Consider the following 57234-nt stretch of genomic DNA (forward strand, 5'->3'; position numbering starts at 1 on the left):
GGCTGACGTCAGGACGTCGGCTGACGTCGATGACGTCACTCCGCTCGTCGCTATGGCGACGATATAAGCAAAACAAGGAAGGCCGCTCATTGCGGCCTTCCTTGTTTATTCTGGGCGCCGGAGGCGATCGGAAGATCGCCTCCGGAGCGCCCTCTAGTGGGCTTTCATGCAGCCAACTTTCAGTTGGCTGCATGAAATAGTTTTTTTTTTATTTAAAAAAAACCCTCCCGCAGCCACCCTGGCGATTTAATCAGAACGCCAGGGTGGTTAAAGACACAGGATCAGCAGGAGAGTCAGGCAACTGTTATTATGTTAAAAGGAAAAATCCAAATCCTTCTCAGTTTAGGTTCCCTTTAAACGTTGCAATAACCGGGGGGCAATTGGGCAAAAAAGATATGTGGGTTTTAATTATGGTAGCATGTATTATTTAAAAACTATAATGGCCGAAAACTGTGAGAGATAATTATTTTTTTCCTATTATTTTCTTATTCCCATTAAAAACGCATTTATAATAAAATAATTCTTAGCAAAAAGTACCACCAAAAGAAAGCCTAATTGGTGGCAAACATTTTTTTTTTTTAAAAATGTAGAGATCATTTCAGTGTGATAAATACTGATAAAATTATTGGCATATGAATGAACGCAGCGCTGAAAAGTGAAAATTGCTCTGGTTTTTAAGGGGAAAAACCCTTGGAGGTAAAGTGGTAAAATATGTTTATAACTATATAGAACAGTTTGTACAATACTGCAACATGGCACAACAAAAATAAGTAATCAAAACAGTGCAGTATACTTTTGTAAATAAAGACATCTTTGTAAGTATGAAACGTAAATCGAGTCATTTCTAAGTAGGGCACTGCCTGCACTTCCTTCAGTGCGGATGAAGCTGTGTGTACAATACATCCTAACATTTTCCTCTGCGCTATTTTTTTTTTTTAGGTCACTGATTACTGTTTATATTATAGCTAAAATGTAATCACAGAAATTACTCACAGCGTTTGTTGTAATAGCTGGATTACTCAACTTCATAACGATAAGAAGTCTGACTTGTCCAGCAAGTATAATAGGGTAGGCTAGCTGTAAAACATGTCAGTGCATGTCCAAATCTGAAACATGAATAGAAAATGTTTTCTTATTATTATCATTGATAAGTACAAAATACAAGTAACTGGCAACAGTAGTGGTTAGTGGCTTTAGATTATCTGTCATTTAAATAGCACCTGATTGGCTGTGAGGAGGGCCATGGAAATATGTGGGTGTGGCCACAGGGCTCTGGATCTGTTCAGAAAGGTTTTGGGCAAAAACCACCACGGCAATTTTGCTGACGGGGCAAGGTGTAACAATGTGTGGTGTTTGGTGCACACTCAGAGTATTCAGATTATTGGTGATCCGCAGTATCACCAACAATGCTGATATATCCGATTATGTGGCGATCTGCGGAATCACCAATAATGCGGGTGAAAGACAGTGGAAAACCCACCACACTGATATCTTTAAGAGGGCTGGCTACCTCTAAAAGAGAAACGTAGTGTGTGCGATTCTGCGACTAGATGAGGTAACGCTAGAGTTGCGTTCCCCAGCAGCAACGGTATACTGGGGAACCACTGAGACTTCCGCAAGGAGGGATTCAGCAGAATTAACCCTTTAGTGGGAGAACCACCTAAGAGGGCAAAGTCAAACGGAAACGGTTCGGTAACAACTGGCTGCGAGGTACCGAATCGTGAAACAAAGAGCAGAGTCAGAAATCTAGCCAAGGTCAGTAACGGAAATCAGATAGGTGGAGGTACAAGTCAGAAAGCCGAACTCGTGGTGAAATAGACAAGCAGAGGTTCGGCAGCGGGAGATCAGAAAATGGCACAGATAACAATAGTGCTTGCGAATATATTGGCACAAACCAATATATGTCGCAGATCAGAAAAATAACAAATCTGACTGTTGTGGGCTAGTTACGGCAAGCCGCACTTGGCCCACGATGGTACTGACTGTCAGATCGCTATCTGGCTGACTATTCGATCAACTGACTGGCTGACTATAACAGAGATCAGGTCACATACAGATATACAATAATCAGGAAAACAACAAAGACTGACTGATGAGAGACAGGAGCCTTGCTCCAGCTAGGACTGTCTCTCTCGGATCTAACTAAGGTCTGAGGGCTATCACAAAGTAACGCTTACTGCAGACAACTTGCAACTGACCGAATGCCTGCTTTATACTGTGCTGGGTTCCAACAGCCCGCCCAGCCAATCAGCCAATCACAGCACAGCTCAAGGGCCTTGCAGCACAGCTCAAGGACCTTGCTGAGGTCAGCTGACCAGCCGGTCAGCTGACTCTCCTTCTAAGAGTATAAAAGGCTCTATTGCACACGCGCGCAGCCCCTACGGGGTCCAGACTGGATTGAGGATAGCTTTGGTGTGTGACAGGCCCTGAGGCCTGTGAGGGAAGAACCGGACCACAGCCTTGACGTAAAGTACGCCGAGAGGCCTGTGACCGAACGGTGAATCGCACCGCTGATGCGGACGTTTCTCCGCGTTCTGCATGCGACCCTGCGGTGGATGGTGCCACTGATGCGGACGTGGACAAACTTCAGCGTTCTGCTTGCTGAATGCGGTCAGGCTGTCGTCTTATGACACAAGGTTTACAAATGTTGTACAAGAGAAAGAGCTCTGTGCTCTGACCAGTCATCACCTGACATAAATACTGGCTGCCTCAAGTCTATCGACTATGGCTCGGTCCACATACAGATCGGATCCGTTTCAAACGGATCAGTTTCTCTAAAACTGCCTCCACTCCACCTCCACTGCACATTGGGGGGATGTTGGTGGAAAAAGTGCCCTGTGTCCGCCTCCTGGGCACCACCATCTCCAACATCCTGAAGTGGAAGGCAAACACTGTCTCCACCCAGAGGAAAGCCCCGCAGAGGCTTTACTTCCTCCGCCAACTAAAGAAGTTCGGCATGTCCCAAAAACTCCTGACAAGCTTCTATACCGCAACCATCGAATCCGTCCTCTGTTCTTCCATCCTTGTCTGGTATGCTGGCTCCACCGAAAGCGACAGACGCAAACTACAGAGGGTCATCAAGTCAGCGGAAAGGATCATCGGGAACTCACTCCCTGCCCTAGACTTTCTTTACAATGCCAGACTACGCTCCAGAGCATTGAAGATTGCCAAGGATCCATCTCACCCTGGCCACCAGTTTTTCAATCAGCTCCCCTTGGGGCGGGGGTATCTGAGGTACCGGTCCATCTCTACAAAGACCACCAGACACAAAAACAGCTTCTTCCCCTCAGCGGTAAAGTCACTGAACTCCATAAACTCTGGTCATGCTCTCCCCCCTTAGACTTTCTGCCTGTATCCCACTTAGTTATGGAAAATTGTGGTTTATGTATATGTTTATGTGTTGAAGAGATGTCTATGTCTCTATGTATATGCCCTGTATTCATGTGCCAATCCCATTGATGTACAGACTCTTATCCCGGAAAAGCCGAGAACCGCCTGCTTTTACATGCTTCCCAAAGTCCACAAAGAGGGGAACCCAGGCAGGCCCATAATCTCAGGGAATGGAACTCTCACAGAGAATATCTCAGGGTGGTTGGAAAACATTTTGAAGCCTCTAGTCTGTAAAAGACCCAGCAACATTCAGGATACTACACACCTCCTGAACCAACTGGCAGCCATTGGCCCAGTGCCTGGAGGCACCATTCTTGCCACTATGGATGTAGAGTCTCTGTACACCAACATTCCCCACAATGATGGTATTGTGGCCTGTCGCAAATATCTTCAAGGTTTGGGCACACCTATAAACTCAATTGCTGGACTAATGAGATTCGTTCTCACCCACAATTATTTCACTTTTGGGGAAGACCTCTATTTACAGCAAATGGGAGTGGCAATGGTCTCACGGTTTGCACCGCAGTACGCAAATCTCTTCATGGCAAAGAATGAAGAAGAATACCTGAATACTTGTCATATAAAACCCATGGCCTACTTCAGTTTTATCGACGACATCTTGATCATCTGGTCTGCAAGTGAGGAGGATCTTATCCAATTTCACAGGAACTTCAATGCCTTCCATCCCACAATCAAACTGAAATTGAGCTACTCTCACAGGGAGATTAACTTTCTTGACACCACCATATACATCAGAGAGAACAGCTTACAAACGTCCATGTACCGCAAACCGACGGATCGTCCCACATACCTCAGGTATGACAGTTTCCACCCCAAACATATAAAGAATTCCATAATTTACAGCCAGGCAATAAGATGCAATCGGATCTGTTCTGACAAGGATGACAAAGACAAACACCTGGATTACCTGAAGAAGAATTTCATAAAACAGGGATACAATCCTCTAATGGCTGAGACCCAAATCAAGAAAGTTAACAACATCCCTAGGACTCAGTTCCTGGAGTACAAGCAGAGCCAGGAAGAGAGCCGTGTCCCACTGGTAGTAACCTACAACCCACGCCTGGAAATCTTAAGAAAGATTGCAAAAGAACTTCATCCTGTTCTACACAAGGATCAGAGACTGAAAAAGATATTCCCTGAACCTCCCCTCCTAGTGTTCCGACAGCCACCCAATCTTAAGCAGATGACAGTGAGGAGTGCCTTAAATAGGCAAGAACAGAATGGAACATTCCCCTGCCGAGGGAAAACGTGTGGGACCTGTAAACACATCCATTCCACTGACAGGATACTAATACCAGGTACACAACAGGAATACAAAGTACAAGGGACCTTTTCCTGCAACTCATCTAATGTGGTATACGTGATCATGTGTGCAAAATGCCCCAAAGGAATTTATGTGGGAGAAACAAGTCAACCACTGCATGATCCCATGACACACCACAGATCCACTATTAACAGCTTGAAAAAGGATATTACAAAATATACTGATCTCCCAATACCAACACACTTTTGTTTACCTGGACACAGTTTAAGCTATTTTCGTGTCACTGTATTAATGGGTGGCTTCAAATCGGGAAACATGAGACTAACACAAGAAACTAAGTTTATACATTGGTTCAAAACTGTAGAAGATGGTTTAAACAAGGACTCTAACTTCTTGTGCTGGTACGATGGGTTTTAAATGCCACAATTCTTTTAATTTTAATTTTTCTATCTTTTCATTCATTTTTGTGCCATATGCTGTGTAAGATGGAATTCACTGTCACTATTCATTTTATTTGCTTTCAGGTGCTGGCTTTAAATGCCACAATTCTCTTATGGCCCATACTCACGGGCAACTTTTTGGGCCTGTCGCCAGCACACGTGAGCGTGTGGGTGACAGGCCGGCGACAGCTCCTCGCCAGGTCCCTCCGCGTACACACGCGGAAGAGGGACCAGCGGCGCGACGGAAGCTGTCGCCGACGTTTCTCCTCCCCCCCGCCGGAAGCTCCGTATTCCTCAATGGAGGTTGCTGTCGCTAGTCCGCGTGATACTCACGCGGACTAGCGACAGTTGCGGCGGAGTTGCGGCGGCAACTGTCGCTAGGCGATTGAGCAGTTTAATCGCCTGGCGACATCAGCGACGAGCGACAGTTCGGGGTGCACGCCCGTGCAACGGCACATACTCACGGGCGACCTCTCGCCGCAACACGCGCGCGCCGCGTGTTGCGGCGACAATTGTAGCCCGTGAGTATGGGCCATAAAGCTTAGAATTAATGGTGCATGTAACCAGGCCAGTCACCATTTGAATCCGGAATTTACGATGTCTCCCCATCACCAGAGTCTGCTTTATGTCATGTTGAGGATTCTATTGATCTTATCAGTTTAGATAGGATGCCTGGGAAAGCCTCCTCAGTAACAGTTAAGGCATCTAATTACATTTATGTTTGCTAAAGAATGTTTCTCCTCTGTATGTCAGTGTATATAAGCTGTGTTTTTCAGTTTTGGTCAGGAACCAGTCCAACGAAGGCTTTTTATAAGTCGAAAGCTCACTGTTTATCCATCTCTAAGTTAGCCAATAAATGGTATCATCCTGATTCAAAACTTCTTGCTTTTACTAATGGCTAACACGGTACAACACTTTACTGCTTCTACAGAGGTGAATGAGGGAGGGCTGGTGCACACCAAGAGTGCTTCTGAGCGTTTTTCAAATCTACAGTGCTTGGTTCTCACAGCAGCGTTGTGATTTTTTAAAAATCGCAAACACACTGTATGTAGCATTTTTTGGAGCGAATCATTCAAAAATCGCTCTGAAAATCGCTTCATAAAATCGCACTCACAAATTGCTAGCGATTGCCATTGCAATTTTGGTGTGCACTAGCCCAGAGAGAGGAGGAGTGGAGAGAGACTGAGAATAGCCTGAGATGCAGTCTCACATCACACAGAGGCTACTTGCCTATAATATGACTCCTGTCCCTGCTGGTCTCTCACACAAGTCAGAAAGCAGTCCTCCTGGAGTCTAGGGACTGTCAAAAACTTTTCAACTTGTATAACACCTTACCCACACATGCAGTCATTATAACAATGGGGAGAGAGACCAGACAGATGTTTGCCCACGGACCCTCCAGGCAAGCTCTGCATCATGCTGTGTATATTTACCAGCTTGCCTGCCCTCTAATTGCACTTTTATCAGCTAGTCTAATGTTTCACATTGCCTTACAACAACAAACCTAAATACACCAGACTGGCCCTAAATCACTGAATGAAAGGAGGCCTGGAGGGAAATTGCCCCCCTGGGCCCTGGCCAGTCCGCCCCTTGTGGAACACCTCCAAGCTCACTCCAACCAGAATATTCCCAAATTCCTTCTGATTTAAGAAATCACACTTCTGTTTTGCATACTACTTACTGAGATAGACCTGCTGCTGGGACTTATCACTGGATCAATTAGCATTTTTGTGAACCGTTGTCAGGAACTCTCTCTTTATCCTTGTTTGTAATGTACTAATTGGTTAATTTTTTTTTAGTTCTAAATATATGTGGTACAAAGCATTGTAAAAGGTAATTATCTGAAAATCTGATAAACGGTAATATTCCTAAATCCCTTTCTCTTCTCCCGTATCTCTTGTAGATACGTGGCTTATGTTATGCATGTTATCATTATTCTATAAAAAAAAAAATGACAGAGCTGTGCGTGCTTCGCACACACATGCTGGGCCTCTGGCACTCTGCCTTGCACTGTACTTCCTCATGAGACTCCTCCCAGATAGCAAACAGTATAACAGCGGCTTCAGTAGTGCAGAGAGCTAGAAGTGTAAGCATAAGCAGAGAAGAAGGGAAAGACCTGGTATACAGAGGAGAGATCTCATCAGTCACACAAGAAACAAGCATGTATTTCATCCCAGATTTCTCCAAGGAAACGTGGTTTCTGCTCATTGTTTTTCTAGGACTTCTCATTATGTAAGTATGTCTCAAATGAGGATTGGCTATTTACGTCCATGCCCTCTTAATTGTTTCTTGCAGGCATCCCTGTTGTTTTTGCTCTGCCTCTATGTTTTGTTAGATGTGTTTGTATTTTGAGCATTGCCACACTTATGTTGCTTATCACCTGTCAGCACTGTATTAGTTTTCTAACTTTTGCACAGTGCCACAAAAGATTTCAGCACTATAATTAATCATTAATAGACGCTCCATCCATGTAATCTTGTTTTTGTCCTGGTTACTACATATACCTCCTACGGCCCCGTTCACATTACAAAACGCGGATGGCCATGCGTGCGGAACGCAACGCACGCCATCCGCGTTTGTGTGCGTTGCGTGGCTGATCCCATCACTGAGAAGTGAATGGGTCAGCCACGCGTTTTTGCAAAAAATGCGTGCAGCATGCGTTCCTGGACCGCACAGGTCCGGAACGCATGCAGTGTGAACATCAGACAGTGCACTCTATGCATTGTCTGTCGTGCGTGTCGGCCTCCCGCACACGTTTCCAAAACGCGGCTGGAAACGCGTGCAGTGTGAACGGGGCCGTACAAGCAACAAGCGTTTTTGACAAAGTAAATAACTCTGCCAGATGTAAAATGTATCCTTCTCAAATAGGGGATGAAATGCAATTCTAACCATCCTAAGGATTCTTCAATGGCCAATGCTCAACTTAAAAAAAAACAGTGCTCGAGTAGTTCATGCATGATAAATGACCTATGTGTGTAATTCCCCATTCCCCAAATAGCAGTACAGTAGTATCCCTTTATAGTAAACGCCCAGGAGTCTGGCCAAGTATTTTACTATACTGTATCAGAAGCTTACTACAGTATATCAGTATTCACCATACATTATACTGTATATACATTGAGGCACACAGTTGGGACCTGGGGACTGAGTTTACTTTAGCAAGAGGTTTACTTTATCAGACTTTAAGCCTCATCTACACGCGTAGATGAGGCTGCGATCCGGCGGCTCGATTAGTCGCCGGATCGCATGTTCTGCGTGCCCGCCGCGTCCCTGCTCGCCGTGCGTGCGCCGCATTAGATTTCCCGCTCGTCCTCGCCGGCGCCGCTTATCTTCCGCTCGATTCCCTGCCATTGTCCCCTCGCGGGGAGCGAGCAGGGAATCGGTGGAAGCAAGATCCGTCCTGTTGGATCTTATCAATCGAGCCGCATCAGCGGCTCGATTGATAAGGAGCATCGCGGCCGCATCTACGTGTGTAGATGCGGCTTTACTATACTGAGATTCTACTGCATAAGGAGTATTGGACAGCATTGAACAGCAGTAGTAGATGGCCACCTCCCCGATGGCACTGACTTCCCATAAAATGGAAAATCCTCTTCAAGATAGGCTCTATTAACATTCAAATTTTTACTCAGTTTGGGCCATGAATATCTGAAGGATTTGTTGCAACTGTATTACCCCTCCCACAATATTAGACAAAAAAATCAACAAACTAACAACTTGGTCAACCCCAGAGTCCACCTCAAAACCTTTAGAGCCAGAGCCATCTGTCATGCTGCCCCTATACTTTGGAATTACTTGGCACACACAGTCAGGACATCGCCATCCCTGGAAGCACTGAAAGTAACCTTTTTAATCTGGCAATTACTTGACTTGACTATTTCCTATGTAAGACAGTCTACTACAGTACCTCACAAAATTGAATACACCTCTCACATTTTTGTAAATATGTGATTATATGTTTTTATAGGCAAACTGATACAATGGGCTTGATTCATTAGACCTCATTAAATCTACCGCACACATACAGCACAGGTTAATATTCGCTTGTGCACGTTGCGTGCAGTCCTGTCAGTGTACCGTGGGCTCCTAACTTACGCAGTGGGCCTAACTGCCACACAATGTGCTCGTAGCGTGACTGCGGTACTCCACTAGAGTGCTTGTGAAGTACCGCGGTTAATTAAAGAGACTCAGAACTGAGTCTTCCTGCTGTTTTTTTTTTTTACTTACCCGGGTCTTCCTCCAGCCCTATAAGCATGGATGTGTCTGTTGCCATCCTCCTCGGTAAGTGACTCAGAGACATCAGCGGCAGACCTTCTGTCAATGCGCGGACCTTCTGCACAAGCGCAGAAGGCCCAGGCTGATGTCACTCAGTCAGACTGAGCCCGACTGAGCCGCGTACCGGGAGTTGACTGTGGCTGAACGGAGGACGGCGAGGGACACATCCATGCTTATGGGGCTGGAGGAAGCCCCGGGTAAGTAAAAAAACAGCAGGAAGACTCATCTCTGAGCATCTTTAACGATGTAGTGACCACGCTATTGAAAGTACCGGCAGTTAGGAGCATCGCACGTAAATGAAGAGCACATGCTGACAGGACTGCGCGCAGCGTAAGCAAGCTAATATTAACCCACGCTGCGTGTGCATGGTAGATTCAATGAATCAAGACTAATGTAAGGTAGTCAGTGTTCAGCTTGTATAAGGCTAGGTTCACAGTGGTCAGTTGCATAACTCACGAGTTATAATCAGGGCTGTGGAGTTGGTACAAAAATCTTTAGACTCCAACTCCGACTCATCAGTTTATGAAGTCACGACTCTGACTCCAACTCCGACTCCGGGTACCCAAAATGGCTCCGACTCCTCGACTCCAACTCCTTAGTCTAATACTTAACAGGGATGTGGATTTTGTACAAAAATCAGTCGACTCCCGACGCCGACTCCTCAGTTTATGAAATCAACGACTCCGACTCCGGGTGCCAAAAATTGCCCCGACTCCTCGACTCCAACTCCGACTCCACAGCCCTGGTTATAATGACTGTGAACTGCAATGGAGACTGTACATAGACTGTAATAATACAAAGCCTGCAAGCAGCAAGTTAGAGTAACATGACCCCGTGACTGTGAACACATCCATAGAATTGTATAGGCAGCAAGCTGACATGCAGAATTATTCTGCAACGCAACTGAGCACTGTGAACAGGGCCTAACAGTGTAAACTAAGGCTAATTAGTACTTAGGGCAAGGCTGTAATGACACCCAGTAAATAAATCCCTTTTGCCTCAACAGCAAAACTATTTTTTTCCCATTCATTTCAGGCATTTCATTTTGTTCAAAATTATGTTTTTGGTTTTTTTTAACGTTACCTACTAGTTCATGTTAAATGTTATTTTCATTGATACGTCCACTTTAAGGCTCCATTCCTACTTCAGCGGATGCAAAATGGACACGGTAGCGGATGTACTCCGTCCATTTTGCATCAACTCTGCACCATTCTCTTCTCATCCGCCCATCCGAAGTGGTCTCTGCTCAAGTGTCCCACTGCCGCTCTTTCTCTCTGTACTCAGTCCGGAGGCTGGCAGCAGCATGGGGCTCTCCATAGGAAGCAATAGACCAATTCTCCCTAGCAACATGGAGAATTTTCATTGGTCCACCATGTATCAATGAGAATTGTTCTTGTTGCTGAGGATTCCCATTGGTCTTTTGCAGCCCAGTAGAGATTTTCATGTTTCTGCCGGCCACTGGGCTGTATACAGGAAGCGAGTGGCAGCGATCAGGGCCGGGACACACGGGCTGTATGGAAGAACGCATCCGCCTGGCCCGGGATTATCATGGACTGCACAGATGTGAGGCCCGCTTACTGCAACAGATCCCGCAATCCGTTGCAGAGTGACAAGTGTAAACGGCTCCTATTTATAAAATAGGAGTCATTCAGGCCTTGTTCACATTGCGCTCCGTTCGCGTATCCATCCGCGTTTGGCGTTTTTTGAGGCAATTTTTATTTCCAATTCCCGGGGATTACCTGTGCGTTTTTATTTTTTATTTTATTTTTTTGTGAACTGCTTTTCTAAGCGGTTTTGCCAAGCGATTGCATTTTTAGTGAACTCTTTGATCCGGAAAAGAATAAATACAATGTATTTATTCTTAAAAACGCGAACGCAATTGGTGCACAAAGCAATTTTGTGAGCGTTTGCGTTTTTCCTATACCTTTCATTGAGAGAAAATCGCCTCAAAATGGCCCATGCACTGCTTTTCTGAGCGGATCGGAAATGAACCGCTCAGATGTGAACTGTCTCATAGAGAATAATGGTGTAAGCGCTTTTAGGGCGATTTTGAAAAATCGCCAGCGCTTAAAAAAAGCGAAAATCGCCTCTAGTGTGAACGAGCCCTCACTGTCAGTTTTACAATGAGCGGAGTACGGAAAAAGAGGGCTAAGTGGGGTGAATATTCACCATAATCTTTTTGTTATCTTTGTAGCTATGTGATTTGGCCCTACCGAGTTTTCAGAAAGTATGGAATACCTGGCCCTAGGCCCCTCCCATTTTTTGGGACTTTTCTTGGCAACAAAAATGTAAGTATAGAAATGGCATTTGATTGAACAGGTTTTGTTGGACATCTGCATTCATTACAGTCATATGATCTTCAGGTGTCACCAAATCAGATGAGCCCACATTATCTTGTTTACACATAATGCAACAGAAGGCTAGAGGAAACTGAATTGTGTCCCTTAATCCAGAGCACATAAGCCAAGCATTCAATGACAACAAAATACAATGCACACAGTTTAACAGGAAACAAAGTAAAAACAAACAGAATATATCATGCCCCATTCTGACTTTGATACATGAATATTATCTCTTAAAAGAAGCCTATACAGAAAAAATATGGTTGTCAGAAATCTGATCAGCAATGATTAACTAGAGAAATATGACTGCAAACACAGGAGATTAAATACATGCCCTTGTAAATTACTATGTGATTACTCAGGGTTGCTAGAATATGTCAGGTAAAAGGATAAAGAATCCTGTTAAAAACAAAAGGTCAAACTATTTCAGACGAGTCTTGGAGCAAAAATCAAACAACCTGCTGTTACTAGAGTACTCTTGAGCGGATGCAAAACGGGCACAGTAAGTGCATACACTAAGCAGATCCACTTCGTCCATTTTTGCATCCACTTGTAGTTTCTGCGCCGGTGTAATGTCAGAATGGGCAGCCCCAAGCAGATTGGGCAGCTCTGTTGGTTCTGCGCATGCGGATGTAGAACGTGCGTGCTGCGTCATCATTAGGTAAAGAGCATAATTTTAGTGCTGCACTGCTCCGCCCCTCGCCGCCGAATTAAAATAGTTGGTTGAGCGCAGCAACAGCACCCCCCCCCCCCCCCCCCCACCATCCTCTATCAGGCAATACAGGGATAACACACAATCAGCACCTCTCTAATTCAATGCAGAAAATGATGCTGAGGATATCGGGGAGGACAGTAGGAGGCTATTATGCTGATGACAGTGCTGGTGGTGGGCAGAGGCAGCAGCACCAGAAACACGGGCATTCGTACCACATTGTCATGTTCTGATGACGTGTAGCCCAATGCTCTAGTACGTGATGACGTTTCCCTTCAGTGTTCTGGGCTGCTCTCGGTCTGCCCATTCTGACATTACACCGGATGCTCCGCTTCCGCCCATCCTCTTTGCCCTAGATCGCCACTCATGTGTCTCTTTCCGCCAATCACCGCTGCCCGGTCCTACTGTACTCAGCCCAGAGGCCAGCAACAGTATGGGGCTCTCCATAGGATGCAATAGACCAATTCTCCCTAGCAACAGTGAGAATTTTCATTGGTACACCATGAACCAATGCAAATTCTACCTGTTGCTGAGGCTTCCCATTGGTGTTTTGCAACTCAATGGAGATCATTCTGCCGGCCACCAGGCTGTGTACAGGGATCGAGAAGTGGCGTGGGCGGCGATCAGCGGTGGGACACGAGTATTATGTTACAGCAGTGATTGAAGCGGACGAGGCGACTAGGCTAGTGTCGCCTAGTGAGAACAGGTACTGTCTGTTCTCATAGGCTTTCATTGCATACATTTTACCGGCTGGTCTGGTAAAATGTGCAAAGTTAGTATTCTATGCGGCAGTCAGGGCTGGTGCACACCAAAACCCGCTAGCAGATCCGCAAAATGCTAGCAGATTTTTAAACGCTTTTTTTTATTTTTATGAGGCGTTTTGCTAGCGTTTTGCGGATTGCTGCTGCGGTTTTCAGTATAGTAGATTTCATATATTGTTACAGTAAAGCTGTTACTGAACAGCTTCTGTAACAAAAACGCCTGCAAAACCGCTCTGAAGTGCCGTTTTTCAGAGCGGTTTGCGTTTTTCCTATACTTAACATTGAGGCAGAAACGCACCCGCAATCCAAAAAATGCCTCACCCAGGCATTTTTCGTTTCTGCAAAACGCCCCCCGCTCTGGTGTGCACCACCCCATTGAGTTACATTGACCAAGCAGATCCGCAGCCGCAAGCGGATCTGAAAACGCCCAAAAAGCCGCTCGGTGTGCACCAGCCCTCAGTTTGCTTTTTTTTTAACAAGTGGAAGCTATTTATAACATTAGGATCCGCTTCTGCTCTGAGCAAAGGTTAAAAACAGGGGTACATTTTTTTTTTTTTTTTACTAGTGTGAACCTGCTTTTAATAGTAAAAGAAATGTAGATTAGTGTTCTACACATTTAGGGGGTATATAGAGATGTTTGATTTTCCTTTTGATTTATTTCTGAGCAGTCTTTTACAACCTGCAGGCTGATACTCACTAGGGCCTAGTGCACACCAAAAACCACTAGCAGATCCGCAAAATGCTAGCAGATTTTGAAACGCTTTTTCTTATTTTTCTGCAGCGTTTCAGCTAGCGTTTTGTGTAGCGGTTTTGGTATAGTAGATTTCATGTATTGTTACAGTAAAGCTGTTACTGAACAGCTACTGTAACAAAAAACGCCGGCAAACCGCTCTGAAGTGCCGTTTTTCAGAGCGGTTTGCGTTTTTCCTATAATTAACATTGAGGCAGAAACGCATCCGCAATCCAAAATCTGCAGCAGCCCGGGAGTATGCGTTTCTGCAAAACGCCTCCCGCTCTGGTGTGCACCAGCCCATTGAAATACATTACCCTAGCGGATCCGCACCCGCAAGCAGATCGCAAACCGCAGCGGAAACGCTCCGGTGTGCACTAGGCCTAGGTGTGCTTTTGCACTGCTTGCTTATCACCGGCAATCAGCAAAGCTTTATGCCAGTGGACCCCTATGGTGGACCCGCAAGCAGCATTGCAATTGCAAAACACTGCTTGCAGCATTTTGTGAGCAACCCCAGAGCGATCGCTACAGTAGCCAAATTGTGATCGCTGTTGGGATTTCTGTGAAATCGCTGCACTTTCATGATTTAGAAAATTTTAGGTGCTTTGCAATTGCCACAAAGTGCCCGTCCCTTATTTATAAATAGAGGCAGTGATCTTTGTGTTCAGTTGTCATATGTTAATGGTACACAATGAAGAACTGCAGATGTACAGGAAACAGGAGCTTAATGCATCTCTGAGGGCCCTTTTCCACCAGCGCGTTTGCGCTGGCTGAATCGCAAAACCGCAAACCGCTAGCGATTTTACAATCGCTACGGTTTGCTTTTTAACATAGGAATCGCGGTAGGTCATTTCCACTACCGCGATTCGCTTTTGTCGGGAACGCGAACGCGCGGCGGAGCGATAATTGCCGCGATTTTGCTATGCAGTGCATAGCATAGCAAAATCGCGGCCGCAAACGTCGGGGGAATCGCCGGTTTTGCGATTCAGCAATCGCTAGCGATTGCAGGTGGAAAAGGGCCCTGAGTAATTATTTGAGTTTCTATAAAGCATCTTGGCTATCTGAAGATGTGCTCTAGTAAAGGTGTGTTCCTAATACATAATAAAAATCAACCCTGGAAAAAACTCCCAGACCTCTTTACTCCAACAACAATTATACAATAAAAAACTCAGAACTCTCAATAGTGGGAGCAGGAACAGACAGCCATTGCTAAGAAATGGTATCCACTCAATCAGGCTTAAAATGTACCTAAGATGAAAAACATCTCAAGTACCATGCTTACCTGGGGCTTCCTTAAGCCCCCTTGAGGCCGTTCTGTCCCTCGCTGTCTCTCCGGGTGGCTCCTGTTCCCCGGAATATGACCCGAAAGACTTGCCAAGTCGTGCTTTGTCGCGCATGCATGACCCAGCCGCACGTGCTCCCACGTCTGGGAGCATTCTGCGCTTGCGCATTACTACTGCGCAGGCACAAAATGCTCCGGGGTCAGGAGTGTGAAAGGGAAGCGCGCCGGGATGTGCATGAGCAACAAAGCGTGACTCGGCCAAACTGCAGGGGACACCTGGGATGGCAGTGAGGGACTGAGTGACCTCAAGAAGGCTTAAAGGGATACTGTAGGGGGGTCGGGGGAAAATGAGTTGAACTTACCCGGGGCTTCTAATGGTCCCCCGCAGACATCCTGCGCCCGCGCAACCACTCACCGATGCTCCGGCCCCGCCTCCGGTTCACTTCTGGAATTTCAGACTTTAAAGTCTGAAAACCACTACGCCTGCGTTGCCGTGTCCTCGCTTCCCCTGATGTCACTAGGAGCGCACGGGGGAGGCACAGACCATACTGTGCCTGCGCAGTACGCTCCTGGTGCCATCAGCGGGAGTGAGGACATGGCAACGCAGGCGCAGTGGTTTTCAGACTTTAGGGCCCGTTCACACTGCACGCGTTTCCAGCCGCGTTTTGGAAACGCGTGCAGGTGGCCAAAACGCACGACATCAGACATTGCATAGAGTGCAATGTCTGATGTTCACACTGCATGCGTTCCGGACCTGTGCGGTCCGGGAACGCATGCTGCACGCAGATTTTGCAAAAACGCGTGGCTGTCCCATTCACTTTCAGTGATGGGATCAGCCACGCAATGCACACAAACGCGGATGGCCATGCGTTCGTACGCGTTGCGGTCCGCACGCGTTCCGCACGCATGGCCATCCGCATTTCTGATCTGAACGGGCCCGAAAAGTCTGAAATTCCAGAAGTGAACCGGAGGCGGGGCCGGAGAATCAGTGAGTGGCTGCGCAGGCCCAGGATGTCTGCGGGGGACCATTAGAAGCCCCGGGTAACTTCAACTCATTGTCCCCCGACCCCTCCCCCCCCCCCCCCCCCTACAGTATCCCTTTAAGGAAGCCCTAGGTAAGTATAGAACCTAAAATGTCTCATCTCAGGTTCACTTTAAGGCCCGTACACATGTCCAACAAAGTGTACGACCAACTCCACGACATGACAGGCCCCACGATAAACTGTTCACACAACTTGAATTTTCTGCGCACCAACCAACTGAACTACCAACCCTTTTGAATACTGCGTGTGCAAGTGAAGCAGCGTACTGCATGTCATGGCCGCATTCAAAACAAGCACAAGTCGCTCAAACGATTTGTACACACGTGGCCAGTTGCACAATATCAGCCCAACAGTCGTGTGAGTTGATCCGCCGGATGGATTGGTCAAATCGCCTGTTATCATTTGCTCGTCTATTTGTTTGTCGTGCGTACACATACCTGATTGTCATCCTTTAACCTGCTGAGCGGTCTGGACGAGCTCAGCTCGTCCAACACCGCCAGAGGCTGCCGCTCAGGCCCTGCTGGGCCGATTTTCACCAAATAAAGTGCAGCACACGCAGCCGGCACTTTGCCAGCCGCGTGTGCTGCCTGATCGCCGCTGCAGCGCGGCGATCCGCCGCGTGCAGCGGCGAAAGAGGGTCCCCCCAGCCGCCCGAGCCCAGCGTAGCCGGAACAAACAGTTCCGGCCAGCGCTAAGGGCTGGATCGGAGGCGGCAGACGTCAGGACGTCGGCTGACGTCCATGACGTCACTCCGCTCGTCGCCATGGCGACGAGGGAAGTGAAACACGGAGGGCCGCTCATTGCGGCCTTCCGTGTTATTTCTTGCCGCCGGAGGCGATCAGAAGATCGCCTCCGGAGCGCCCTCTAGTGGGCTTTCATGCAGCCAACTTTCAGTTGGCTGCATGAAATAGTTTTTTTTTTAATTAAAAAAAAACCCTCCCGCAGCCACCCTGGCGATTTAATCAGAACGCCAGGGTGGTTAAGGCTCATACACACGTCCAACAATCCTCCTGTTAGTTGTTCAGTTGGTTGATGCCCGGAAAATACAATTCTTGTAAATGGTTTGTCGTGGGGTTGGTCACGTTGACGAGTTGGTTGTGCATTTTGTTGGATGTGTGTACGAGCCTTAACATACAACTAGTTCATGGGGCTGGGCGGAAGCACACAGAGCAAAATGTAAAGTGACCTCAACTCAAAACTTTTCCACAATTAAATACTGATCTAATTAGATATAAAAGCCTGGGAGCAGACTTAAGATGCCCATAAATCTGGCTGCCAATGGACCATCTGATTTGATAAGTATTATTGAATCGGATGAAAATCGGTGCTGCCAAAAGCATGCCTGATTGACAATGTGACCAATTTCAACCTGAAATTGTTCGCATGTATCGATCGAACATGCTGCAGGATGTCAGGCCAAAGCGCTTGTTTAGGTGTGCGGTGGTAACAGCATGTAATAATTGTGAATGATGAACATGACAAAAATCCCCGGCCCCTATCCCCCCAGTGTACATGTACACCCCCCCCCCCCCCCGGGGGGGACCCTGCATTAATACTTTAAAGGAGAACTGAAGTGAGAAGAATATGGAGGCTGCCATATTTATTTCCTTTTAAACAATACACATTGCTTGGCAGCCCTGCTCATCTATTTGGTTGCTGAAGTGTCTGAATCACACCAGAAACAGGCATGCAGCTAATCTTGTCAGATCTGACAAAAATGTCAAACACCTGATCTGCTGCATGCTTGTTCATGGTCTATTGCTAAGGGCTTGTTTCCACTGTAGCGGTGCGGAATCGCCTGGATTCCACCGCTGAAGAAATCGCATGCGGCTGCGTTTCCGCATGCAGATTTACCCGCGATTTCGCATGCGATTTCGCATGGCAAGGAGCCATGCGAATTTAACCATGTCACTGCCTGTGTTAAGTTCCATTGGCTTTCATGCTAAATCGCATGCGAAATCGCGGGGAAATCCGCATGACAAAGCCGCATGCGATTTCCCTATTGAATACATTAGCGGCGATTCGCCCGCATTCCTGCCGCACGCGAATCTGCACGACCCTGTCGTGCAGATTTTCCCCGCACCGAAAAACGCCGCCGCACACGTGGAAACAGCCCCATCCACTAACATTAAGTATGCGAATCCGCATGCAGTGCCCGCATGCGGATTCGCTATAGTGGAAACGAGCCCTGAAAGTATTATAGGCAGAGGCTCAGCAGGGCTGCCAGGTAACTGGTATTGCTTAAAATGAAATAAAGATGGCAGCCTCCTTATACCTCTCACTACGGTTGTCTTTTAAGAGAACCAGAGATGAAGCACCCTCATGTATTTTACCATATATATCAGTGGGAACATGACAGTAAACACCTACTCTGCTCTTTGTTTAATTCTTCTCTGCTAAATCTGCCTGTTATCAGCTGTGATAAGAATCCCCGACTGAGCATTCAGTCTAGCTTTGACACGAATGATTATAGCTGAGTCAGTCTTTTGTGATGTCTTTTCAAGCCTAAGCCTGCCCCCTTGTGGCTCTTATTTCCAGCTATGTATCCTCGTAGCAGGAAAGGCTTGAAAAGACATCAGAAAAGACTGACTCAGCTATAATCATTCGGGCAAAGCTAGACTGAATGCTCAGTCGGGGATTCTTATCACAGCTGATAACAGGCAGATTTAGCAGAGAAGAATTAAACAAAGACCAGAGTAGGTGTTTACTGTCATGTTCCCATTGATATATATGGTAAATACATGAGAGTGTGTCGTCGCTGGTTCTCTTTACCTCTCCGCCACCCGCTGGACTCCTCTTCCAGGTTCTTGCCTCACCATGTGTTTAGAAGAATTTGGTAGAGTCCGGCGAGTGGAGGAGGGGTAAAGTAATAATGCATTGGAGATTGGAAGGACAGTGGGGGGGATGGGGGCGATGAGGCGGTGCCACGAGGCTGATTGCCGAAATATTTCATGCTGAAATCGGTTGGGAATCGGCCTGCGGTTTATGGCAGCCAACAGATCTCTCTCTGATCAGTTCCGATCAGTGAGCGATCTGTCTTGATCGGCAGTCAAAATCGCTAGATGTATGGGCACTTTTACTGAGGTTGGCTGCAGGGCCATGGGCCCATTTACTGGCCAGGCACTTGCTCGACACAAGCGGTGGAGAGGTGGCCACCATACTGAGTCACATCTGAATGCTGCTGAACTCAGATGTGACATGTGGCAGTTTTTTGCAGCAGGGTAATCCCAACGTGTAACAAATGCTGCCATTTGGCTGCATGACATCACTGCCAAAAGTTGTTTGTGGCTGGCAGACAAGCACGCAGTTCAGCAGTCCTTCTGCAAGAGGCCTGAATTAATTCGATATAAACATTAGATCTAACAAAAATAAATAAGGAGGGCCCCTCAATTAGTGTTTAAAAAGCAGTGAGGCAGTGAAAATACAGAATAGCAGTATTCGAATACAGTGTTCTTCCCAGAATTTTTTTCCAGCCGGGTGGCATGAAAAAGTAGCCGAGTGGGACGAGATGAAAGAATGCAGGGCCAGCGCTTTTCTGCACAAGTCTGCTTACAGCAGAGAAGGAGGTGAGCCGATGACAGTCGGGTGCTCACCAAAACTAGCCGTTGGTGCACCCAGCTAAAATAGCCTGGGGAGAACACTGTGTAGTGTATTTTTTTGTGAATTCACACCATTTTCTTCTATACTGTGTGTCCCTTTGCATGCAACAAAATTAGAATAGCGAGGAGAGCGCCAGCGCATACCACTAAGGCTGCATCTGAAATGACCACCAGCTCAGTGTGCAGCACCTAAATAGACTTTCTGCACACTTCGCATTCAACTCAGATGTAAATCATATGCAAATCTGCTACTACTTATCATGCAAACAGGATAGGACAGGACAGTGTTTAGGGATGTGCAGCCTTTCCCCCACTATTTCTTAACAAAATTAGAATATTTATCATATTATTTTTTTTTTTTTTAAATGTATGTGTGTATTTCATGTATGTCGTTCTGTGTTTGTTCTTTTTAGGGTATTGCTGAATTTGATACAGAATGTTTCAAAAAATATGGAAAAATATGGGGGTAAGTTCTATATTTTATGGGTATATGTTTAAATATTATGCTTTCAGAAACATTTAAAGCACACCTGAAGTGAGAGGCATATGGAGGCTGGTACATTTATGTCCTTTTAAATTATACCAGTTGCCTGATATCTTTGGCTGCAGTAGTGGCTGAATCACACACCTGAAACTAATATGCAGCAAATCCAGTCAGACTTCAGTCAGAAACCTCTGCATGCTTGTTCATGGTCTATGGCTAAGGCCACATACACACATCAGACCATAGTCTTTTGAAAATGAAAGATCACAGACCAATTTTACCCCCGTCCATGTAGTATGAGAGCCATACTCTACACAGTCTATTCTATGGAGCTGAACTCCCCATCAGAAAAAAATCTTTGCAAGATGCTGCACACACTCAAAAGATCTGTAGCTGCAAAAGATCTGTTCCTGCCAAAAATCCATTCCTGCAAATTGCAATGATAGTCTATGAGATCTGCAGATCATCATACACACATGATTTAACTGAGATTCATCTGCAGATCAGATCCACCAGGATGGATTTTCAGATCTGCGGATGATTGCTTGATCTGCAGATGAATGTCAGTTAAATCATGTGTGTATGATGATCTGCAGATCTCATAGACTATCATTGCAATTTGCAGGAATGGATTTTTGGCAGGAACAGATCTTTTGCAGATACTAATCTTTTGTGTCTGTACAGCATCTGTGTGTGCAGCATCTTGCAAAGATTTTTTTCTGATGTGGAGTTCAGCTCCATAGAAAAGACTGTGTAGAGTATGGCTCTCATACTACATGAAGGGTGGTAAGAATGGTCTGTGATCTTTCATTTTCCAAAGACTATAGTCTGATGTGTGTATGAGACTTAAGATTATTAGAGGCAGAGGCTCAGCAGGACAGCCAACCAATCTGCATTGTTTAAAAGGAAATAATTATGTCAGCCTCTATCAAATTCCCCATTCGATCAATTTGCGGCCGATTTCGATCGATTCGATCTATCTGACAGGATGGAAGAACTAGGTCGATCTGCTGCTGGCAGCAGGTCGATGGCCTATAGAGTTGCATTGGATCTAATGGTTCAATAATGCATTTAGATAGATTTTCATATAGATTTCATTCTGAAATCTATTGGAAATATGTTCCTAGTGTGTGGCACATATCAGATAGATTCCTGTCAGATGAATGTCAGTTAAACAAGGTGTGTATGATGATCTGCAGATCTCATAGACTATGAATGCAATTTGCAGGAACGGATCTTTGGCAGGAACATAGCTTTTGCAGATACTGATCTTTTGTGTCTGTACAGCATCTGTGTGTGCAGCATCTTGCAAAGATTTTTTTCTGATGGGGAGTTCAGCTCCATAGAATAGACTGTGAAGGTATGGCTCTCATACTACATGGAAGGGGGTAAAATTGGTCTGTGATCTTTCATTTTCAAAAGACTATGGTCTGATGTGTGTATGTGGCCTTAAGGCTCATACACACATCAGGCTATAGTCTTTGGAAAATGAAAGATCACAGACCAATCTTACCACCCTTCATGTACTATGAGAGCCATACCTTCACAGTCTTTTCTATGGAGCTGAACTTCCCATTAGAGATGTAGTGAACGGTTCCCGAACCGTTCGCCGGCGAACATCTCTGGATACATGGGGCTTTTACTACTTCCGGGTCGCTCTGACACGGAGTAGTACGCCTGCGCTGCCCGGCAAAGCGCGTCCTAGATCGCGCTCCTGTTGCCGGGCACTCTATGCGCATGTGCGTGACGTCATGAACGACGTCACGCACATGCGCAGAGAGTGCCCGGCAACAGGAGCGCGATCTAGGACGCGCTTCGCCGGGCAGGGCAGGCGTACTACTCCGTGTCAGAGCGACCCGGAAGTAGTAAAAGCCCCAGAGATGTTCGCCGAGCGAACAGTTCGCAACAGCTCTACTCCCCATCAGAAAAAAAATCTTTGCAAGATGCTGCACACACAGATGCTGTACAGACACAAAAGATCAGTATCTGCAAAAGATATGTTCCTGCCAAAGACCCGTTCCTGCAAATTGCATTCATAGTCTATGAGAGCTGCAGATCATCATACACACCTTGTTTAACTGACATTCATCTGCAGATCAGACAATCATCTGCAGATCAGATCCACCAGAATGGATTTTCAGATCTGCAGATGAATGTCTGTAAAACAAGGTGTGTATGAGGATCTGCAGATATCATAGACTATGAATGCATTTTGCAGGAACAGATCTTTTGCAGATACTGATCTTTTGAATGTCTACAGAATCTTTGTGTAATCCAAGGAGAGTGAAAGGTGTGTGCTTCTGACCAGTTTCACCTGACTTATATACTGGCTGCCTCAAGTCTAATGACTCATTCAAATTTAAACTGACTCTCGTCTAAAGGCTTATACACACATCAGACCATAGTCTTTGGAAAATGAAAGATCACAGACCAATCTTACCACCCTTCATGTAGTATGAGAGCCATACCTACACAGTCTATTCTATGGAGCTGAACTCCCCATCAGACAGAAATCTTTGCAAGATGCTGGACACAAAGATGCTGTATACATTCAAAAGCTCAGTATCTGCAAAAGATCTGTTCCTGCAAAAGATCCGTTCCTGCAAAATGCATTCATAGTCTATGAGATCTGCAGATCATCATACACACCTTGTTTAACTGACATTCAACTGCAAATCAGACTATCATCTGCAGATCTGAAAAGCCATCCTGGTGGATCTGATCTGCAGATGAATGTCTGTTAAACAAGGTGTGTATGATGATCTGCAGATCTCACAGACTCCGAATGCATTTTGCAGGAACAGATCTTTTGCAGGAACAGATCTTTTACAGATACTGATCTTTTGAATGTGTTCAGTATCTTTGTGTGCAGCATCTTGCAAAGATTTCTGTCTGATGGGAAGATCAGCTCCATAGAATAAATTGTGTAGGTATGGCTCTCGTACTACATGGAATGGGGTAAAATTGGTCTGTGATCTTTCATTTTCCAAAGACTATGGTCTGATGTGTGTATGCACCCTTATTAAAATGGCAAAGCGTTGCCCTTCATTTCCTGGGGGTACAAGGAGGCCTACACGCGGCGCCCCTGTTGAGATGCAAGAATTTGCGTGGGCCAACTCCTGCAGGAATGTCAGGAAGGTAGCCTTAGATCCTGCACTATCTGGTAGGCGATTGCAGCTTGCAACGGTTTCTAATTTTAATTAGACGAGAGTCAGTTTAAATTTGAATGAGTCATTAGACTTGAGGCAGCCAGTATATAAGTCAGGCGAAACTGGTCAGAAGCACACACCTTTCACTCTCCTTGGATAGCATCTTTGTGTGCAGCATCTTGCAAAGATCTTTTTCTGATGAGGAGTTCAGCTCCATAGAAAAGACTGTGAAGGTATGGCTCTCATACTACATGGAAGAGCGTAAAATTGGTCTGTGATCTTTCATTTTCAAAAGACTATGGTCTGATGTGTGTATGTGACCAGAGTCTGAGCCTGCCAATAAGCTTAAATAAATAACAGACAAAGAATTAGGGCATACTCAAGACTCCAAAGGGAAATGGGTTAAGGCCTTGTTCCAGTGGCGTAGCTACAAACCTCTGGGCCCCGATGCGGAATCTGGATGTGGGCCCCCCCCCCCCCCCCCCGGCAACAACAGCCCCCCCTCCCCCGACAACACCCGACGGATGCACACACATATCAAAATCCCTATAGCCAGCTATAGGTACCCCCAGTATAGGTAGTCAGGCATAGGTAAGCCAGTATAGTTGCCCCCGGTATAGGTGAGATAGGCAGGCGCCGCCGGTATAAGTTAGATAGATAGGTGCCCCCAGTACAGGTTAGCTAGGTGGGTGCCTCTAATATAGGTAGCCAGAATAGTTGCCTCCAGCGTAGGTTAGATAGGTAGGTGCCCCCAGTATAGGTTAGTTAGGTAGGTGCCTCCAATATAGGTAGCCAGTTTAGTTGCCACCTGTATAGGCTAGCTAGGTGCCCCCAATACAGGTTAGATAAGTAAGTGCCCCCAGTATAGGTTAGATAGGTAGGTGCCCCCAGTATAAATTAGATTAGGTCGGTGCCCCCTAGTATAGGTTAGATTAGGTAGCTGCCCCCCAGTATAGGTTAGATTAGGTAGCTGCCCCCCAGGATAGATTAGGTAGCTGCCCCCAGGATAGATTAGGTAGGTGCCCCCCAGTATAGGTTAGATGAGGTAGCTGCCCCCCAGGATTAGGTTAGATTAGGTAGGTGCCCCCCAGGATAGATTAGGTAGCTGCCCCCAGGATAGATTAGGTAGGTGCCCCCCAGTATAGGTTAGATTAGGTAGCTGCCCCCCAGGATTAGGTTAGATTAGGTAGGTGCCCCCCAGGATAGATTAGGTAGCTGCCCCCAGGATAGATTAGGTAGCTGCCCCCCAGTATAGGTTAGATTAGGTAGGTGCCCCCCAGGATAGATTAGGTAGCTGCCCCCCAGGATAGATTAGGTAGCTGCCCGTCCCCATAATGGAGGGGGGGGCCGCAGCCGCGGGGAGGGCAGCCCGACCTCTCCCTCCCTTCCTCTCCCCGGGGCCCCCCCTCAGATGCAGAGTAAGCGGCTAACGGAAGCGCTATAGGCAGAACTCACCTCCGTCCCTGGTTCCAATCGCCGCTGATCTCCTCTCTGGCTGGCTCTGCATAGATGCTTACACACGCAGCTTCCTGTTTAGCCGGAAGCTGCGTGTGTAACAACATCTATGCAGAGCCAGCCAGAGAGGAGATCAGCGGCGAGTGGAACGCAGGGAGGTGAGTTCTGCCTATAGCGCTTCCGTTAGCCGCTTACTCTGCATCTGAGGGGGGGCCCCGGGGAGAGGAAGGGAGGGAGAGGTCGGGCTGCCCTCCCCGCGGCTGCGGCTCCCTCCTACCAGCGCGAACGGGCGCATGGCCCTCCAAACGGAGATGGGCCCCCCGGGCCCCTCCCCCGCCTCCTCAGGAGCCGGGCCCGGTCGCCAAGGCGACCGCTGCGACCACGGGCCCTACGCCCTTGCCTCGTTCATATTAGAAACGCGGACGGGCACGCGCGTGAAATGAAACGCGTACGAACGCACGCCATCCGCATTTGTATGCGTTGCGTGGCTGATCCCATCACTGAAAAGTGAATGGGACAGCCACGCGTTTTTGCAAAAAATGCGTGCAGCATGCGTTCCCGGACCGCACAGGTCCGGAACGCATGCAGTGTGAACATCAGACAGTGCACTCTATGCATTGTCTGATGTCGTGCGTGTCGGCCTCCCGAACGCGTTTCCAAAACGCGTCTGGAAACGCGTGCAGTGTGAACGGGGCCTAAAGCTGGAGTATCCATTGGTGCAGAAGATTGGGAAGTCTCAATGGAAACAATTAAAAAGATTTTTCAATGTGTATATGAATGTGAATGTGCCATATAACTGTACATAATTCACCAGACAAGGTCTCCTTCCTTTAAATGACAACTGTAACAAGAGGCTGCCATATTTATTTCCTTATAAATAATACCAGTTGCCTGGCAGGGCTGCAGGGCTTTTTGTCGGAATCACACCAGAAACAAGCATGCAGCTAATTTTATCAGATCTGACAATAATGTCAAACATCTGATATGCTGCATTGCTTGTTCAGGGTCTATGGCTGAAAGTATGAGAGGCAGAGAATAGGAAGGACAGCCAGGTATTCTGCAGTGTTTAAAGGAAACCAGAGACCTGAGAAGCGATATTTACCCAGGGCTTCCTCCAGCTCCATAAGCATGTTTAAGTCGCTTGCCCTCCTGCCGCAGTCTGCCGTTCAGCCACAATCAGCCCCGGTAACTGTCTCAGTCATGCCAGGTGTGGTCTTCTGCACATGCACAAAAGGCACCAACTGACACGACTGAGCCAGTTACCGGGGCTGATTGTGGCTGAATGGCAGACTGCGGCAGGACAGCGAGGGACTCAGACGTGCTTATGGAGCTGGAGGATGCCCCGGGTAAGTATCAATTCTTTCTATTCTCAGGTCTCTGATATACTTTTTAAATGTAAATCATTTTAGCAGCCTCCCTATCCCTCTCACTACAGGTGTCCTTTAACCATTTAGTATGGAAATGTCCTCAGGTTGCAACATTTCTGATAACTTGTATCTTGCAAGATGAAGGACTGTGCTCCAACTTCAAGAGGTTAATGATGGAGTCATCATTCACAGTATGCCAAAAATTGCCCTTAAAGTGGAATTGAACTCTTGCACAGGACACAAGGAAAACATAACAGAAATACACCCTGTATGTATTTAAACAGTTTAGCCTGTGTAATTCCCCCTCATTTGTGTCTAATCACTAGTTGTAATTTGATCCTTCCCCTGTGTCACATGACTGCTTATAGCAGATAACCCCATTTGAAAGCACAGGATGTAAACAATATGTCTGCTTCTGTAAATCAGGAAGTAGAAACTGAGCAGATTTATTTTAGGATTTGTATCAGCTGTAACAAAGAAATGTTTTTTGCTTAAAAGTTATTATGCTGTTGTGTATCTTTTAGAACAGAGAGGAGATCTGAGTTCAGGTCCACTTTAAGTGGCTCTCCCCAAGCCTTCCAACTCTATCAAGCTGGATTAAGTGCTTAGATAACAATTTACCACATCAAAAGTGTATCTACACCCGTAGGGTGTAACGTTTTGTTATGTTATGGAATGTTATGTAATGGCCAAGTCAATCACCTGACCTGAATCCGATTGAGCATGTATTTCACTTGCTGAAGGGAAAATGCCTCAAGAACAAGCAGGAACTGAAGACAGTTGCAGTAGAGGCCTGGCAGAGCATCACCAGGGATGAAACCTAGCGATTGGTGATGTCCAGGGGTGTAACAATAGACCCTGCAAGGGATGCAGCCGTAAGGAGGCCCAGAAGCAACAGGGGGCCCCCATCCTGAGAGACTGACAACTAAGGGCAAGGAGAGAAAACACTTTCTGCTCTCTGAACAATTGTTCTAATGACTGCATCTGCTCAGTCACTGATATGGAATCATACAAGGTTTTGCAGACAAAGATTTGTAGACAGTCCCTATTCAGTGTACAGCAGGGTATTGTGTACAGTGCTATTCTACCCCTCCCCAAGTGCTGTGTCCTGTAGTGATGCTTGGGGAGTTTTGGCATGGAGAGAAAAGGCATTCTGCTCTCTGCACAATTGTTCTAATGACTGCATCTGCCACTGATAATGAATCATACAAAGTTTTATAGACAGGGATGGGGGTGTGTGGCCATATTGGGCCCCATCCAAAGTTTTTTGCAGGGGGGGCCAGTCATTTCTAGTTACGCCCCTGCCGATGTCTATGCGTTCCAGACTTCAGGCTGTAATTGACTGCAAAGGATTTGCAACCAAGTATTAAAAAGTGAAAAGTGATTTATAATTATTATTCTATTCCATTACTTTTGCTCCTTAACAAGTAGGAGGCACCAATGGAAACTGTTGTAATTCCTACACCGTTCACCTGATTTGGATGTAAATACCCTCAAATTAAAGCTGACAGTCTGCAGTTAAAGCACATCGTGTTCATTTCATTTCAAATCCATTGTGGTTGTGTATAGAGCCAAAAATGTTAGAATCGTGTTGATGTCCCAATATTTATGGCCCTGACCGTATATTTGCTGCTGTATACACATGGCTCATAGTTTCTATTGGGCATGAATCTCATAAAACACTGTAATGTGTAGGATATCACCTCAGAGGTCATCTTGTTACAATTCTGAAAAAAGAAAATCCTTTTTCTACAGGTTTTATGATGGAAGACTGCCAGTTCTTGCCGTAATGGATCCAGTAATCATAAAGTCTATTCTTGTTAAGGATTGCTACACAATATTTACCAACAGAAGGGTATGTGCCATGTTTTTATTCTGACTGCTTTATTTAACCACTTCGCATCCAGACCTTGTTTCCCACTTATGGACCAGAGCAGTTTTGACAGTTTAGCTATGTCCTCATTTAATCAGAAATAACTTTATCCCTACTTATGACACAGAAATGAAATACAGTGGTTTGCAAAAGTATTTGGCCCCCATGAAGTGTTCCACATTTTGTCATATTACTGCCACAAACCTTAATCAATTTTATTGGAATTCCATGTGAAAGACCAATACAAAGTGGTCTACATATGAGAAGTGGAACGAAAATCATACATGATTCCAAACATTTAAAAAAAAAAATAACTGCAAAGTGGGGTGTGCGTAATTATTCAGCCCCCTGAGTCAATACTTTGTAGAACCACCTTTTGCTGCAATTACAGCTGCCAGTCTTTTAGGGTATGTCTCTACCAGCTTTGCGCATCTAGAGACTGAAATCCTTGCCCATTCTTCTTAGCAAAACAGCTCCAGCTCAGTCAGATTAGATGGGCAGCATTTGTGAACAGCAGTTTTCAGACCTTGCCACAGATTCTCGATTGGATTTAGATCTGGACTTTGACTGGGTCATTCTAACACATGGATATGTTTTGTTTTAAACCATTCCATTGTTGCCCTGGCTTTATGTTTAGGGTCATTGTCCTGCTGGAAGGTGAACCTCCGCCCCAGTCTCAAGTCTTTTGCAGCCTCAAAAAGGATTTCTTCCAAGATTTCCCTGTATTTGGCTCCATCTATCTTCCCATCAACTCTGACCAGCTTCCCTGTCCCTGCTGAAGAGAATCACCCCAGAGCATGATGCTGCCGCCACCATATTTGACAGTGGGGATGGTGTGTTCAGAATGATGTGCAGTGTTAGTTTTCCGCCACAAATAGCGTTTTGCATTTTGGCCAAAAAGTTCCATTTTGGTCTCATCTGACCAGAACACCTTCTTCCACATGTTTGCAGTTTGCCACAAGCCATGTGGGGGGACACAGCAAACGGGACTTCTTATGCTTTTCTGTTAACAATGGCTTTCTTCTTGCTACCCTTCCATAAAGGCCAACTTTGTGCAGTGCACGACAAATAGTTGTCCTATGGACCGATTTCCCCCACCTGAGCTGTAGATCTCGACAGCTCTACAGCTCGTCCAGAGTCACCACTGCATTTCTGATCAGCGCTCTCCTTGTTGGGCCTGTGAGTTTAGTTGGAAGACCTAGGTCTTGGTAGGTTTACAGTTGTGCCATACTACTTCCATTTCTGAATGATCGTTTGAACAGTGCTCCGTGGGATGTTCAAGGCTTTGGAAATCTTTTTGTAGCCTAAGCCTGCTTTACATTTCTCAATACCTTTATCCCTGACCTGTCTGGTGTGTTTTTTTGGACTTCATGGTGTTGTTGTTCCTAATATTCTCTTAGACAACCTCTGAGGCCGTCACAGAGCAGCTGTATTTGTACTGACATTAGATTACACACAGGTGCACTCTATTTAGTCATTAGCACTCATCAGGCAATGTCTATGGGCAACTGACTGCACTCAGACCAAAGGGGGCTGAATAATTACGCACACCCCACTTTGCAGTTATTTATTTGTAAAAAATGTTTGGAATCATGAATGATTTTCGTTCCACTTCTCATGTGTACACCACTTTGTGTTGGTCTTTCATGTGGAATTCCAATAAAATTGATTCATGTTTGTGGCAGTAATATGACAACATGTGGAAAACTTCAAGGGGGCCGAATACTTTTGCAAATCACTGTATATATTGTTTTAGACAAACTAGGCTTTCATTGTATGCCATTTTTCCCTCAAACAATTTTGTTTTCTATGAATTTTAATGGGAAAATAAGGGAAACAGTTAAAAAAACACATTATTTCTCAATTTTACCAATTCCAGTTTAATAATAAAAAGTGCTACTGTAGATAAAAAGCACAGATTTTGTTTGGCTATTCTTACCGCTTATCACAAAACTTAGATTATGTTCCTGTCACAATTTATGGTGAAGATGTTTGATTCTGAAATAATGCTACAGAGTGTATTTTTCACTATGAACTAAGAAAATAAATGTATTTTTAATAGTAAAAACCAATCTCATTAGCTCAGGAACCATATATTTCCATTCACCAATTAGTGCTGCATCAGATAGTGCCAGAAATACGCACAGGAGCAAGCCCAATCCTGCACAGCACTGCTTCTGCTACAAGACATATCTATTGACTTGTGGCTTAGATGAGGTCAAAGAGGACGTAGATATACTGTAGTGGTGGATAAAGTGGTGAAAAAACAATAACTTAGTGTGTTACATAAAAAAACACACAGACAAGGAACCTTCTCCCACAACAGTACAAGAGGAATATGGAGGCTGTATATTTATTTCCTCTTAAACTATACCAGTTGCCTGGCACTTCATTCTTAATGGAAAAAACAACAACTTAGTATGTTACATTAAAAAAAGCTGGTACTTATCCGTTAGCCGGGCGCATCCTCTAGGTGGCGACAAAACTCCACCGGAGTTACATCTTTCCCTACTATCCATGTCGGCCTGGAGGGGGAATAGTAATTAGCGCCACCTGCTGGATGCGCCCGGCTAACGGATAAGTACCAAAAATCCTTAGATGTCTGTTTTTTTCCTTTCCTATTTTAATATATTTTATCTTGCATATTGAGTGTGCAATCCACTCCTATTATTATACATAATTTGATTATTCTGCCTTTTTTAATGTGTTTGTTATAGTTTTTATGTAAGCTTTTATGTTTCGTCTACTTGTGCTTGTTCTATTATTATCACTTTACAGTATTGTCAGAAAAGGGTTAATAAGAATATTTCAAATTACATATCTATCTGCAAACTTAATTAGTACAAAAAGAAAAACAAATAGACACAGAGTACCTCACTGATGATAAATCAACCAAAATATCAATCAATAATTTTTGATATTTTGGTTTATTTATCATTAGTGAGGTACTCTGTGTCATTTTTTTCCCCTTTTCGTATTGCATTCACAGACTAGAGACTTTACTAGTGTTTGGTTATTTATTTTTCTGCCAGTAGTCCCAACATTACTTAATCTGTACAGTCATATAATTAAATGACTTACCTTACCTTTATCTTAAAGCAGGGGTCTCAAACTCGCGGCCCGTGGGCCATTTGCGGCCCTCGATACAATATTTTGTGGCCCGTGCCGGCAAAAGCTTCCTTACAGTTCGCTTCAGTGCTCCCAAGTAATTCGCCGCATCCCTGCCGCTAAACGAGGGCTGCAGAGCCCCCAAATCGCCCGGGGGCAATCCGCCAGCATTTCCTGGAAGGGGCAGAGCTTTCAGCTCTGCCCCTCCTGACGTCAATCGCGGCGCATCGCCACCTCTGCCTGCCCCTCTCACTCATCCTTCACAGAGTGGGGCGGGGAGAGCCGGCGATGCGCCGCGATTGACGTCAGGAGGGGCAGAGCTGAAACTGAAAGCTCTGCCCCTTCAAGGAAATGCCGGCGGATTGCCCCCGGGCAATTTGGGGGCTCTGCAGCCCTCGTTTTGCGGCGGGGACACGGCGGATTACTTGTAATGGGAGCACTGAAGCGAACTATAAGGTAAAATAGGCAAAATACTTCGCTTCAGTGTGAATTTGATTTTGAAATAAAAATCAATGCAAGGGACGGTTTTGGGCGGGAGCTGCTGATTGACTTTTTTTGTGAGATCCCTTATGCGGCCCAGCCTCATCCTGACTTTGCCTCCTGCGGCCCCCAGGTAAATAGAGTTTGAGACCCCTGTTTTTAAAGCAATAATCAAGTCTGAAATAGAAAACAACCCAGAGCATAGCAACAGTATTAAAAATGTCTAAAGCTAAGAATTTCAGTTTCAGTAGTTGTTGGCCAAAGATATCGGGACTCGATCCCTCGGGCGACAGATTGAGAGTTAAATGCTGTACAAGCTCATGCTCTGCTTAGCAGAGCCACACATCTGTTTCTATGAGGAATAGAGGAGTGACGATGCACAGCAAAGCAGCTTCCTGTGGTGGTGGTGGTGGTGGGGGGGGGGGGGGGGGGGGAGGAGGGCGAGGAGTAGAACAATGCTCTTGGGGGGCGCTGTCTCTGGATTTTCACATGAGTTCTGGGGACACAAGTTCACATGCTCTATTCCTGGCTTAGGCCATTTAGCAGAGTTATTCACCTTTGGGGCCGGTTCTGAACTCGCAGAGGTTCACTGCAGGCAAATTGCGCGGGGAAACTCTGCCATAGGGAACAATTGCACCGCCGGCTGAGCGATTCGGCCTGCATTTTCATCCGAAAAGGTGGGGGCACAGCTGATGGGATTCGTCTCAGTATCCGCACACCAGGAAGTGATGCCGCGCATCGCGCAGACGTGTGCGTCACAAGTGGAAACAGGCTCTAAGAGTGAGGAGCTTAATTCCTGCCTTATTTGTATTGCTGCAGCCCCTACACTGCCCCAGGCTGATCTCGGTCTGGAAGTTTCTTTGACTTGTAGTATTTTTCTTTTTCATCATGCTATACATTTTCTGTACAGTTTTGTTCTTCATTAACTCGGCTTTGATCTAAAAAATCTTTCTGTTTTAGGATTTTGGTTTGAGTGGACCTCTGAAGTCAGCCGTATCCATTGCTGCAGATGATCAGTGGAAGCGAATCCGAACGGTGCTGTCGCCTACATTCACCAGTGGAAAACTGAAACAGGTGAGCTATGACTATATAATATACACTAGCTGATGGCCCGGCGTTCCCCGGGTATATGTATTGGGCTGGTGTTGGCTCCGCCCACTTTTCCTTATCATAACACACAGTAACTCTATTACCTAGTTTGTGAGCTTTGCGGTCTTTAGCATCAATAATTTGCATTGAAATGAAACAAATCTGATTGGCTTTAGCACTACCCCCTTTTGTGAATTTAAACCCCAGTCACCCAATGACCAACTGTACAGGTTTGAGGCTTGTGCCATTAACAGTGCAAGAATGGCAGCAATTAAATATTCCGCTTGAAAATCAATAGGTACATTTTGATTGGCTTTTGTAGGCTCCACCCACTTTTCTGAATATTAATCCCAGTCACCCAGTGACCAACTGTGCAAAGTTTGAGAACCCTGCCATTGCCAGTGTAAGAATGGCTGCAGTTTACATTTTCCCACGGAAATTTGTATTTGTCTCAGCCCACTTTTTGATTCTGGGGATAAAAAGTATCCTATATGTTATTCCAGGTAATGTACTATGTGTGTGCCAAATTTCATTCAAATCTGTTCAGCCATTGTTGCGTGATTGAGTAGCAAACATCCAAACTTTCACATTTATAATATTAGTAAGATTTAATCCAGCACATCATATGAAACGCCTGGATAACAGTTCAGTGCTCATTCCCACTAGACACATATGTATGTGAAAAAAGAATGCATACAAGCCCATATCCATGCAACCCAGCACATCTTACCTGGCATTATAATAAAAATCTGATAACATCTAAAGCCTCTGTCCAGCGGAGTTTTTTATTCACCAAAGCATCCCACTAGATTAGCAGTACTATGATTTTTTTTTTTTTTTTTTAAAGAAAAACTTAATATTAAAATCTAAGTTTGCTTGGAAATGGTTGTGATCAGATGACTGGCGCTGTTTCTTGGATGTTCCCTCTGTGCAAGATGAGATGGTCGGAGTGGGGGAGGTGCAAAGGAGCTGCCACTTGCCACCCCAACCAATTACGACATGAGCAAGGGAGCATGACCAAGCTGCCATTCAACTACAAAAAATGTAAAGCTAAAAAAATATATGCAAATACCTTGATATGGATATAACATGGGTATGACTTTAAACAAAAGAAAGAGCATCCCTGAAACACCACAAAACAATCATTGTCCAAAAATATAATTTGTGTTCACCTCCTACTACAATCTCCATATCAGCTCTGCCATATCACGTCTGCTGAGAATGTAAGGAGTTCTGTTTTACGGGTTTCTGCTGCAAAACATTTTTTTCTAATTTTTTACAGTCTACTTTAGTAAAGTACTGAATACAGTTTTGTGAAATAATTAAATCTTGGGGATTTACTCTCACTAAGCAAGTAAAGTAAATCTCTCTTGTGATCCACACAGATGTTCCCAATCATAAAAAGTTATGGAGAGCTTTTAGTGAAGAATATTCAGAAGAAGGTGGATAACAAAGAATTCATAAACATGAAAGAGTAAGTATGCTGTATATCTGTATAGAGAGGGAGAATGCTGGACATGGCAGACACAATGTACTGTATATCTACCTGTTAAAACATTTTCTTTCATAGGGCTTGTGCACATGGGTATTTGCGCACTGCTTCAGATGGATTTCTAAATCCTTTTCTGAAGATATTCAACATGGTCTAATTTTGAATTTGATCTTTTGAAGCAGTGTAACAGTCCTTTTGTTTCTGCATCTGTTGCAGTATGGTGTAATGGTCAATACTATATACCGGTAATCACATAGTAACATGATTATATTGTGATGGTAATGATCACATCTACACATTAACAGTGCGCTGCACCAGATGCCATCAAAATAACGCAGGGAGGGCTGTCCATTGCCAGCCAGTGCACATGTTAAAGGATATCATAGAAGTCAATGATAACAGGGATTTTGTTAGTTTTTTGCTTGTTCGTGTTTCCTGTTTTCTTAGTGCTTTAATGTATAACGTTGACTTTCCCTCCAAAATCATTAAACCCATGTTATACCACGTTTCATTGTTTGCTAACAAATCCTTTCAGCATTGCATTGCAATCATGTTATACTGTATGTGCAATACGATGCACATATTGTGAAACTACCATAAGAACCAGCGTCAGTTGGGTTTCATTGTCATTTAGAATGTATTTTAAATACTAAATATGACCCAATCCAATTTACAGTAGTAAATAGGCTACAGTGATAAGTGAAAAATCTGGCCTATATGTACATTTCCAGTATAGGTACCGGAGAGACACCCCCCCCCCCCCCCCCCCAGTATAGGTAGCCAGACAGCCCCCCCAATGTAGTAGACAGATAGCTCTCCTATAAAGGAAGTCAGAGAGGCTCTCCTACTCCAGTATAGGTACCAAGAGAGCACCCCCAGGATAGGTAGCCACAGAGCGCCCCCCACCCAGTGTAGGTATATAGAGAAACCCCAGTATAGGTAGTTAGAGACCCCCCAGAATAGATAGCCACTGAGTCCCCTCCCCAGTATAGGTACCAAAGAGCCCACCCCCCAGTATAGGTAGCCAAAGAGCCCTTCAGCATAGGTAGACAGACACTTTATGTGTGAGAGCAGGAGCCCCCTCCCTCAAATGCAGTGAGTATGAGAGGGGTGACAACTCACTTTTCCAGCATCCATGGGGAAACGAAAGCATTACTTTGGGGCTGGGGCAGAGCTTCATAGCAAATCCCAGAGCCCCTTCTAAGAGCTATATTGAGGCCCTCAGGTCTCTCATTGCAAAGGCTGGCCCAGAATGGCTGAATCAGAGGAGGTAGAAATATAGGAAAACATTTTACGAGTCCTAAAAAGACAGGGAAGTATGTATAACTCAAATAGTAACGTGATATGGTAATTATGACAAGTGCCCTACTTATTTACCGAGGAGGCTCAAATATACAGGAAGCTAAAAATCCTATCAGGCAAGAATAGGGAAACAATTTGCTTTCAAAACTATATCAACTGTTTTTCTCAGTTCCCAGACATTTACAGGCTGTTGATCAAACTATCATCGAATGAATTGAGCATTCATCAAGAATGCTGGTTCTTTGGATGATCATCAGTCATCACAGCAGCACACAGTGGCGCAGGGGGAGCAGTGTGCAATGCACAGCCACATAGCGTTGTAGTGTATCGAGACAGCTACAGTATTAGCAGCAGAGGTGAGATTTCTGCTGGACTCTGGTCTAATATCTGCTGGTTCAAGGTGGTAATATACATCAACAATCATTATAAAGTAGACAAATCTATAACTGTTTTAAAAGTCCTAACATATATATGAATGATTAAAGTAGTTTTTGACATAGTCGGAACACACAGAGGTTCTCATACACCGCAGCTTCTGAAGAGTTATGCTGGGCATACATGGCTCGTTTTTGCTGCTCGATTCTCTCGTTCGATCGTTTCGCTGCTCGATTCTGCAGTCGATTCTCTTATCTTACGCTTGTTTTTCTTATCTTTTTCCATTCACTTCTATCAAAAATCGAGTGGCAAAACGATTGGGCGGGAGATCGGACATGTTGGAAATTATCTATCGAGCCATCTAAATGGCTCAAGAACGAACCGTGTATTCCCAGCATTAGATTTATTTAAACTTTTGTTGTTGTGTTGTCTTTCAGAATCTTTGGAAGCTACAGCATGGACATTGTTCTGAGCACATCATTCAGTGTGAACGTGGATTCCATGAACAATCCCAACGATCCATTTGTTTCGAATGCCAAGAAACTTTTCACTTTCTCCTTTCTCAATCCCCTGTTCTTAACAACATGTAAATTACACAAATCACATGATGCCATTTATTTGCTAAAATTACAATCCCCCACCATGCTTTGGAGAGGTAAACACTTACATTATATATTTTCTTCTTCCTTGCAGTGCTGTGTCCATTTCTGGTACCTCTTCTGGAGAGATTGAATTTCTGCTTTCTTCCTATAAGTGTACTGAATTTTTTCCAGGATGCCATCAGAAGCATCAAGAAAAACAGGCAAAAAGGAGTTCACACTGTGAGTGCTAAAATAAGGTCAATGGTCAGACTGCCCCAATGGTCACTCGAGGAAGGTGTGTAGCTACAGGTTCACAGGTTCATGGGACTGCATAGGCCACAGAAACTGGGTGTCATCAATCTATAGATGATAATAGAAGCTAGTGTTTCTAAACATTTTGTATTACAAATCTTACTCGCTGCAGCAGTTTTTAATGATTCTCAAGCTGCTTTTTTTTAGTTATTTAATACAATTTTTTTACAGGAAGTGATCCATTTTCTTCACATTCTTCATATAGTGACCAGATTAATGGTTATGAGCTAATGAATGGGCAGGTACTCCCTGGATAACATCAGTTATTATTAGTCACCACTGGAATGTTTTGAGTTAATGCCTGTGTCATTTGATGTTCTTTTGTCATACCACTACATATAATACGTTTTTGTGCACATTTGCCTGCTTAGGACCGAGTGGATTTCCTCCAACTCCTAGTGGATTCCCAGAACAAGGATGGAACATCAGAAGACAGTCATGGCTATAAAGGTATAATGCACTTTTGGTGATATTTGAACCAGGCTTAGCAGTCTCTAGAACCATATGAGATATCTCAAGTATGATGGGCTGTGACACGCTTCACTCTATAATATATCATGTCATGTATGTCAACAACTCTTTACTGAAGTATGTTTGCAGTAAGAGCAGATTTCAGATTAAAGGGACACTATTGACACGTTTTTTTCAATTGAGATAGGAAATGTTTGGGAAGTGCTGCTAAGTGTTGGTGTATACATCTGAATCCTTATCTCTCTGTTTACTGTTTATCTAATCCTTTTCACACCTTTCTGAGGGCAATCTGCTGAAATTCTTTCTGATGACAGACTCAGCCATGAGGGAAGGGGGGATTCCCTTCATAGTGCATCATTAACTCCATGAGTGCAGAGAGCTCAGTCAGAGACAGGCAGAGCTTTCTCTGACAGAGAGCAGAGGAAATGTATCTTATGTGCAACATAAACATCTGTTATTGTGTGTGTGAAACCTGATATATGAAAACAAAAGCCTGTCAGGTAATCTGCTTCAATATTACACTGTTCTTAGCATGTCAGGTTGCAGAGATTCTTACAGATTTATACCTCTGAAAATGAGACATTCCAAACGTAGCTAAAATCTACACACAATGAATTAAAGCTTTTGCCTTTTATATTTAACATGAAAAGTAGGAACATGTTTACACAGCTACTTAGTTTGTTTGTGCATTGTCATTTTGGAACTCATGGTTTGATAGTGTACCTTTAAGTTACAAATAAACACTCTGAGGCAGGGCCGGATTTACCATAAGGCACGTGCCTACAGGCGCTTGATGACGGAAAGGTGGTTGACTTTCTTCCCGGAGTGCCTCCCTCCGTTCTTGCCTATGCAGAGTCCTGAGCAGAGCAGGGTTACTTACCAAGTTCTCTGCATTCCACTGACGAGATCACCCTTCAATCAGGGGCAACTCTAGCTACTTAAAGGACTTATGAGCTGAATTTAAAAAAAAAAGGTAATTACCTTGAATATCAGACCTCAGGGCAGACGATCAGTGCCTCCCTTCACTTTCCCAGACGCTCTGTTAGCTAAATCCAGTTATCATTACCAGCCCCGACCCAGCCCAGGGTCGCCTTTATCTCATGGCGATTAGAATCATTACTTTAAAAATCACCCCCCTCCACAGTTCACATAGCCGCTACTGTGGCTGTGCAGGATTACAGCCCTGGGAGCGGCACATCGTCGCTTCGTATACTCTGTTACACGTCATGTGGGCGTCACCACATGACCGCCTACATGACTGACTGCACTTTGAGCCAGCCGCGCTCCCTCAGCACAGAATACCAGCGCTGAGCAAGGGAGGACGTTACCTAGCTACAGGTTTTGTTTATAAAGAAGATTTGAAGCGTAAGTTATTAACTTCAAATCTGCTATAAACAAATCCTGTAGCTAGGTAACGTCCTCCCTTGCTCAGCGCTGGTATTCTGTGCTCACAGAATTGTTGTGGTCCTAGAGACCACACCGCCGACAAGCTTGTCGTAAGCGTTTCGGAGGCTGCCAGCTCTGGATCCGGGCTGCAGGAGAGGACGGGGATGCCTCATTAGGATCCAGAGGCTCCCCCTCCCAAGTACAGTACCCTCCAGGGGCTCTTTTTTTTCAATGCAGGTACACTTTAACTAGTTATATTACACTCCACAACTAGACAAAATAGAATAGGGAGATAAATGTGAACTAACGCAGACATGAAGGGAGGACAAATCTGTGAAAAAAGGTAGTTACTACTGAAGTGCCCCACAAGATAATGGGCTGATCAGCATCTACGTTGCTTACTACAAAAGCGACAGGATGCCCAATGATTACGTAAGAAGTATCCGCTCTGCTTGTTTTTTGTTAAATAAATCCTTTTTATAGCTAATTTTACCACATGCTCGCTTCATTTTATCTAGTCATTATAAGAACAATAATTTGCTATAGTTTCTCTTTAAGAGAAATCTCCCTATTTAGAGCACAAACAATAATACAAATTCAACAGGTGTGGCAATCCTTCCTCACCCTGATCATCATGACTAAACAAAAAGGGTCTAGAGCTGCACTTTCAGACCTAATTAGTATTCATTGTTCTGTATCATTTTTCCCAGAACTGTCTGACTCAGAAATCATGGCGCAGGGACTTATCTTCATCATTGCCGGCTATGAGACAACCAGCACCACTCTTATGTTCTTGGCATATGTTTTGGCAACAAACCCCGATGTCCAAACCAAACTGCAGGAGGAAATTGATGCCCATTTACCGAATAAGGTAAATCATAACATTCTCTTTGCTTTGTGTGCTTATTCATTTGTTTTGCTTTATATATTTTATACTTTTTAATAAGAAAGTAAGTTGTCATATACTGTCAGTGATGTGACAAGTTGCCAGGCCAATATAGTATAATCATTACTACTTGCTTTATAACAATACTATTTGAAAGTTAGAGGCACTGTAGTGACATATAGTAGAATGCAGTAAATTATTCTGGATACTGACTTTTACAGTAATTTCCCTGGTTTCAGCATCATAAACACTTCCTATAGTTGTATATTGAATGTAGCTCTGCCCTCTCAGTGATGTTTAGCCTAGGCTGATTAGCTTTGCGAAATTCTCCCTCTCAGAGCATTTTGGGAGACTAGGTACTCACTCTCAATAAATAAACATTCTGCAGAGATCATCAGACAGGACTAAATATGTTGACAGCTTTGATACATTTCAGATTATAAACCAGGGTGAGAAAAGATTTTTACAATGGGCAAACACTGGTTAGATAATTTATAAATGAATATTGTAAAAAAAAAGTAAAAAACAGTTTTATTCATTATGTTATTGTCACTAAAGTTCCTCTATAACTCTATAAGAGATATGCAATGCTAAAACAGGAACTTAAACCGCTGTGTGCAAGCTTAGTTATTGATCGATAGTAGTAATGGTGCTTAGAAAAATGACTATGCAGGTAGAATGGACAGGACTCCTTGTGCTGCTTGAGCCTATGGCAGTCACATGCTATGCTATGTAGGAAGTTCCTTGTGTATTATCCCTCAAAAGAAGAACTGAATAAAATATAATAAATACAAATGCTCATTTTTTTTACAATATTACTTTATAACTTATTTAGTCAGTGTTTGCCCATCTTCACCCTGATTTACCTTCTTCAATTTATCATAGATATCGCTATCTTTACTGCTGGCAAGGTGCATCACTCTGGGATGTTTTTGTGAAATGAGCAGAAACACCAGCTGTTCTCCAAGAGTGCTCTGGGCTGAAAGGCAGTGTGATATCATAGCCTAGGCTAAGGATCACTGGGAGGGCAGGGTTACATACCAATGTACAGCAATATAAAACATTAGGAGCAGAGACATATGGTAAGTCTAATGTTTCCAGTACAGGAAAAGTTAAGAAACTCCAGTTATCTATGCAAAAAGCCATTGAGCTCCACGACTTTAAAAGTCGCAGAGAGCTCTGGCTTCTGAAGCTTGTTATCGCAACTGTCAATCACTGTATTTTCTTTTTCTCTGCAGAGGACAGTTCAAAAGTTCATTTGCCTGCTCTGTAAAATCATTTAGAATGCTGAGTAGTGTGTAAACTGCAAATATTAGAGATTGATGCAATGTTATAAAAAAAACTATATAACTGAAAATAAAGATATGAGAATATTTTCTTTGCTACTAATGTTCTATTAATTATCTATACTACACAACCAATTCATTATATCATCATTTTTTTTCGCTTCAGTGTCTCTTTAAAGCAGTGTTTGTATTATGCTTTCTGCTTCAGTGTGTGTGACTGACAGTGCCTGAACAGGGCCTGCTGCACCATGGACGCACCAGGTTTAGTATATTTTTATTTTTTACTGGTTTTAGTCCTCTAAACCCAGGTGCGTCTTATGGTGTGGAAAAATACAGTATATTTTAAAAATCTGTCAGTTGATTTATAAACTATTATGAGATAATTGATATATGAGATTAAGACATTTTGATTTATCTGCAGTCTCCTCCGACCTATGATGCTCTGATGCAGCTGGAATATTTGGATATGGTGATTGATGAAACTCTGAGACTGTACCCTGCGGCTTTGAGAATTGAGAGAGTTTGCAAACAAACAACCGAAATCAATGGAGTGACCATCCCAAAGGGAGTTGTCGCTGTGATCCCGAGTTTTGCTCTACACCGAGATCCTGAACTCTGGCCTAACCCAGAAGAGTTCCGACCTGAAAGGTATCACCAGGGTATCTTCTAGGATAAATATTTCTTAGGGAAATAAGTAAAAAAATACCATGGCCCATATGCATTTCACTTTCTACTGAGTTTTCTCTTAGGAGATAATTTTTCATCTTCTCTTTAAAGAGACTCTGTAACATCAAAAACCTCCCCTAGGGGGTACTCACCTCGGGTGGGGGAAGCCTCCGGATCCTAATGAGGCTTCCCACGTCGTCCTCTGTCCCACGGGGGTCTTGCTGCAGCCCTCCGAACAGCCGGCGACAGACCCGACTGTAGATTCAATATTTACCTTTGCTGGCTCCAGAGGGGGCGCTGTGGCTGCTTTCGGCTCGGAAATGGACGGAAATACCCGATCTCCGTCGGGTCCGCTCTACTGCGCAGGCGCCGGAAACTTGTGCCTGCGCAGTAGAGCAGACCCGACGGCGATCGGGTATTTCCGCCTACTTTGGAGCCGACAGCCGTCAGAGCGCCTGCGCAGGAGCCGGGAAGGTAAATATTGACGTCACCGCTGCACGGAGGGCTGCAGCGAGACCCCTGAGGGACGGAGGACGGACGTGGGAAGCCTCATTAGGATCCGGAGGCTTCCCCCACCCGAGGTGAGTACCCCCCAGGGGACGTTTTGACGTTACAGTTCCTCTTTAAAGGACAACTGTAGTGAGAGGGATATGAAGGCTTCCATATTTTTTTCCTTTTAAGCAATACTAGTTGCCTGGCTGTCCTGCTGATCCTCTGCCTCTAATACTTTTAGACTGCTTTCACAGTGGGACATTACAGGCGCACGTCAGAGACGCCTGTAATGCAGCCCAACTCACAGTAATGAAAAATCAATGGGCTGATCACAGTGCCCACGTTGTGTTACATTGTAACGCTGGACGTTCAAAGAAACTGCAGCATGCTGTGCGTTATATGTAGTTTTAGCTGCGTTAGACTGTTTGCACATGCTCAATAAGGGGAGAGTCCGCTATTGTTCCTAGCCACATGGCTAATTAATATTCACTGCACTGTAGTGTTGTCCAGATCATGAACGATTTGGATCTTTGATCTGGATCGTTTTTGTGAGTCGAATCATCTGGTCAATCACAATGAAGGATTCGGTTCACAGTGGATGTCTGGAAGAAACAGGAACTGCAGCTTCTGTGCACAAGCACAATCTTCCTGCTGCATCTCTCCCTTCCCCATTAGCACCCTCAATGTGCCTTCATTCTCCTGCACCTCTCACTCTGCTGCACCCCTGCTTCCCTAGTAAAATGATTCAGAGATTCGGTTCAAAGATCCGGATCTTTTCAATGATCCGATTCGAATCATCCAAATCATTGAAAAGATCCGGACTTCCCAGGATAGCACCAAGAGCCTCATAACACGGCTCAATCTGACGTCCAACTTCAACACCACCATGCGTTGCGATAGGGGCCGTTATGCGACCTTAACGTCCCCTAAAACGCAACATATTGGTGTGAAAGAGGCCTTAGCCATAGACCCTGAACAAGCATGCAGTAGATCAGGTGATTCTGACATTATAATCAGATCTGACAAGATTAGCTGCATACTTGTTTCTGGGCCAAATAGATCAGCAGGTCTGCCAGGCAACTAGTATTGTTTAATGGGAAATAAATATGGCAGCCTCCATATACCTCTCACTACAGTTGTCCTTTAAAATAACTTTTCAGCACTTTGCAATTGAAAAGGTAACAAAAATCAGGTGAAACAGTTCTATCAAATTTTTTTTTTTTTTTTTTGCTTGCTGGTGGTTTAAAGGATATTAAATTGACAGGTTGTGAAATATCACCAAGGAGAAAACTCAGGAGAAAAAATAATTGCATATGCCCTGATGTGTACCGTGATAAAGAGAAAAAGGCTCATTTCAATTGTATACATTTTCTGATTTTTGGATTGCCAGCAATTTTGCAGTAAACCTGATGATGTAAATTGTGGAGAGCAGTTTCAACTACAGCAATTCGATTCTTCCCCAAACGTCAATGGAAGTGCAGAAAATGACATTTACATTTTCTTGCAAATTTTAATTTTTGCACTTGCAAAACAATCAAAATAAATCACAAATTTGTGATCAAATTGCAGCGCACGGTGAAAATGGGCCAAAATATGTAACATTAAGTAGAACAAAAAACCCACTCAACATACATAGTATCTTACAAACATTGCATATTACAGGACATGCTTATGAACCAGACTGAGGGCCACACACAGATTAGTCACCAGAATCCACCAAACAGATACAGGCACTTATGTGAACACACATGCACTCCAGGCCTCCAGCCAGGTGCAAAAACCTCTATTTTTAATCATAATTAAAAGCACATGTATTAATAGCATGACATTTCAATAGCAAGTTTTACCTCTTCAGCACTGCTGTAGATGAAATCTATGTCCTGTTTGTGCCCATCAGTCTGACAGGATGTATATTTCACCTGTTCGTCGCCTCGCACTTCTGCTGCTAGAGACAGCATCACACTGCCTAGAGTATCTGGTCCCAGCTTGATGGCATCATCAAGCCGGGACCTAGTACTTGGCAGTACGAGGCTGGATGCCATCCTGAGAATAGGGGGAGCAGCTCATTGCTGGATCAAGGGGAGGTGAGTAAATACCTACCAACCATGCTTCCTGCTGCTGATCTCTGCATATGGAGGCCCATTACACCACCATGGAAACTATGGGGTACAACTGACCACCAGGAAAACTATGAAGGACCACTGACTACCACATCTATATTCAATGAGGGACTACATAAAGTATCCATTCAAAGTATATTCACTTAGTTCACCTGTCTATTTCATAGATTTGGTAAGATTGTACAATCATGGTTGTATATTTGATGGACGCCTTTAGATCCTTGGATACTAACCCTTAACTTGCTTAGAGGAATGTTTTGAATTGAGGATCAAGTTTGGCTTGATTACCAACCACTCTGAGGCAGACTGCTGCTTTGTCCTGCATTAGGAACTGTATTGAAGTTTACTTCCATTGGAACATTTTTAGATAGTAGATTAATTAACATTTTAGTTTGCAAACTGGCTTCTCTCTGCACTGGTTTAACCTCTTTGAAGGGTGCGGAATGCATATGGTTTAATTGAGCTCAAGGCCTGCGAAGGAGTCACAGGTGCATGCTGGTTAGGGGTCGGATAAATCACTAAAAGCTTTTTTCTTTGTTTTCCCAGGTTCAGCAAGGAGAACAGAAAAACCCAAGACCCGTATACCTTCCTTCCCTTTGGTGCTGGACCCCGTAACTGCATTGGGATGAGGTTTGCTTTGATCAACATGAAGTCTGTCATCACCATGTTGCTGCAGAATTTCAATTTCCGGACCTGCAAGGACACTCCGGTAAGAAAACACTTGCTTTTATTGTAACACTTGGGATAATTTTACATATGGTGCGGCACGATCGTCCTGCAGAGGAGCCTGAGGCAGGACTCCCACACTGCACCATTCCCCTGTGCATATTACCATGCAGCAATGCGCAGACAGGTTAATATGCATAGCTAGCCCTCCCCCGAACAGTGACATGCCCCCTGTTGGACAGGAAGTAGGTTACTGTTTTCCCCTCAGTCAGCGGATGTGCACAGCAGCACAATAGACTCCAATGCAAATGCCTGCAGCACGGTACTGCTTTGCGTTGCAGAGTTTGCGTTGCCTCTGCATTGTCGAAACCACTTCCACTGCATCGCATTGCACTGGGGGTAGCGTGGCATGTGTCATTAAGACTAATGGCCACTGCAACAAGGGAGTGGCAGGGGAGTGTACTGCGACACATGATGTGTGAAATGGGCCAAAACCAACAGACTTCTATTCTGATATTTAACTCTATCACCAAACAATAATCCAAACCATATACTTAGTTACAGCCACAGCGATCCTTCTATAACTCTTCTGGAGTCTTAACAGGATTCCATACAGATTGAGTGTATTCCTCAGGGTCTTCCAAGATTGTCAAGCTACTACATAACACATACCGTATAAACTCACAAGCCGACCCACGTATAAGCCCGAGGTACCCACTTTTACCTCAGAAACCAGGAAAAAGTGATTGACTTGCATATAAGCCCCCCTCCCAGTATATTCCCCTCCACAGTAGGAAGATGTGCCCCCAGTACAAGTCAGCCCCCCTCCCCATAGCCATATGTACCCCACGGATCATACAGCTGTGTCTCAAGAAGCCACTAGATGGCGTCATAGACATGATACACAGTGATTGCCACACAGGAAGAATTCCCGATCATTGCACCACTGACACGTTGCTTGCACGCTCCACTTCACAAGCCAGGGGACACAGGTAGTCTTGAGCAGGGCACTCTGCACACCATGCTGCAGGGGACGAGGAGCACGGACACAGCAGGGAGCCAGCTGGCAAGAGCAGAATCACTAGTGCACGATCCTTACGTTCCTCTGCCAGTAACAAAACCTGCTCCACCATCCATTCTGCTCCACTGACTCACGTATAAGCCAAGGGGGTAACTTTTCAGCACATTTTCTGTGCTGAAAAATTAGGCTTATATGTGAGTATATAAGGGATCTAAAATAGGTGAGCACTTAAAAGCAGAATTTATTTTACTGTATGTTAATGAAATTATTTGCATTATAGATCCCACTGGAAATTGACACCACAGGTTTCCTAAGGGCAAAAAAGCCTGTTCTACTCAGTCTGGTACCCAGAGAAAGCCAGAAGACTGACAACTAGACGTGGAAGACAAAGAGGAATGGCTGCCAACAGCTCAGGAATGGACCTAACACTATCAGCACATCATACAATACGCTTTATATGAATACAAATTTGCACTTGACATTTGTGTAGAGAACTGGCTTTATAAAGACACCAAAGATACCACTAATATAAATATTTGTTCTTTAAGTGTACCTGAAAGATACCGGAGATGAAAGTTAAAAAAATGATTTTTACTTACTCCGCTGTGCCGCTGTCAACCCCGCTGACCGGTAGCATTCTGGGCATAAGCATCTCGTACAGACTTATCTCCTGGCTATGGGAGTGCAATGGTGGAGGTGCATGGCCTGGAGCAGCGCATGCGCAGTTGCCCACAACCCAGGTGGATTGGGTACTTCACAGCTGATCAGACCGGGGAGGTTGACAAACTACAGGGGGCTGAAAGGAGCCCCAGGTAAATAAACATCCTGTTGTTCCCTTCATCCCAGGTTTTCATTAAAGCGGGAAATAATAGTGTGTATTGTTATGGTGAAGAAAATGTTTTTAGTGACAGCTGGTTAGTTGGTAAATTACCAAATTCCCTCCCGTTTGTCAGTACCAGTAAAACGCCATCACATATACAGTATAACAGGTTGTTCAGAAATATACAAATGCTGTGCATTAACTCCAGCCAACCATATTGCCAAACCCAGACTACAAAAACAACCTCGGGAGGTTCTACACTTTCCTCTGTCTGCAAAATTATGAAAAAATGTGTTGGCTTGCGTTCAGCTTTAACACTTGCATACTAATATCAATGTGAACCATAAATCCAAGTACAGTACAGGTAGTCCCCGACTTACGAAGGACCCGCTGATACGAACAGCTTCCATGGGAACAAATAAAAAAAAAAAATCAAATTGAACTTGTAGTTTTTGAGAAAATCGATTTTAAAAAAAATTCTAAGAAAAAATGGCTTTTAAACTTTTATAAGCAGGTACAGAGGGCAGAGGGGGGCACTGGAGGCACAGAGGCGGTACAGGGGACAGAGATTGCACAATGTTCTGAATAAAGAACAGGTTTAGGTTAAGAACTAACCTACAGTCTCTATCTCGTTCGTTAACCGGGGACTACCCATACTACCAAATTTACTCATGGCAGCGTAAGTGTACATAATTAGTGTACGTTAATGCTGTAATCACATACTTTAGATAGGATAGGAATTCTGCTTTGTACAGCATTAACCGCTTCCGGACCAGCGTGGTTGAAATTTACCTCTTGCTTGTGGCTGCGTAGCCCTGACAGGACATAGATTTCAATATTTCCGCTGTGTGGTCCCGCCGCTTTATCCCCTTCACAACTCGCTCACTCTGCCATCAAAATAGGAGCTGTTTTCATTGGCTCCTGACCGCGTGATCACTGTGAGCCAATCGCGTTAGCTTACATTGATTGACAGGGTCAGGAGCCAATGAAAGCGGCTCCTGACCGGGGCACAGAGCTCTCCCATCATAGCGATGGCAGAGAGAGGGGCCTACAGGGATGGAGGAATGGCGGGTATGTGCAGTGATTCGTCGATCGGCGCCATTTTGTGGTACCAGCAGTCTCTGGTCCTTATGGGGCAAGAGACTGCTGGTATGGAAGTAGTTAATGCATTCTCTGAAAACTGGCCAGTTGTAAACACATCTCACACAAATACAATGTAATGGAAATAAAACATTATTTTGCATTCATTGTCATGTTTTTTTTTTCCATATAACCTAATTGAGTATCCTGCATAATAAAACGTGTGTGTGTGTGTGTGTGTGTGGTGTGTGTGTGTGTCTGCTTCCTGACCTGACAGTTTGCTGTCTATGAACCTCATTGCATTGAGGGAAATAACAGCTTTTTCCAACTGCCAAGCATATACTGCAGACAGCTGTCGAGGGCAGGCGAGCGAGACGCATCTGTGCTCGCGATGCTGGGGGAGCACTCGTAGCCTAGCGCCCATTTTTTAATGGGCGGGCTTTTTTACTAATGATCTATAATACATTATTGGCTGATGTCAGTGTGACATCAGCTAAATGCCCCTCCGGCAGCCTCTTCAGGGTTGCCAGAGTTGGGCACTACTGCGCAGGCGCTAGCCGGGCTGTGCGCGTCCTACAACGTGCACCGGTGGCCGGGAGCACACTGCGTATGATGCCATGCACATGATGTAGTGACCTCACACACATGCACAGAGCGCTCCTGGAGACGGGCGCACACTGTAGGACACGCGCAGCCCAGCCAGTGCAGTAGTGCCCGACTCCGCCAACCCGGAAGAGGCTGCCAGAGGGGCGTTTAGGTGGACTGCGGGGGCAGAGAGGAGAATGGGGGGGGGGGGGGGGGGAGATCGGTAGGCATCAGCACAGGTAACAGGATATGCCTGCTCCCCCTGTTTCTCTAGGTTATCTAACATCTGGTATCCTTTAAACAATGTGGCCATATTTACATTTATTGAAACATATCATGTGTCAATATTTGATTGTATAGCTCAAAAGGTCCATACTTGGCAATGGTGGAGTCAAGGAGGAGATCGGATGCCTGATGACTATCCAGAGGCTTCCCTCTACCTAGGTAAGTATCTAAAGGGACCCATACACTGGTCGATTTCAGCAATCGATTAGTTCTACAGAATCGATCGCAAATCAATTCTTTAGAATCGGCCAATCAATCGATTTGCCGGCGATTTCGATAGATTTGCTCTATCTGACAGGATGGAAAATCTTGGTCGATCTGCTGCTGGCAGCAGATCGATGGCCCATAGAATTGCATTGGATCTAATGGTGCAGTAATGCATTTAGATCGATTTTCAATAGAAATCTGTTCCTAGTGTGTGGCACACATCAGATAGATTCCTGTCAGATTCGACCTGACAGGCATCTGACAGAAATCTATCTGATGGTTGAATCAAAGAGCCAGATCCATCTGGCGGGCGTTCAACAATCAGATGGGATGAAAATTGGTGCCGGAAAGAGCTTGCCTGATCGGGTGCGCGGTGGTAACAACAAGCGATATTGGGACTAGTGATGACCGTGACGAAACCCCCCGCGATATCCCCCCTAATGTCAAATGTCCCCCCCCCCCCGATGCACTATACTTTAGTGCATTGGTGGGCTCATTTGACATTAGGGGGGACAGCATCAACTCCTGATCGATTTCAGCATGCAATCGGTTATCGGCCTGTGGTGTATGGGCAGCCAAGAAATCTCTCTGTAATCAGATGCATTCAGATAGAGAATTGTCCTTTAGGCTTATCTGCCCATCATCGCTAGTTGTACTTTAAAAGACTGTTATCCAACGGGGACATAAAAACAACATTAAACTTACAATTTCAGCTTTCAAACACAAAATTAAACTGGGGGATTATAGGAAAGTCATATTAGATGTGTATATAGAATTGGGCATCTTATTTTACTTTCCGTTCAGCTTGGCTTTAAAAACATGAAGTGTTAGTTTAACTTGAGATTACATTTCCAGAAAGAAAGAAATACGGTGCTGTACTCATCTGATATACTGTAGTAGTGAATATATATATCTCAAATCAGCTATGATCAAATGCAAAATAGATTAAAAATGTATTAATAACATTACAGTAAAAATGAAAAGGCACATGGGATGGCCACCCTGTCACAACAAACCAACATCAAAAAACAGGCACTCCAGAACTCCTACAGTATGTCAGCAAAGAAGTCCAGGATTGGAGATAATTAGGATCAAACTGCACTAACTAAAGCAGGCTCAGGAACCTTTTTGGCTGAGAGAGCCATAAACGCCACATATTTTAAAATGTAATTCCATGAGAGCCATACAAAATGTTTCAAACTGGGACAGTGCTCATGCGCAGCAGAGGGCTGACGTCCCTGTTGCCATAGTGATGTGTATAGAGTTGATCCTCCAGGCAGCGGACGTGTTAGACACATCTTCAGCTTCTCTTGGGTTTCAGCAACATCAGCAATTTCCCCGAGAGCCAGACAGGAGAAATATCGACTAACAGCTTGTACAATTAGCTAGCTGACTTAGGGGTTGATTCACTTTGTAGGACGAGATCCCCGCACTTTGGCCCAATAGGCTGCCTATCAAGTGACAGGCAGCCTATTGGGCCAATCAAAGGGCAAGGATATTGTCCTACAAAGTCACTGGATCTGACAGGGTCCAGAGTGGGACAATTGGAGCAGCCATTCGTTTTGGAGTAGCATAAGTAAGTTAGTAGTGCATGCTACAGCAGTAGCGTGCCTACTTCGAAAATTTTATTTGCGCTGCCACACTAAGCTGCGCTGCTTGATCAGTGTAGCTTAGTGAATCAACCCCTACTGATTTGTATATGAGCCAGATGTAGCCATCAAAAGAGCCACATCGGGCTCCCGAGCCATAGGTTCCCTACCCCAGGTCAGCAAACAAAAATGTTGTCTAAAGCGCTCCAAGTACTTCTGGATAGGAGTAGGCAGTTCACAAGCACAATATGCAAATGTATTGCACAGTTCCATAAGCAGCAAGAGCCAAGAAAGAATCAGCTGAGAAAAGTAAGCAGATATATGGCAGGATCTGTAGCAAAAGAGAGTCACAGCACATGCGACCCCAGGACGGTTTCATCCATTCCAGCGGAGCTGATAATCCAACTGCAAACACAATGTAGACAGATGAACATCCAATCGATGCTGGATTGATCCAGTGTTTGGGCAGCTAGTCACAGTGTTGCAGTGGAAGGTAAGAGCGTTGGTGCAGTGTAGCAGGTCTAAGCAGTGGCGGCGCGATCATGGAGACTGGGTGGCTTGCGTGGCACATATGACAAGGCCCTTTTACAGACCTGCTACTGGCGAAGGAGCGGTGGTCGGGACGGCGTGGCGTCCCATGCATACCTTGTTTATTGAGCTATTACATAATCATCCATCATCCCAGTGCAGCAGGGCTGAACCACCTTCAAAAGAATAGTGCACCACTGTGTCTAGCCAGGGGCACAGATATCACTAATGAGGCAAGTGTTAATTTAAACATGATAATGTTCTTTAATCATTAACCTATTTTAGTTCCTGGACGTAGAAAGTACGTCCAGGAACCATGCGCGCTACCGCGCGCTCCCGCCCCGCGGTTCGTTAGCCAGGCAATCAGTGAATCGGGCTATGGTGCCCGATCACTGATTCCTCTCCCCCGCTGAAAAAGCGGCAGCTTCTCTCGGAAGCTGCGCTTTTCTGGCTGTTGCCTCCCCCATGCGTCTCTCTAAGCGTATGTTACGCTTAGAGTGACGTCATGTAAACAAACTCATGGCCGCCATCTTGTGGCCAAAAAGTAAAGCTACAACTAAAAGTAAAAAAAAAATATAACTCAAGACACATTTACATTATAAAACTATTGTTTACATCCCACCCTCCCAAAAATACCCAAATAAAATGTTTATTATAAAAAAACAAAAACATTACAATAAAAAAAACAAAAACATGTAAATATTTACCTAAGGGTCTAAACATACTGTATCAATGTAAAGATGAAATATTTCTATATTTTTTTTTACTTTAAACTTGTAAATAGTGATAGATGCAAAACGGAAAAAATGCACCTTTATTTCCAAATAAAATATTGTCGCCATACATTGTGATAGGGACATAATTTTAACAGTGTAATAACCGGGACATATAGGCAAATACAATACGTGAGTTTTAATTATGGAGGCATGTATTATTTTAAAACTATAATGGCTGAAAACTGAGAAATAATGAATTTTTTTCCGTTTTTTTCTTATTCTTCCTGTTAAAATGCATTTACAGTAAAGTGGCTCTTAGCAAAATGTCCCCCCAAAGAAAGCCTAATTGGTGGCAGAAAAAACAAGATATAGATCAGTTCATTGTGATAAGTAGTGATAAAGTTATAGGCTAATCAATGGGAGGTGAACATTGCTCAAGTGAAAACGACGGAACGCGAATGGGTTAATTACTAACATGGAAAGCACTCGTTTTGTCCTGTTGTAACTCCTTGTTTACTATACACTACGCCAAGTACCTTCAAAAGCTGTAAGAACTGTAATCAGAGCTGGGACAAGGTCCTCCAACACCCAAGGCTGTGACACCAAAGTGAGCCCCTCCATCCCTCCTACGCCAGTGGTCACACACTGATTGCTATTAGACTAAGAGGCGCCACAGGGCCCCCAACCCTCCCATCAACTTAATCTCTAGTTATCTGGCTTGCAGTCACTGCCATGTATCCCCTTTTCTTATTTCTCTCTGCTTCAAACAGAATAGGGGAATGATAGCTGGGTGAGTTGTGCTACACTGCGCCCTGAGGCTGGAGCCTCTCCCGCCTCTGCCTCGGCCCTGACTGTAATCATGAATAATATGGTTCTCCATTATCTTGCTGTTATTTCTAATGCATTTCTATGCCCCATTACAGGGAAAAAGGTTGCAAAATGGTCAAATTAGAGTTGTATGGTTTCCACCTTGTGGCTGAAAGGGGAACTGAAGAGAGAGGTATATGGAGGCTGCCATGTTTATTTCCTTTTAAGCAATATCAGTTGCCTGGCAGCTCTATTGACCCTCTGCCTCTAATACTTTCAGCCATAGACCCTGAACAAGCATGCAGCAGATCAGCTGTTTCTGACATTATTGTCATATATGACAGATTAGCTGCATGCTTGTTTCTGGTGTGATTCAGACACTTCTGCAGCCAAACAGACCAGCAGGGCTGCCAGGCAACTGGTGTTGTTTAAAAGGAAATAAACACGGCAACCGCCATAGTCTTCTCACTTCAGTTTTCCTTTAAGTCTGTCACTGGTGCCCTACAGTGTTACTCAACATTTTATTGGTATGTGTAGTCATCAAATACCTCCTAGCATAGTAAACGTTATCACAAGTACCCCTTGACAAATAATATTTAATCGTAGTACATGATGAGATTGGACTTAGTAGACTCTCCATTGACCACATTTAGTAAGTTCTGTCCAGTCTAGGAACAGACTTTCCTTTTTGCTCTGTGATTGTGTCTTTGTAACAAGATAACGGAAAATTGTTACTTACCTACCGGTAATTTTCCTTTCCCGATGCTTACATGTCATCACACATGGGTAGTTGTCCCGCCCCCTCTACCCCACACAGGATCCTGCATAGTATAAATTTTGAGTAAGCCCGGCCCCCCCCAGTCTATGTAAACCTCGACACCGAAGCTCACATGAAGGGAGGGACCGGTGTGATGACATGTAAGCATCGGGAAAGGAAAATTACCGGTAGGTAAGTAACAATTTTCCGTTTTCCCAATGCTTTATGTCATCACACATGGGAGTTAACTAGAAAGAAAGAAGGGAGGGCACAAGTTCATGCTGCAAAGTAAATTATTTAATTAATGTTTCACAGAACATGAGCTTCTAGAACAGCTTTGCCAAATAATAAAGAAGATTGATTAGACAAATCAACTCTATAATGCTTTATAAATGTATTAATGGATGACCAGTTTGCTGCCTGACAAACTTTTTCAGCTGGAACCTTATTCAAGGCTGCCCAGGATGTCGACATACTTCTTGTCGAGTGTGCCGAAATTTGTTGTGGTGGTTCCAGGCCTAGAGTTTTATAGGCAGTCTGTATTGTCTTAACGATCCAGGAGGCTATTGTTCTTATTGAGGCCGGTTGGCCTCTTCTATAGCCGCCTGGTATGACCCATAATCTATCCGTTGCTCTAAAGTTTGCCGTAGTTTCCAAGTAAGTCTTGATTGCTTGGCCTACATCTAACGGATGGACCTCCTGAGTGTCCTCCTGTGTGAATGTTGGCAAGGTCCAGTCCTGATTTAGGTGATATGTTGAAGTTACTTTAGGTATGAATTGTTGAATTGGTCTTAGCACCACTCTGTCCGGGTATAGTGTTAAGTACGGCTCCTTACAACCTAGGGCCTGTAGTTCGGAGACTCGTCTCGCAGATGCCATGGCAACCAAAAAGACCGTTCTTAACGTTAAGTGCCATAATGAGGTTTCCTGTAGTGGAAAAAATGGTTGCTTTGTAAGGGCTTCTAAAACTAGAGGTAGATCCCACTTTGGGAAGATGGCTTTTTTGGGGGGTTTTAGTCTCAAAACTCCTCTTAGGAATTGTTTTACTAGAGCATGGGTAGCCCATGGTGTACCTGTTAAGGCTGATAGTGCTGAAATATGGACTTTCAGTGTGTGATATCCCAAGTCTTTTGATAATCCTCTCTGTAAGAATTCCAAGATATGTTTGATTTGGGGTTTTGATGCTTGAAATTGCATTTCGTCCGCTAGTTCTTCAAATCTGCTCCATACTCTCTTGTATGTGGCATTAGTTGTAGGCTTCCTTGCATTCTGGATAGTCCTTATTACTTCCGCTGAACAACCTTCTTGTATTAGCCTCTGCCCCTCAATATCCATGCCGCCAGATTCAGTTTCTGGGGATTCGGATGTCTGATCTTCCCCTGTGTCAGCATGTCTTTGCTGTATGGGAGAGGTAGAGGAGACTGTAACTTCATGTCCCACAAAAGTGGGAACCATGTACGATTCGGCCATAGCGGTATCACAGCAATTAGTGTTACTTTCTCCTTGTACAGTCTCGATAACAGGTGGTATATTATGGGTATAGGGGGGAACACATATGCCACCTGGAAGTCCCATTTGGTTGATAATGCGTCCACTGCTACTGCCTGTGCACAATACATTCTCGAGAAGAAGAGGTTGCACTTCGTGTTCTGCGGTGTGGCCATTAGATCTAATTGTGGTGTGCCCAGCTTGTTGCAGATCCACCTGAATGTCTCTTGTGACAGGCTCCACTCGTTGTTGTCGACACGGTTTCTGCTTAGATAATCCGCTAGTATGTTCTGTTTGCCGGGTATGTATACTGCGTTCAGATCCCAGAGATTCTCCTCCGCAAATTGGAAGATAGCTGCCGTCTCCTGCAGCAGTGTTATGCTCCTTGTTCCTCCCTGTTTCCTTATATAGGAGACTGCCACTTTGTTGTCCACCTGTAACTTTACTGATTTCCCCTTGATTATATCCTTGAAGCTGAGTAGTGCCTGATAAATTGCTCTCAATTCGAGGATGTTGGATTGAGTTTGTGTCTGGAGCATGTTCCACTGACCCTGTGCTGTAAGGGGGCCACAATGTGCTCCCCAACCCTTCTGGCTGGCATCTGTCGTAATTGTGATCGTTTGTGCTGGTTGTATCAACTGGTGCCTGGAGAGATTGTGTATGTCCGTCCACCATTGAAGGCTGTTCTTCATGCGGGATGTGATTTGGATTATCTGATTGGAATTTTTCCTGTCCCACTGGTGTAGGAAGTCCCACTGGAATGCTCTTATGTGCCAGTGTGCCCAGCGTATCATTTGAATGGTGGAAGAAAGAGTGCCTATCAGACTTAGGCACTGGCGCGCCCTCATAGTGTTCTTTGATATCACCTGCTGTACTGTAAATATTATTATCTCCATCTTCTCCGGAGGAAGGCTGATAGAATTTTGGGAGGTTTTGAAAAGAGCTCCTAAGTATATCATCGTCTGTGTCGGAATCAGATGACTCTTGCCATAATTTATCTTCCACCCGAAATAGGTTAAGGTTTCGATTAGTGTTTCCCTCTGTTGGATCAAGGTCTCCTCCTCTGATGCTAAAAGCAGAAGGTCGTCCAGGTAGTGGAACAATCGGAGACCCCTGAGACGTAGTAGCGCTACCACTGCAAGTAGAATCTTTGTAAAGGTTCTCGGCGCTGTACAAATGCCGAATGGGAGGCATGAGAACTGAAAGTGGGAATCCTCTATGGCGAATCTCAGATACTTCTGGGACCTCGAGTGTATTGGAATATGCAAATAGGCGTCCTCGAGGTCCACAGAAAGCATCCAATCGAATTCCCTTGTTGATTGTATGATTGATCTTAAGGTTTCCATCTTGAACTTTTTCAGTCTTATATGTTGATTGAGCAGTCTTAAAGAGACTCTGTAACAAATTGTTTATCTTTATTTCTTCTATGCTATAAGTTCCTATGCCTTTTCTAATGTGGTCTGGCTTACTGCAGCTTTTCCTAATTGCACAGTAGCTGTGTTATCTCTGTTATATGATCTAATCTTCTCTCTATAGTCGGCACAGTCAGGCTGAGGCAGTCAGACTGGAATGTGCAGGGCTGCTTGTGATTAGCTAGAAGCTGTACACACCCCCTGCAGGCTCTGTGTGACTAACACACTCTGCTTAGCTGAGCCTATTAGAAGCTGGTTAGTTTGTTTGTAAACACTGCCTAAAACTGGCAATTACAAGCCAGGTTTGCAGCAGAGAATGGCAGAAACAGCACAGAGGGGACCAGGAGCACATAATGAATAGAATGGTATGCTTTTTATTGTAAGAATTTCAGAGTACAGATTCTCTTTAAGTCCAGCACTGGCCTCCAGTCTCCAGTTCTTTTCAGAACAAAAAACAATGGGGAATAGATTCCTTTCCCTCTGTCTTCCAGTGGAACCGGCATAATTGCCTGTTTCTGTATTAGGGTCTGTACATAATCCTGCAATATTCTCCTTTTTTCGTGAGAGCTGGGGATCTTTGTTGGAACAAAATGGTTTCTTGGTGGCTTCCTGCTGAAACTCCACCGATGGCCCTGTGTAACTGTCTTGTTTATCCATCGATTTTGTATGTTTTCCATCCAGACTTGGCCGTATCTTTGGAGTCTCCCTCCTACTGGCCAATCCTGGATGTGGTGCGTGTCAAAAGGGCTTCGGCTGGCTACTGGGAGGGTTGGAAGTTTTCTGTCTCGTTAACCTCTGCAAGTTTCCTTGGGAGCTTTGCCAGTTCCTTTTAAATTCTTTCCCTGGTCTATAAGATCTGGCTGTTCTGAATCTTGATTGTAGAGGTCGATTTGTTTGCTGACAGTTGGGCTTTGCCGGTCTTCTGTCCTGAGGAATTAGACCTGACCGTCCGCCCGTTACTCTTTTTATGGCTACGTCCATCTCGTTGCCAAATAGGTTAGTCCCATCATAAGGAATTTTACACCATTCTATCTTGGATG

General features: G+C 44.6%; 1 protein-coding gene across 1 annotated transcript; it reads left to right on the top strand.

The window, feature by feature from the left end:
- The first annotated feature begins 7173 nt into the window (after positions 1 to 7173).
- LOC137568225 (cytochrome P450 3A24-like) lies at positions 7174 to 47983 on the top strand. Its single transcript, XM_068278743.1, has 13 exons — positions 7174 to 7347; positions 11585 to 11678; positions 20273 to 20325; positions 28070 to 28169; positions 32736 to 32849; positions 34250 to 34338; positions 36471 to 36619; positions 36727 to 36854; positions 37298 to 37376; positions 39494 to 39654; positions 41377 to 41603; positions 44780 to 44942; positions 46201 to 47983. Exons 1-13 carry the CDS (start codon positions 7277 to 7279, stop codon positions 46294 to 46296), a joined length of 1524 nt encoding a protein of 507 aa, XP_068134844.1. The 5' UTR covers positions 7174 to 7276; the 3' UTR covers positions 46297 to 47983.
- The last annotated feature ends 9251 nt before the right edge of the window (positions 47984 to 57234 follow it).

The sequence above is a fragment of the Hyperolius riggenbachi genome, chromosome 1 (assembly GCF_040937935.1).
Source record: "Hyperolius riggenbachi isolate aHypRig1 chromosome 1, aHypRig1.pri, whole genome shotgun sequence".
Classification (NCBI taxonomy): domain Eukaryota; kingdom Metazoa; phylum Chordata; class Amphibia; order Anura; family Hyperoliidae; genus Hyperolius; species Hyperolius riggenbachi.

What these genes read in the sequence shown, in the direction of transcription:
- LOC137568225 (XM_068278743.1), top strand. Translation starts at nt 7,277, where the DNA reads ATGTATTTCATCCCAGATTTCTCCAAGGAAACGTGGTTTCTGCTCATT. An exon ending in CAATATTTACCAACAGAAGG is followed by an intron (nt 28,170 to 32,735) that starts GTATGTGCCATG and finishes TTTCTGTTTTAG; the next exon opens with GATTTTGGTTTGAGTGGACC. An exon ending in TCCCCTGTTCTTAACAACAT is followed by an intron (nt 36,620 to 36,726) that starts GTAAATTACACA and finishes TCTTCCTTGCAG; the next exon opens with TGCTGTGTCCATTTCTGGTA.